Source organism: Mya arenaria, chromosome 7, assembly GCF_026914265.1.
Source record: "Mya arenaria isolate MELC-2E11 chromosome 7, ASM2691426v1".
Classification (NCBI taxonomy): Eukaryota; Metazoa; Mollusca; class Bivalvia; order Myida; family Myidae; genus Mya; species Mya arenaria.
Window position 1 is genome coordinate 30,946,005 of NC_069128.1, and position 72,089 is coordinate 31,018,093.

General features: G+C 32.4%; 4 non-coding genes across 4 annotated transcripts; all 4 read left to right on the forward strand.

Annotated features, from left to right (window-relative positions):
• The first annotated feature begins 7,451 nt into the window (after positions 1 to 7,451).
• Positions 7,452 to 7,542, forward strand: Trnam-cau (transfer RNA methionine (anticodon CAU)). The gene is given in 2 exon segments: positions 7,452 to 7,488; positions 7,507 to 7,542. It is a non-coding gene; the product is annotated as a tRNA-Met (tRNA).
• Positions 7,543 to 27,383: 19,841 nt separating this feature from the next.
• Positions 27,384 to 27,474, forward strand: Trnam-cau (transfer RNA methionine (anticodon CAU)). The gene is given in 2 exon segments: positions 27,384 to 27,420; positions 27,439 to 27,474. It is a non-coding gene; the product is annotated as a tRNA-Met (tRNA).
• Positions 27,475 to 40,598: 13,124 nt separating this feature from the next.
• On the forward strand, positions 40,599 to 40,689 carry Trnam-cau (transfer RNA methionine (anticodon CAU)). The gene is given in 2 exon segments: positions 40,599 to 40,635; positions 40,654 to 40,689. It is a non-coding gene; the product is annotated as a tRNA-Met (tRNA).
• Positions 40,690 to 57,557: 16,868 nt separating this feature from the next.
• Trnam-cau (transfer RNA methionine (anticodon CAU)) lies at positions 57,558 to 57,648 on the forward strand. Its single transcript is given in 2 exon segments — positions 57,558 to 57,594; positions 57,613 to 57,648. It is a non-coding gene; the product is annotated as a tRNA-Met (tRNA).
• Positions 57,649 to 72,089: the final 14,441 nt, after the last annotated feature.

A 72,089-nucleotide genomic window follows, 5' to 3' on the forward strand; every position in this document is an offset into this window, starting at 1 on the left:
TAGAATATTTTAAAAATGAGATCAGTATTTGACTGATAAGCAAATGGTTAAAAACGAGCTAAAGCCTTCAATCGCTGCATGAACAATTATTATAAAGTATCTAAATTTGACTCAAATTAGTTAATGTGACATGTAAATGGTACTGTTTTTGAAACTTTCTGACAAGTTCATCGTGTGTCACTCCGGCGGATTAGAATTACCTTTCAAGAGCAAGGTCATGAAATGTTGTTTCTAGCTAAGCAATGTCAGTCTAGCGATGGATCCCTATATATTACCCATGGTTGGCATGAAAAGACATAGTTGACGATAACATTACAAAATACGTTCCTCTTAAAATACATTTGTACCTCAGTAGCACAGGGATCCCAAACTGACACTTTTGGAAAATACCTCTTTGCTTATATATTTCAAACGTTACCAATGATGTTGAATTCAATGCAAATATGTTGCTCTGTTCCAATTTTATCGTTTACATTTTAATTTTGCTATGTTGTCGTAAAATGCTCTTATAATTAGACTTGAAAAGAATATCCCAAATGTGAAAACTGAATGACCGAATATAAACGGCCTCCTATCTTGACTGTTGTGAAATCGTGTGATTTTTTAAGTTGATCAACTGATAAGCATACCAAACAAAATTAGTGAGTTTTAAACCACAACAAACGATTCATGTAAAGCGTTGGTGTAATTTCAAATCGAAAAATTGTTCAGAAAATGTCAACTGATTTATTCCAACAGAGTGTTCAAATGTAGGTCAGATGTATTTAATAACTTGGTATAAAGAACAAAAAAGAGCTTTCTTACATCGTTCTACCAAGGAAGAATTGATCTAGTTCACAAGTGATGAGCAGTGTGAACTCATTTGGGTCTAAGTATGTAAGATCTGTATTTTTCATTATATGGTATACCATAAAAAGCAGATTTATTTCGTCTACAACGTTTCCTTAACAATTATTAACTTTAATTTACAAAATTTATCATTATTAAGGAATGTAAATTTAAGGACTGATTGCGTTTGTTTCTGGCGTTCTTACAGTGTTAAGCCATGAATATATGATAAGCTTTCACATTTCCCTAGTAGAGGTTAAACTTGTGATGATGCATTCATGCGTTCATACAATATGTAAAAGCCATTACACGCGATTAGACTTTATTACATGATATGTGTGTTTAAGAAATGTTTACCAAATTCAAATGGTCTTTAAAATGTGACTTAAAGTATCCGATGTACACTAATGGGAAATTTGATTGCTGGTCAACCAAGACTTATCAGTACTCTTTTGTAGAGGAAGATTATATCAACAATATACCCTTAAAAATATTGCAGATGGGCGATTTTGAACATGAAATATTGAAATGTCGGTCATTTCACTTCCGATTTAGGTATAATAAAGAACAAAAATACAAACCGCCATAAACATTAAATGCATTTTTTGTCATTTATTTATTAATACTAATTAGGCAATAATGCCTTAAGGGAAACCAAAACTATACGAGAGACATCAGACAGCAAAATTTAACATTACGGCAAATAGCATGATAAAACCAAAATCTATTTTAGCATCGACAGCTTTATTGTACAAAATTAAACAATGTTAAACGGTTACATTTTAGTGCGAAATAACCTAATTATGAATTGAATATGCTGAAACTTATTTCATTAATTTAAAAGTGAAAAAAAGTATGCTAAGCGTAAAAAATGAATATGAGTATTATCAACCATGGTAGAAGATCAGGGTTGATTTCGCCTTGGGAATTGACATTTATTTAGCTATTCGTTATGATGTAATATTCATATATGATGATGGCATAATTTCTATGCAAACCCAGAATGCATAACCTTTCAGGCTTAGCAATTAAAGTTTTATATTGTTCAGGGAAATCCTGTTATAATTTCACATGAAATCGAATGAAACACCTTGTTGTTTGAGGTAATTGTCCAAACTGATTGAAGTGTGAACGCTTGTTCAAGCCGATACCTTTTAATAGAAAGGGATCTTACTGAAACCTTTTGCGTTTATTGAAAGTGAACTTATACAGCGTCGATTTGTTAAGCCGCGTGTATTACTATTGTCGTTAAAACAAATACTTGTTTCTTTCTGATGTTACACATATGAGTTTTTTTATGTAATAGTATTTTGGATGTGTATATTCAATGTGGTCTTTAGCAAAGGAAATCTCCATTTATTGGGAAAATGTAGTGAATAACAATTTTTCGTTAAATGCAAAGAAATTGCAAACATAGTTATTAAATAAGGGTAATGGATTAATATACATAAACTATTGACTTTGGGTAAAAGGAAGCAATATATGTGATATAAGTGGCAATTAAGTTTACAAAACATAAAAACAGAAAAACGTTAATGTATTGCTATTGAGAGCAAATTTATCGGGAAATGATTTGAAATATAAAATGAAACACTAGTACCTTCAACATTATATTTTACAATTTTATATACATTCTTTAATGCAAATTAAATAAATGTGACAATCTACTAAATACACAGAAACCTTAATTGAAGACTGATGAAATGGATGCATAATAGTGAAGTGCGTATGTTATTAGATGCAATTTCAACAGCTCTTATATTTAACGTGTTTCGTTTTTCAACAATCTGTAAGAGTAAACAAATATGCTTTGTTTGCAATCAATTCAATGTTTAATGTCAGTTACATGTGAACAATTTTCCTTATGCGCGTTTAGCGGTTTAAATTTGTTCAAAAATAATGGGATGAAATACGGAGTGCGCTGTATATGAATCACATTTGTTATTAAAGAAGGTATTTTATTACTTCTGCAGTTACGTGATTCGGCTGTACAAAAAGGCCCCTCTACAGACAGGTTATTTATTTGTTGTCAGAAAGTGATATATAACAGTTTCAATACTAATAGAAAAGACTTTAATACCATTATATATTAAAGGAAGAAAAAACACACAATAATACTCATGTGATTAGCCTGGTACAAAAACATAAGATGAGGATCCTGCTAAGAGGCCCGAGTTTAAAGCCTTACTTATAGTTAACGAGAAACACACTTCCTCAAAACAACAAAGTCAATCATCACGCAACTGAAATTGACAATTTTTTACTGAATTGTGAGGTGAGCTTTGAAAAAAAACCTCACGTCTCGTATGGAAAATTATGAACTCGTTTCATTATTATAGAAGATTTGACAATCCTCCGAATATGATATTGTTTATTAAATTTCTACTATTAATTTTCTTCAATTTTCCACAAGCCATGAATGTATCTTGCACCGGAAAACCTGTTAAATGGTTAAATTTGCATCGGAAGATACTTTGACTTTTATTCTGCATGTTGAAGGTTATTGGTGATCATATTGCTTGTGTTCTAGCCTTGAGATGAAATGAATTAAATATCTAACAGAAGATAGTTGAGTGTTGTTGGTAATAGAACATAGACATGCAAGACATAGTAAATGTGCCTTAGTATTTGAAAATAGTAATATTAAATACCGCAATACATTTTGAAAATTGATGTGACTTAAAACGTCTTTTCCGCCAATGATGCAATGCGATTTTGATCTTTTCATCAATTGTGCATTGCCTATATATTTGGACATATATTATAAAAAAATCACCATCGATTAGATTTTTTTTCTTTACCATATTCAGTTCACCAGCGAATAAGAAAATAAAGGTATAAGGTATATGTCCGCCTATAATAGCTCATCTACTCATCAAAATCAAACAAATATTGCCCCTTAACCGAAACCGTTTCTTCATAAATTGTTAAATTTGCATCGATTAAAAAATATACGATATCAGTCATCTCACTTTTTGTTTAACGCCGTTGTTAATTACATGTTTATATATATATATATATATATATATATATATATATATATATATATATATATATATATATATATATTTATATATATAAAGACATGTTTATATGTATAACTATATGTAATACGATCTATACGATGTACTCTTTTGTAAGCCGAAATACTGTCTGTTCTGTTCTATTAAAATACTCTACTGGTTAACGTTCGGATCTTTGTGAGAGCTAATTGCGTTCATATTGCCTAGCATTTTTGTAATTGCTACACCTATATGCACTGCGTTGGTAAGCATTTTGGTCATAGTATCAGCTAGTTCCATTGATATTGGCTAGCATTTTTGTAATTGCTACACCTATATGCACTGCGTTGGCAAGCATTTGGGTCATAGTAACAGCTAGTTCCACTGATATTGGCTAGCATTTTTGTATCAGCAAAGAGCACTTAAGATGTTTAGAATTTCCGCTATTGTGAACGCTAGGTGCACTTATATCGGTCAGCATGTTTCGTGCCCTCGGGAAAATGCAAACACCGATATGAGAAAGAATGAATCATTTTCGAAATAAAGCATTCTTCGGACAAATTTTGGAATCACAAAAGTTGAAAATGGAAGTTTTGTAGAATTGAGACTCTCATTGATATCAAGTGAAAGTACAGTGCTGTTAACAACCCCCTTCTCATACCTTTCACAAAAAAAGAAAGTATGCTAGTGAATATCAGTAGTGATCCGAATTACCGTACTCTTGGTAAAACATGTTGAAATAAGTCTGTGGAAATACTACCTTCATGCAAAACCATTTACTTGCATATTGAATATCGTGTTGATTGTCCTGCCTGATTTTATTGGACGTGTTAAAAACTAGACACAGATGGTTTGTCGTTCTCTTTGTTTGATTATGATTTCAGCTAAGTAAAGTTATAGCCATAAGCTTTTCTAATGTTACAGTTTGCATACGATGGCAGTTACCCTTGCACTTGTTGTTAATCTTCGTAAGCGTTTTGCGTTCAGCTAAATGGATAATCGGATGATGAAGACTTAAGGTGAAAATAGTGTTATAATCTGTAATGCAAGTCAATTCTGGTTTTGCAGTATTACATATCCCAAAAATATTATAGCAATTATGTGCTTCTAGCTAGACACTAAACTTCTCTGAAGCTTTGATGTGCATCAGGAAAAAAGATGAAAATAGCCATTCGCTTGCAGTCCTAGAGTTATTTTTGAACATTTCGCTTCGCTCTTCGCATTTAGATCGTGGTGACAGTAAGGTGCAATCAGCTTAACAAGTATTATTAAAAACCGATATTGGTCGAGTAATTGGAATCTAAAATAAACCATATTAAACAAGATAAAAGTCAATATTCAATGAAATATCCCTTATCCTGACTCTTGTGCGTTGTTGTTTTCGTTAAGGATATAAAAGTGCACGAATATCGATTCACGGTAATTTTAATTTCATTTGGTATGGTAAAACCTACTTCGAACTTCCATAGGAATATTGTGGGTTTTCTGATGGTTAGGAAGTTCAGGAAATTATCATTCGTGACAATTCCTACAAACCAAAAATGCTTTTGCTTCGTTTACCGTGGCCATTGAAAGAATTTCTCGAAATAAAGATATATAGGTGACATTCAGTATTACAATTCGTAAACGTGATACTACCATAAGGGCATTGATTAGACGAAGTCACTCTGTATACGCTTCCTCGCTTAAGGTTTAATTCAGGTATCAAAATAGACATCTTTATGCCGAAACACAGCCATCCATTTCATTCTCTTAAACAATCATCTTATTCGGTTGCAACATCATATTAATATTATAGTTAGCTTGTCCTGACATTTCCGAAACGTGATAATAAAAACAATATTATTAGATTCGATTGGGCTATTCACCATAAAATATTATTTATGACGATGATGAAAACAATAAAGATATTTGAAACTGGTGACTTAATGATATTAAACTGGTGACAGTTGATAAACACACCAAGGTTTTAAATGGTATATATATACTGTGTTGTTTGTGGAGATTTGTGCTGTTGTTCCGTGTTTCTTGTTCGTGATTTTACTTTTGTTTTTTGTGTTCTATATCTTTGGTTTTGACCCTGTGCCATTAAAAGGGGTTTTTGTTTAAACATTTGGTTACTGAGCTTGTTTCTGTAGCTTTTCATATACATTTTCACTAAAAAGATGGACAGAGAAAAACACATTCTACTATCACGTATGTTGTTGATGTAAAATAGTTGGAAGATTGAGATTGGCGATAAGCATTTTTTAATTGAACTAAAAATGGGCATTTCTGTGATATGATAATAACCAAGCCAATAAAAATTAACAGTGTATAACCAGTTTTTGTCCGTGCTTTCGGGTTGTATGCATTTTAATAAAATGACCTTTAAAAATATATAGCATTAATGCCTAAAATTAACCAAGGGTAGTCAAATCTGACGGTTTAAACAAGTAACACAGATAATATTTTGTGAACTGGGGGCACATCTTGAGGAGCTGTATTCACGAATGTATGTATATATTAATAATCGTATAACATTACCTTCGGAACACTCTCGTTATTACTGTCCTGATGTCCATATTTATGTTTTAATCATGCATTATATTGAAATAGGAAATGTATCATGTATAAACTATTTTTATGTGAAATGTGTTGAAATGTTATGTTACGCCGATTGCAAGTAAAGTGATATTGATACTTTAAAGCCTTTTTAAACTCATTCAAACTGAATACATATTTAATTTTTAATTAAGCAAACATTCGCATTTTCATAATTAGACGGAACTGAAAATATTGAAAAACATAAGTCAAGATAACCTGTTAAACATGATATCATTTAATTAATGCCTGCTCTTGATTCAATGTAATTGAATAAATATCTGATTATGATTTCCATTATTGCTATTTATATCTCAGCAAGTGAAATTAGATGTTACAACAACCAACATTCGGCAAAGGGTTCAAGATACTGTCAACTTGTCATTTTAGAAAGATATATAGTCGATACATGTGGCTAAAGTAGTATAGTACTTCAATAAATTGTATGCTATTTATAGTACAAATGTTTACAATAATATGTATAAGCATTTATGTACAACAATAACATAAAACGTGATGTATCTTCATGACGTTACATCCGTTTTGCACATTTCTTGCACGGCAGACTGTTGTCTTTAAAACCACTTAAAAGCTTAATTTTGAAAAAGTATATTTTAACCAGTATATATTAAAACTAATATACATTCATAAGATAGCTAATCAAGTATTATTAAGAGGTGGTTCGGTGTCCGGGTTTTAGTATTAACTGGAATAAAGACATATGATTAAGTTCTGAAGACGCTACCTGTACAATCTGAATGGTGAAGCCTCATTCTATTGCACATCTGTTGTGTTTGAGGAGATGAGATGCGACACTCATCTCTATACATGGATAAATTGAAAGAGGGAAGACGGGATCGATCTATTCTCCAAATATATAGAGGAAATAAAAGAGAACTCTTCTTTCAATACAGGGAGGAAATAAAGTTATACATTATTCCTGAAGACAAATTAAAATAAACTCTTACAAAGGACTAAAACCAATATGAACGAATATAAAAATCAATTAGTAGTGACCAATACTTTGTGCCAGTATGTGCCTCGGTAGCGCAGTAGGTAGCGCGTCAGTCTCATAATCAATGATCACAGAGCGATCTGAAGGTCGTGAGTTCGATCCTCACCCGGGGCATTACGTTTTAGCTACCCATACACCATCTTATTGATAGAATTATTGACAAACGACTGCATTTTGAGAATTTAAGCAAATATCATCGAGTTATGGTAACAAGTAAAATAGGTGATGTTTAATTAATTCTACCGTTTTTACCGATAACGTTTTTATATATAGGAATAAAAAATAAACTAAAAAACAAAGATAGGAGATATTTCTGATTTAGTATTTAGACGACAAGAGATTCACGTTGAAATCCACCGGGCTGTGTTGTTTATTTTTTGTTGAGAAATATATTTAAATATCTAAATGTTTAAATGGTCTGTACCTGCCCTGAGTTCTAAGAATCACTCACGTGAGCAAAGTATTTGGATTTATATCCCTGTTGCATCGCAGCGCATAAACTAAAAGCGGGGAACGAAGTCGTAGGCGTCAGCTGCAGAAAAGTCGAGTTAAATTTAACTGACTTTAGCTAAGCCTTATCTGAATTAAGGTGAAAGGCTTTTTAATTCATAATGAACGTCCTAGACGAGATAGAACAAAAACCGTCACATGTAAATCTTACTTTAAGATTATTCGACTTGACGTTGCTCTGTGTAAGGAGATTACTGTCAGCGTCTCTAACAATTAATCGGTCATTGTGACACGTTTAACGTATGTGAAGACTATTAACTCAACAAACGTGACATCAATATCTTATATAATCTGATTGTTAATGTTCAAGAACGGCAATCGCGACAAATGTTTCCAAATCTGCTTGCTGAAATGTTTTAAAATTGAGATCCCGTATTTGACTGATAAGCAAATGGTGAAAAACGAACTAAAGCCATCAATCGCTGCATGAACAATAATTATAAAGTATCTAAATTTGACTCAAATTAGTATATGTGACATGTAAATGGTACTGTTTTTTGAAACTTTCTGACAAGTTGATCGTGTGTCACTCCGACAGATAAGAATAACCTTTCAAGAGCGAGGTCATAAAATGCGGCTTCTAGCAAAGCAATGTAAGTCTAGCAGAGGACCCCCATAAATTACTTATAGTTGGCATGAAAATACATAATTGACGTTTACATTACAAAATACGTTTCTCTAAAAATACATATGTACCTCAGTAGCACATGGGTCCACAACTGACACTTTTGGAAAGTACCTCTTTGCTAATATTTTTAAAACGTAATAAATGATGTTGAATTCAATACAAATTTGTTGCCCTGTTGCAATGTTTAGTTTTACATTTCAACTTTTCTATGTCGTCGTGAAACGCTCTAATAATAATAAGACATAAAAAGAATATCCCAAATGTGAAAACTGAATGACCGAATGTAAACGGCATCCTATCTTGATTGTTGTGAAATCATGTGATTTTTCAAGTTGATCAACTGAAAAGCATGCCAAACAAAATGAGTGAGTTTTAAACCACAACAAACGATTTATGTAAAGAGTTGGTGTAATTTCAAATCGAAAAATTGTTCAGAAAAGGTCAACTGATTTATTCCAACAGAGTGTTCAAATGGAGGTCAGATGTATTTAACAACGTGGTATAAAAAACAACAACTATACAGAGCTTTCTTAAATCGTTCTACTAAAGAAGATTTCAACTAGTACACAAATGTTGAGGAGTGTGAACTAATTTTGATCTAAGTTTATAAGATCTGTGTTTATCGTTAACTTTTATGAACACATTTTCTCATTATTAAGAAATGTAAATTTAAGAATTGATTGCATTTGTTTCTAGTGTTCTTACAGTGTTAAGCCATAAATATTTGACAAGCTTTCACATTTCCCTACAAGTGGCAACATGAACATGTTAATATGAAATCATGCGATCATACGATATGTAAAAGCCATTAAACGCAATTAGTTTTGATGAAATGGTATGATTGTGTGTTTAAGAAATGTTTACCAAATTCAAATGGTCTTTAAAATGTGCCTTAAGGTATCCGATGTACATTTATAGTAAATTTGAATGCTGGTCAAACTGGACGTATTTGTAGAGGAAGATTATGTATACATTATACTCTTACAAATATTACAATTGGGCTATTTCGACCATGATAGATTTAAAAGTCGCTCATTTAACTTCCGATCTCGGTTAAATCAAGAACAAAATAAAACCTTCATATACATTAAATGTATTTTTGTCATATTTATTATTCATTAGTAATAATTAGACAATACTGCCTTAAAGGAAACCAAAACTATACGGTAGTCATCAGACAGCAAAATGTACCATACACACAATGACATAATTAAATCAAAATCTGATTTAGCATCAACTGCTTTATTGTACAAAACTAAACAATGTTATACGGTAACATTTTAGTGCGAAATAACCTAACTATGAGTTTAATATCCTACAATTTATGTCATTAATTTAAAAGTGAAAAAAGTATGCCAAGCGTACAAAAACGAATATTGGTCTGAACAAACATGAGAGAAGATCAGAGTTGATTTCGCCTTGGAAATTAACATTTATTTATCTTTTTGTTATGATGTATTATTCATATATGATGATGACATAATTTCTATGCAAACCAAGATTGCATAACCTTTCAGGCTTAGCAATTAAAGTTTTATATTGTTCAGTGAAATCCTGTTATAATTTTATACGAAATAAAAAACCGCTCTGTTTCAGGTAATTGCCCAAACTGATTGAAGTGTGTACGCTTGTTCATGCTGATACTTTTTAATAGAAGGGGACCTTGGTGATACCTTTTGCGTTTATTGAAAGTTAACTTATATAGCGTCGATTCTTTAAGCCGCGTGTATTACTATTGTCGTAAAAACAAATACAAGTACTTGTTCTTCTAATATTACACATATGGGTTTATTATGAAATAATATTTTGGATTCAATGTGATCTTTGGCAGAGGATAACTCCATTCAGTGAGAAATATAGTGAATAACAATAGTTCACTAAAATTAAAGAAATTGCAAACGTCGAGATTGAATAAGGGTAATGGATTAACATTCATAAACTATTGTCTTTGATTAAAACGAGGCAATATATGAAATATAAGTGAAGCTGCTGGAAGTTCCACATACGGCTGACACCAAATATTTGACAGCTATTAAATATATAATATAATAATTTTATCAACTGAATCTTCCCATATTCAACCTGTAACATATTAACCTTTAAAAGCTCTTGTTTATCTAAGATATGACGTTTCGGTCCTAAAATTGCACTCTTCTATATGGCTATCGTTCTAATCAAATGCTTTCATTTTTTATTTGACATTAAAAAACGTAATCGTGTATTATACAGAAGGTTTTGTTGAAGATTGATGAAATATATACATACTATGGAATAGCGTATGTTTTTGGAAACTTATTGTTATGAACAGTATGCCATTTTAACAGCTCTTATATTCAACATGTTTCTTTCCCGCAACAATTCATAAGAGTAAACAAAAATTCAATGTATAAGGTTTCCTTACATGTGAACTCTTTCTTTAGGAAGTTTTTTGTCTCCTTCAATAATAGACTCATTGAAAGACAAAACATAAAGCAAGTTGTAATAGCACGTTTTTACCGCAGACTGCTCATTACGTCAAAGTCATCCTGAACGTCATTTGATGAAAAACGCACACTTCAAAGAGGATTATAATTTGACTTTTATCAGTTTAATTTTCATATGACGTTGCTGACAGACTACTATTACTGTTCGCAAAGGATTACACTAATAAATTAAGTAAAAGTGAAATAGCCCAAAACATTGTAGGGTATTATAGCCAGTTTAACTTTTATTATCCAGCCAAAAGTATGAACTGTTTTTGTTTTTTAAATGAAATGGAATGATTAGTGGTCTCATTCAAATTTCGAAAGAATACACTCTATTTAAGGCTGTTTTAAGCCTTGCACAGGAACTTCCCGGACAATTCTTGTGGTTGTCGAGTTATACTACTTGTTCAACCATGGCACTTTTTCTTTTATTGAATCTTATCAAATGCTTTGCAGCGATCATGGTTATTTGCTCTGTCGTTTTAAATTTGTTTATTAGGAACCTCATTTACTAGACATTGTTTGAAATACAAACTTCACTAAGTAAAAACTATTGATGTCTCCATCTTTAAAGATTTGTAAGTATTTTTTCCCTTTGTATTCTTACTAACATTTAAAAAAAATATTTTTCAATTTTAAGATGACATTAGAACAGTTTCTGAAAAGTAGGTAAATAAATTATTCCCATGGGAGACATTTTAGATTATTGAAAATCCAATCATTCAAATGAAGGCAACAAAGTTAAGTGATACTGTTCATGTCGTCCATTAAAAAAATAAAAATGAAATAATGGAGATCTCCATTAACAAGCAAGGGGAAGAAATTGCAGGACTGCACAATATCTACTTAACTAAAACAAACAGCAAATAATAGTTTAGTATTCTAAGTTGTGCATATGTAAAAAGCTTTTTCACATTTAAATGTGAAAAATACATCAAATAGCAATTAGGGACCGATATTGGAAACAAACATATAAGGGAGTTTCCTAATTTAAATGAACTATAGTTTAAGTTTGTGACCATAATAAATATAAGAGGTATATTATGGAAAACTATCTATTTTATGAAATACCATCTATTTCCTGAAAGTATGTATTTGTCTAGCTTTTCACTTCTTGTCGCTTTTCAATAAAAAACAACCTTAAGCAGAGACAAATATATAACCTATGACCGGAAAACTGAACACCTCCTTTAGGCTTAAATAAGTTTTCTTGGATTGTTTTTTAGCCGACACAGAATAAATGGTTAATGTCTCTTGATTTTGAGTACACCTAGTCGAGCAGCTAAATTAGTAAAACCAACCGAGAGCGATAAAAATTACATTTTTACAAAACAAGAACACCTGGCGTTAACCCATTTGGTTGTACAGATAAGCCCTTACTTCCTCCACGGAGTGATTACAATTGTTTTATTATACGGGTCCAAGTAATGTTTATAAAAATAATACCATTTCAGCTGCACTCCCCTTAATTGACATATTTGACATTTTTGATTTTTTTGGTATCAATGTCTTCATCTCATTTATTAAAGATGACTCACGGTAGAAAAAATCTCAATCGTTAGAAGCATTGCCAAATTTTGTATTATTCTTTAAGCGTCAATTTTCAAACAAAAATATTAAAAAATGCGACCTAATATTTTGTCAGCAGTCGTGTATCACTGGTTTTCACACATTTACGAAATATTGACTCATTGAAAGACAAAACATAAAGCAAGTTGTCAAAACAGTCAATCTTTGAGAGTGCAGCTTTATGCGTTGTGTTGTAGTGCTGCATTTATACTTACAGTCACTGAACAGTTCAATCAAACAGAGACAATTGTTTTTACATTTAATAAGTAATATCTGTCCTTGAATTATTAACATTAAACAAAACCATATCGTAATCGAGCTGAAAAACCTTTGCGCTGTCCTCGCCCCTCTATCACTAGAGTCTTTGCATAATAGTGCGCGTATGCTATGCTATTCATTAATTTAATGACAGTTGAACATTCTTTTAAAATATATTTGCTTTTCCAAAGTACAATCAGATGTAGAGAACATGCCCTTTCTATCATTAAATTAATGTCTAATCACAAGCCAATAATGTATAGCCTGCAACCGAAAGAGGGCTTCAACTAACATCAACTAACTTTGTAATATATGCCGGTTATTTTGCTTGTTGTGTGGTTACCGGTGATCATATTGCTTTTGTTGTAGCCTTTGGATCGTGGGCAAACATAACTAAATGTATAACATCAGTGTCAATATCTTACAATGGATAAGTGAATGCTGTTTAGAGTCAAACATAATAATGTGGTTAAGTATTTTAGTAATTTATTGGCTTCTTTTAATCTCAACTCAGTATCCATTAAATGTAGCAATTTGATTGTAATTGCAATACCCCGCTAACTTTAAAATTGCGTATAACCTCGTTACGTCCGACGAAAGCAGAGACAATGCTGTGCTGGTAGCAAAAAGTCTACCTCAATCAGATGTTTTTTTTTATTCCGTGTGTCGTCTTGACCATAAGAAAATTGTATACAAGTATACAAGTATACATCTCGTATTCTTACTAATATAGCGCCCCTTATTAACGGAAACAATACTCCTATAAGTCTTCAGAAAGCATCGAAAAGAAATCCTTGATACGACCATAGTTACACCGTATGTTTGTTCACGCTGTCATGCAGAAATAGTTGATCTCTCTGGTTTGCTCTAAGGCATTGGTCTTGGTTGCAGCTAGATGACTTATATTTGAAAGTGGTGCTCTGAGCCATTGATACTGAGGGCAGCCACGTGATATTTTGGTAAGCCTTTCCTTGTTGACATTTATATTTGCACTTAAATTTGTATGTCTTGGTATTCATGATGGCCAGGTGCATCATTACGGTTAGGCTTGGTGACATTATGGTAAAGTCATATAAGTAAGTATTGGACTTCGGCTAGGTCCATCATTATGGTAAGGCTTCGCCTGTTGGCATTTAGGTGCTCTTATAGTGGTAAGCCTTGGTATTGTTGACGACGGGGTGCGCTAATAACGGAACTCATAGTGGATAGCCTTGGAATAAAGATCAAAATTGCAATTAGGGCATTATATGCAAAATACAGCCAGGAGTTGAATAAACTGTTATTGATATCAATTGCAAATGAATTGCTGTCAACGCCTCTCAATCAATCTGATCTACAATATTCTGGAATATGAGTGAGCATTTGATTCGAACTGTGTCGAAATCAAATGTCTTTTTTAAAATATATTAATTAAATCCATATTTTATAACTCCATTTTGTTATGCCAATTATCGAATACCGAGCTTTTTATATGCTTCATTTTGCATCTAGACGTTTCCCAAGTCGTTTTTGTTAAGCGTATCCGAGTTATCGGAGTTATCGGCGAACCTTAGCCTTTAGCTCTTCGTAAACCATATGCATTAGCTAAATTTATAATCAGAGGTTAAGGATTAAAATCAGAAATGGTTTGATTAATCTGAAATACAATACAATTCTGGGTTGGTGCATTGTGTAATGATACTTGTAGAAATTATACGCAACTATGAATTATTGATGTCTATTACTATAGTCCTGCCAAGGACATTTATATTATCACCTAGAACATGATGCTTTGATCAATCTCCTTTTCTTATCACAACACTATAACTGCAATTGAATGCCTCTAACTGGACACCAGACGTATCTGAGTCTTTGCATTGGAAAACATACGGTGCCAGTAGACGCTCGTTTTGATAATTGCAGTTGCAGAGCTATCTGTAAATATAGTGCTTAGCTCTTAGCTGTTAGATCGTGGTGACGGTTTGGTGCACTCAGCTTAATGGATGCTATCAGAGACCGATATAGAATGAACAATTGGTACTTGGAATAAAACATAGCGCAAAAGATATTATTTATAATTCCGTAAAATATTCACGATTCGGAGTTTTTACTCGTGCAAATTTGTACGGTTGTGCTTTCCATGAGGTGGTACAATTACACCATTAACTACTTGCGGTGATTTTAATGACATCTGTATGTAACGTCATTCTTACAATGGAATAATGTGCGTTGTTGGTTACTGAGGAAAACAATGTGCCTATTAAAAAACTTTAATAAAGATGAATCTTAACTGTCATGAAAATATATTTCGTGGTTTTTTTACAAGCCGATGATTTTTGTACAAACATAGCTGCCGATGGAATAAAGATTATTGTGCTTTATCGTTGTCCAAATATGAATAGATCTGGAGCTGCATATGTTTTGTAAGTTCATAATAGTATTCAAATTTCTTGTGAAATTTTATCACTATAATCAAACACTGTCTGATGCTGTGTTCCTGATATGTTATAACAGTTGTATATGCCAAGTACTTACCACAATAACAAGACAGAGCAAGGATATCATGGCAGATTAGTTCAGCAAATTTATATGTCATTGAAATAATAACAACAATCTCATTGTATCATACGCGAAACATTACCAGTTGCTACCAAGATATACACACGGGATCTTTGGATAAGAATTTTTTAGAAATCGAAATCAGTCATGCATCAAATTCAATTAAACAATAACCGTGACGGGTTTGACCATGGAGCCTTAAGGAAATACAACAGATCGTGTGCAAAGAGACCTACATACGTCGGTCTTCAACTGAGAAAGATACGAGACACACAATGGATTATTATTCGCAACAAGTACACCAAAGAAGTAGTGGATTTAGAGGTTTGAATCGTGTTGTTTCCTTGAGTAATTTATACGATTTTTTATTCCATTGTTTATCAACAATCCATATCACATAAACCAGAAGAGTTTAGATCCAGATTGTGCTTTATTGTTTTTAATGTTTGAAATTATCGTTTATCTCTGCTTCTTTCGGTAGGACAAATTTTAAAATTGAAAAATCTATTTAGGACACCATTGATGTTGTTCCGAGAAAGATATTGCATTTTGTGATGCATTATATCTTTGTCTTAAACCGTTCATAAACTTTTTTCATTTAAGTGTGAATACAGTTTAATTATTGTAAAGTAAGCATAGAAGGTAACGAGTCATTAAATAATCTTAATATATCAAAGTTCTGGATGAGATTGAAACCTTTTTCTCCACACATATTGGAGTTGTCTGACATCAAACCGGCAATAAACAAATGGTTCAGTGTTGGAAAATGGACAGGTTTTCATGACAAAACACATTCAACATGAAGATATTACCCGTTGTAGGCTGAATTATTGTTAGGATGAGCAATACGATGAAATAGTTCTATATCAGGCTCCAATTTCTCCAAACTTCTTAAGTCCCTTATAACAGGATTAAGCTAAGATCATTATTTTTGTTTTAAATAAGTTGTGTAATATTAACTTCGTTAGGAGTTTTATATTTTAAATAAAAAATTTCGAGAAGAATATAAACCATCAAATTTAAATTTAAGTATGTATTTTGGCTAGTTGAAATAAACTGCTTCAGCTAGTTATGCTTAGGAAGTTTCGAGAAATTTGGGCCTCGTCTGGTGGTTTAATTATATACATATAATAATATATCATAATAATAGAATAGAAATAGATCACCGATAAAAAGTCTCCTATCCGCCATTTTTGTTGCGGGACATATGACCAAATATTCTGTCTCGCCCAATCGGACGAGTTCGGTTCGATCCGCACATGTTTTATTTTATTACATTTCTAACAATTTGTAGCGTATGGACAATTTACGTAATAAGCGAAAAAGACAATTAAACTTTTTAAAAATAAAAATTATAGATTTAATGATAATATTAAAATGGGCAAATTGCAAAGCGTATCACCTTTACTTCATGTCAATTTAAAAAAAAAGAAATTGAAATTTAAAAGTTGAAATAACAATTTTCGATATATTGGCTTCGTCTACCGGAACTATGTTTCCTTCCAGTCCTAGGAATTTCGTTTATGCTTTCGATTAAATATGGAGTTTTATCCCGAATTTGTAGTTTAGTCCCTTGATAAAAACTGTTCATCACTTTTAACAATTTAATGTTGCCAAAATAATATGACATTAAAAGAGGCTGGATATGTGTAAATAGTTTTTTTTAAACTTAACTGACCGTTTATATAAAAACTGTTAGACCATTACAAAATCACTTGACAATAAACTGGTAATTACCAACCCCGCAGAACATAGATGCATCATTAAAAGTCGATTGATGAACGTTCATAATATGGCATAACGTCATCAGCTGTCAAAATATAGTGTGAGGGGCGTCCAAACAGTAGCGGCATTGGAAACACTCTTGAAAAAATAAACAGAAAAATTGTTGATTTCAGTGTAAGATCGTATTCAGTGTAAATATATTTTTACCCGTGGCTTGGCCTCTCATGAAACTATGTTTCTCTATGACACTCATGAAATAAATACTGACCTTACACTAAACCCAATAAATATGAAATATATCATTCATATTTACTCTAACCATAATTCATATGATCCCTCGCGGAATATTGTTTCAGGTACAGAAATTAAATTGTAATTTCTCATACTTATGCAGTAACAGTAACACCGAAAACGTTTCACTTTCCTAATCAAAAATATCAACAATTTTAATCTCGAAACTGCATCAAAAGAAAACATTATTTGATGCGATTGGCAAAATATTTTGGGATTTATAAACGTAACGATTTCACAATAAACGAACTTGATAAATACTACTATGTCGTTCCTAATTATATTTCACAGAAATTGGAAATAATCACATTATCATTTTCAGTGCATTTTGACCTGAAATAAATACTAGACAGGATGGTCAAATATGCCTACAACAGGCTGCTACTTGTATGATCTAAGTATTTTGCGAGGCATGATCAGTTTTTCAATGAAGATCAATTGTGTTTTTATGCCGTTAATAAACTATTTTGGTTAATCACAAGACAGCAAAACATGAAATACTATTTTTAACAATAACATGCCCGTTTCTTCTAATTTTATCTTAACTGCAATCAATAACACAGTAAAAGTAATTTAAAAATGATCCCTACGTTTGTGTTCATTCTTTCTTGTTCATGGGAAATATAGGTCTACGTACACGATGTCTAGGATTTTAGACGAAGCAACTATGCCTTTTTTATATTCCAAATAAAAAGACAATTATTATTATATCCACTCACAGTGTGTGGGTGCTAGACATTCTTCCGAGACCAATTCACCGAATTATATATTTAGTCCGATTTGCTCGCAGACAAAAAAACCAACAACAATAATTGGGAATACACAAGCAGTCGTTCGCTAAGATACTGGCATACGAGTTTACGATGATATGCACCACGATTATGTTTCCAGCGATTTCCTTAACAACACTACGAAACATGTCTTAGCGTATGCTTGAATAAGTATCAAAATCAAAATGTTTTTGTCACAATTACTACATGTCATGTCAGTAACACTCGGAAGAGGAGTTGACATTAAACAGAGATAGAAAGACATAGATTGTGTGGCGATTCATTTGTTTTACTTCTTAGAATCTTAATTCCGTAATAAAAAGGCAACATAATTTATATTTATGACCACCGGAAAGCACTTAGTTACCTTTTATATTACCGGAAATGTTTCGAGACGTAATATTTCATTTGAGTTTGTAAGTCAAGTTTCTCTTACATCTTAATTTTCTCGAAATTATTTATCGTAATAATATATATTTAGTTAAAGTTAATTATGGAATATTTTGAGATAAATGTCTCGAATAACAAATAATATCAACAAATATTTTAAAGACAATGCATTATATCAAATTTTCAAACATAATTCGGTGACCTTGGCCCAAAGTGAGGAAATAATATTAAACCGTTCTGCTCATGATGCATGTTAATACTGTATTTATAGAGATAAAAAAAATGAACGTTCCTCCAAATGTTAAAATAAAAAACTTGTCACATCTAGCTGTCGTTTTGGATGAATAAGTGATATAACACATGATTGAGAAAATGACGAATAACTATTATGCATGGATGTTTAACCGGAATAATTTCCGCTAAATAGTTAAAAGTACTGAACAGTATAGTACATTTTAGGGTTCATTCCTCTCAATTAGGTTTATCTGAATATTGAAACACAAAAGTTGTTGTCGGTGAAACAAATTGTTGGTAAAAGTGTAGAAACCCAGACTTTTGTACAAAATATTTATTTAGCATTTTAATATAATCTTCATTTATGTGATCCTTTTTTTGTATTTGACTGGGTTATATCCAAAAACCGACACCTGATTTATTTGGTGAACGAAGCATCAGCAAAAATATGTGATGTGTATACAGTCGTCAAATTTTAGTTTAAACAGAAATTGGTTCGTCGGTACTATTTGTATAAGGAATTTGTAATTGAAGCTACGCAATGTTGTATCTATCGTTACACTTGTATCAAGATTTACTTTCCGTTTTGTTTCAGAAGTCGGTTGAATACTATTTTGCAACAACAGTGAATACAAGATGTATAGCATCTTAAGCGTTTTAAAAAGCAGTTTGTCTCGGCTCTTGAGTTCAAACTATTTATTTAAGCAATAAACATTTGAATGATATCGTCTGCGTGCATTCGTCCCTAATATAAAACGCCAATAACTAGCAAAAATAGTTTTGGCAAATATTGCTAGGTATTGTAACTGCGTGTTATTTTATGAAACTTAATAACGTTTGTTTAGGTTATACATCATTTTAGCGCAAGTACATACATTAGTAGATTGTTTCATGTTGTTCTCGTTGGTAAATGCCACGTGACATCGACATTAAACAAGTTTCCACTGTTGTTGTTTTTAAAAAAAATATATAATGGTGATACCAAAGGTATAAAGCTCACGCATACAATAACTGTATTTAATAGCCCCGTTAATGCCGAGTCTTATCTGTCAGGATGTCTTCATTCTATAAATATGATATGTAAGTGACAGGTGTACTACGTACAAAAATGTTCCATTTATATCTTGTTTAAACCGAAAATGAATTTCGAAAAAAACACTGTTCTTTAACGGAAATACCCGACCCGAAATACCAGAAGACCCCAAATACATAAAACGTTTGTCTTTATGCAAGTAACTGGTTATATTCGTGTCTGCAGATAAACCCAGTGTAAAAGCGGATTAACATTAGCAGTCCGTATGCTGGACTTCAGGAATCCGACCCACTATTTCAATTTTGAATGCCTGGTAAACCCATATTATTTTGAATGTCAATAAGATAATTTGACTAAAATGTGATAGAAAAACTTATAAAATCACAATCATGAGCGTGAATCTTGAATTGAAGCCTCGATTTTATAGCAGCAAATCCACTTGAAACCGCAACATTTCATCACGGTCGCCTTTTCCATTTTTTGTTGTTGAAATATTCATTGTTTAATAATATATTTAAATAACAACCTGTTTTGATTGGTCTATATAATACCTTTTCTGAGTTGAGTACCGCTAATTTCCGCTCACATGACCAAACTATTTTGTTCGGTATCCCAGTTGCATCAAAGCGCTTACACTACAAGCGGAAAACGAAATAGCGAACGTAAGCCACAAACACGTATAGACTTAACTGAATAACTGAATGCATGGATGATGGGAAAAACACAAACGTTTCTTTGAACAAAAAAGTCATTTCGATATGTCAACAATCCAAGACGATTTCTGTCAATGTATAGTAAAGAAATTGCGATATTGTTACACGATAATCTTATTGGCAAAATGTTTAGAGAACTAACCTAATAAAATTGTCATCCATATTTTTTCTGAAGTGATTATGTAAGTACAACAACGACGTTTCAACCAATGTGCTATACATCGTTTGCAACAAGTGGAAAATGCATCATTTGTAACGCAGAATATATCATTCGAACAAATAAAGAAATAAACATTTTAGCCAAGTATTCCCTAACAAGAATAGTGTTAAAAAGTTAAAAACAAACGTTAACGTAGCATCTTCATTTTACAGACATGAATTTACATGTCATGTTGATGATATTTTAGGTTAATAAGAAAGATGCTCTCGTATAAACTAGGTAATTATTAAATTGTCGATTCCATTGTCAACTTATTTTAATAACCCACTGCATGAACTTGTTAGCCTCGGTGGAGCAGTTGGCAGATCGTCAGACCAACTCTGCGATCGTTGCCCACGACATGATAAGTTTCCTTTTCTATGCGTTTTGTTATATTATTATTGATCTTTTTATGGTAAATACAATTTATATGACAAATATGTATTTGCATATAATATTAGATAAAGAAAGCAACATATTTGTTTTGAAAAACTTCGTTCAAGTAATTGCATACATTCAACGGAATATATGGACATTAAAATAGCTTATATATCAAGAGTTTCTTTTAAACAGACGGAGTACTCCGCATACTGCTTCTGAACAAAATCCGTCTTTTCATTGTAAAATTTCGCCCGAAGATCACGTTCGTAGATACCTCGTGGGTAAAATAAATCCCTAGGATGAATTGTGATGAATGGATTCTTTTATAAATTAATCATGAACTGTATATTCCCTATGGAACAACGAATGCTATCTGTAAATCTTCTTTCTAGACGATTACATTGGAAATCGCTAAATGCCAAGAGATTTATGTCAGCGTCTTTCAATGTAAAACGTTAATCGACATGATAGGCTACTAACTTAACAGACCTGTCATCTGTGATTACATCTCCGTAAAACGTGTTATCTGTGTCTTATCTAAACTGAGTGTTGAATTTTAAAATATTCAATGACGACAAATGATCCAAATATGTGACATTGTTTTAAAAAATGTTAATTTGTTTAAATTTCAAGAACGGCAATCAAGACTTATCTTCTTGAAGGTTTACAATAATTAATTAAAAAAGGACATTTATTAAAACTTTAGGAGCGACAATCGAAACAAATCTGTTATTATGATTTTGATTTTGCAATAAAGATGTGGAACAGGTAAATTTAGTTAAAATCAAGAACGACAAATGGAGACAGATATTTTAGAACCGTTTGCAATAAAGTTTTACGAACTATGTATTGATTTAATTCCCAAAACGGCAAAAGGGAAAAATCTAGAATTGTTCACAATACAATAAGTGTATTTTCGATCTCATATATATCTTGCAAGCCAATAATAAAGCACTGCCAACCCTCACTCTACTAGCAAAAAAATCCTGATTTGATATAAATAGCCAAATTCTTGTTATAAAATCTAAAAACCTCGACTTTTTTTACAAAGTATTTATTTCAAATATTAATCTTCATTAATATCATCCTCTTTTTGTATTTGACTGGGTTTTAACAAAAACAGATACTTTAATGTTCGATTAATTGAATTATAACTGCATAAAGTTATAACCAGTCATCGAAAACCGAGTTTTGCTTGTGCTGCAGTTTGCGTCTGAAATCTTACCATGATAGTAATCCCCACTGTTTTGTTAAATTTAGACCTGGAATATTTATAAGCTAGATGCATTAGGCTAAATGGATGACCTGATAACGAAGATTTAAGACAAAATAGTGAAATAGATTCTAATTCAATTCTATTCGGGTTTTGTTGATTTATGGTATGATTAATTTGAAATTCAGATGCGAAGACATATATTTTATGTCTATTTCTTAATCCCAAACATGGATAATACGAACTAGAAAACGATGTATTGTTTTCTTAATCTTATTCATTATTCGCAACAATATCAAAGCAATTTATTGCCTCTTATAAGTCAGGACACAAAACTTCAATTAAGCTTTGATAAGCATCGGTAAAATACGATGAAAGAAGTCCATCGTATTGTTAACAGCAGTAGCAGAATTATATCTTAACCGGTTGTTTTCTGTTTGATTGTGGTGACAGTTTGGTGCAACTCAGCTTAATGGATGCGATCATAGACCGATATTGGACGAGCCATTGGTATTTGGAATAAAACATATCGAAAAAGATAATAGTTTATATTCACTGATATTTTCCTGATAAGGAAGTTTAACTCGTGCAATTTGGTACGGTGTTCTTTTTTCACCATAGGAGGTACAAGTAGACCATTTACGACCTACGGTTATTTGATGGGATCCCTGTGCAGGTAAGGAAGAAACTGTGCATATAAAGAAACTTAAACAATAAAAATAAATTGGCTTTCTGAAAATGACAGTTTCTACAAACCGATATTTTCACAAACATAGCTGCCGATGGACATTTAGTGCTATATTATACATGTGTGTATTTCAAAGTTCGAAAGTTAAAAACACCTGAGGCTGCATATGATGTGTCTGTTCATTTAAATACATATTAACCTTAGTTCAAAAGTGTGTCGGATGTTGTGTCTCGTTAAATGAACAAATATAACAAGTTATTTAATAAGGATTTCATAACAGACTTCTAGTAGTACAGTCAATTTATATTGCATTGAATTAAGACATCCATAGATTATCTTAATTGAATTATTTATAGAAAGTCACAAGGGATAATCTCTGGATATAATTTCGTTAATAATCAAAATCAGTCATGCATCAAAATCAGTTAAACAATAACCGTGACGGGTTTGACAATGGAGCGTTAAGGAAATACAACAGGTCGTGTGCAAAGAGACCTACGTACGTCGGTCTTCAAATAAGAAAGATACGAGTTCCGCATATGATTATTATTCGCAACAAATACACCAAAGAAAGAGTGAATTTAGAGGTACGAATCATACTTTTATATATATATATATATATATATATATATATATATATATATATATATATATATATATATATATATATATATATATAACTGTGTTTATATGTTTGTTGGATGGTGAATGTAAAACTCATATTCTTATTTCAATTTAAATTGTCCATTACAAATCGAAACAAAAAGTTAAGACTAATATCTTAGTTAGACTATTACATTTCCCTTTTCAGTTTGTCAAACTTCATGATTTAGAATCATCATCACCTAGTATTGTATACAGAGACTGCTTGTACACAATGTTGATTTCAATATCACTGCATGAGCATCAAAATATCATTGAACAACCGAAATGCCAGTTCATTCTGAAAGAGATTGTGAAATTTTAATGTCAATATACGGACTTTATTGCATCTACTATCAATAAATTGTTGAGAGTAGAACATATGATGTTTTATACATCAAAATCAAATATAATGAAGGAAATTAAGAGTTTTCAACATTAATGAGATTAGTTGTTCTAAGCTTAATTGCTGTCCTGCTTACAAATGCTGCGAATCATTGCTTTATCAAGTCGGATTATCCATAAACAAGCATTTCTTAAAAATGTACTTGATTGTGTTTGGCGTTTATTGAAATATTGAAAACCAAAAAGATAGTAGTTTTGTCGAATGCGAACAAATTTCATGGTTTAACATATTTTAAAATTTGAATTACATGAGCAATCAAAAGCAATGACAAAGGCAATTTATCAAACATTTTTTTTTTTGAAAATTATACTTATCATTGGGTTTATTATTACAAAGGCCGTATGAAAAAGTACCATAATGACACGAATTTCAGTTATAAATTAGTCCATTTAAAAATATAAATTAAAAGTTGTACTTGCAAATTTAATTACCTTATCTATGTCTACCAACTCTTGAAGGGAATTGCTTCGAAAAAATGTCCATCATGATAAAGTATTATTTGATGATGTTGAATTTTTTATAGCCATGAATGTATCAAGTTGACACTTTGTTGTCTCTAATGAAATTTCAAAGGAACTAGGTGCAATCAATTTCAGTGCAGGTTAAATTGAAAATACAACGTGCTTAATTAAGACTTTACATGGCCAATTACTTGATTGATCTAATACAATTTATGAGGCTCAATTAATTGCTTAATGAAGTAATGTTGTATTTGTCTGCTGCACTAAATAACAGGTCGATATATCCTTTTTTGAATAGCAAGCACATTGTTTTTAAACCAGTAACAACGAATAGGTAATACAAATATTCATACTTTTGTGTTTGAAAAGTCTATGAACACGATGTCTTATGTGTTTGACGAAATGATCATAACTGTTTCATTTCCAAATGAGAAATACCGTTATGGTGCAGATGTGCTAGTTATCCTTTCAGAACAGTTCATCGAATGCTGTCTAAGTCATATTAGCTCGCAGACAAACAGCAGTGCATTCGTTCCCTCGGATACAGCCACGAGATTTTACGATGACATGCACCACAATTATATTCTAGTAATTGCCTTGACAATACAAACATACATAATTTACATGTCTGAACATATTTCAAAGTTTAAATGTGTGATCCTATATAACTAAAGAGTTTCCATTATTTTTACTTATTTTGACCACCGGAAAGTCAAGGGTACAAAACCTTGGCCGATTATTTGATTAATTGTTTATTGAGTTAAGAAGCACTGCCGTACCAGAAAATACAAGGAAAATGGAACTTTTCACATATAGTTGTCATTTGTGAAGGAGACTTTATTTTGAAAAATGTGAATATCCCTATAAGTTGAACTGAAAATAATTTTATTCAAGGTAAAAATAATATTGTATACAGTTTTAAGTCTACAGTGTAATTCCATCATCATAAACATTTTCGTTCTTCCGATGATAACCTTTTTCCACGGACACATCCAAAATGGCAATAATAAGTGTCGACACATAGACAATGATATCTTTTCACTAGACTCTTTTTAACAATTTAGATGCAACGACTTATGAATAGTCATTTATTTACGTAATAAGCTAGCCAGGCAATGGTAATTATGATGTAATTTGTTTACTGTACTCTACAGTGGTTTCCTTAGATTTATAAACACTTACCCGCACGCTATGTATTGCACGGAACGATATCAATAAGTTTTATATTTCTGAAATCCGAGCTACATAGTTTTATTACTTAACACTTAGTCTTTATTGAAGTTTAAATAAATTCATATTGACACGAACATCACAATTTCATAAAACAAAGTTTATATACCATAAGAACGATACGCTCACCAGATATTGACTGAAAATTGAAACAGAAACAAATACACAACCTCATCTGCTTGTATTCTGTGGGATTACTTTATATAACCTAAAGATTTACTCTGTTTGACAAAATAGGTTGGTATTTTATTGTTTGCGATTATAAAGTTTTATATATTTTGAACCAATGGTCAGGTTATATCTCAATTTTCTTATTCTCATATCAAATATACTTTAAAATTTCAAAGTTTGTCTTAATGTACTATGGGAAGAGGTAGAACTTCATTTTTAGATTTTTTCTACTCTGCCATGTTACGATATTTAAGAGAACATGCTATTATTTGCACTAAAATACACAGACATAAAAAGGTTTTTAGGGAAACACATCCATACATCCTACAATGAATATGTTACTTATATTTTTGTAATGTTTAGCTTGATGATACTCTAGGAAGAAATGCTTGCAATATTGCCTTACCTTCACAGTAACTCAGTGTATATGATATACATACATTTACACTTTTATATTTGAGATAAGAAACAAAGCTATTTTGTAAAAAGAAAACACAAGAAATGTCTTAATATCATCACAATGCATTTTTTTCCGAAATATTTTATACATTCGGTATAACATGGCGCAAAATGGAAATGACTGATCGACCTGTTCCCTGTTTTACCAACGGTACGTCTCATGTCGCACGAGGAAAGAGAAAAACGCCAAATCACGTCGCATTTTTGCAACATTTCATGCGAAATGTATTTCTTGCTTAACGGTGGTGAATACACTTTTAATTTAACTATTTCGAACGGGCTATTCCTGATAGAACAACGCGTCTCTAACAGTTATGATCTCGAGGTGACACGTAAATCGTCTGTGAATTCTACTAATTAAACATGCTTTGTCTGACTATGACAAAGTCACCTATGTCTTATTTAAACTGATTGTGAAATTGCCGAAAAGGCAATCAAAAGAAATTTCCTGGAATTGTTTCAAATTATACGTGAAAACATATTGCCATTACAATAACAATAAAGTATCCAAATATGACACATCTGCTTATCTAAATTGATTGGGAAATTTCATGAACTAAAATTCTAGAATAATTTGCCATTTTATGAATATGATTTGTTGAGAAATTCAAAAAACCGCAATGATATTATAAATATCTGCAATACCATATAAAAAGGGATTTTTGAACTTTTTAGCAAATTATAAACAATATCTTTGGCAATAAATTGCAGTTCGACCTGAAAAACTACAACAAGATGTCAGAAATAAATAAATATGTCATGTAGATGCTAATGGTTTCAAAATTGCGTAGCAATTTTCGTGTGCCACTCTGTTAGGTAAAACGTACATGGCGCAAAACTTCAATACGTTTTTTTCGTTCTCAAATTTAACAATGAACGTTGAGGGGACGACCCCAATGTTTAACTTGTTAAAGCTATAGGCATACACAGATATAGTTGACGTTGCCGTTAGAAATTACGTTAAAGTTGATGTACGTATGTGCCTCGGTAGCGCAGTAGGTAGCGCGTCAGTCTCATAATCAGTGAACACAGAGCGATCTGAAGGTCGTGAGTTCAATCCTCACCCGGGGCATTAACGTTTTGTGGTATTCTTACAAATAGTATATGCTTTCGTAATCAATACAAGTTTTGTTTGAAAAGAAAAAACAACAACTGTTTTTGTGCTTTACCTTTGTCTGTTATGTGTACTATCCAACACAGCCTTCTCTGTATCTTTTTATCCAAAAACAATTCAAAATTACTATGTATCATTTTAGGAGTCAGGTTCATTCCATAATGATCATATTGAACAAGGTCTTTTCATTCTTCTCATTATGTTCAGTATAAATCTGTATATAAAGGGATATTTCAATGCTAAAATTGCGTCAAGCCTAAGACCTTCCACCTTATTAGCGCTCTTCTATCCAAGAATAACTTACGTTAACGTTGATAACGTTCTATTCATACACGTTTGTGCAGCGTTGTTTCTCGTACAACTCAACAGAGCACCAATCGTACCTGGTTAAAAAAATATAACACTCGCTCTTCGCGCTCGTTGAACATGATTTCTATAACTTTTGTAGTCCTAGCTGGTCCTTATACGTTCATATATTTACCATCCATAATGGTAAGCCTTGGTCTTGATGACGGCTAGATGCACTTATTACGATAAGCTTTCACTTGTTTGCATTAAGGTGCATATAAATTGGTAGGCCATGATGTTGGTGAAAGCAAGGTGAATCCATTATGGTTACCCTTAGTATGTTGGCTTTTAGGTGAACTCATAATGGTAAGCCTTGAATAGAGATCAAAATCGCAAAACGTATAGTGACAAAATGCAGTCTTTATTTGAATGAGACTGTTATTGATATCAATTGCAAATAAATTTCTGTCAACGCCTCTCACAAGCGACTTGATCACTATTTTCAGGGTTTTGATTAAGTCTGTGGTTCGAAGTTTGTAGAAATCATATGTCTTTTGTGAAATATATTTATTGAATCCATATTTTCGTGTTATGTGTAAAATGTTTTACTAGTTTAAAACAGAAGCAGAAAACTTGTTAATAACTGTAGCTGAGTTCAAAAACATCTTGTTATACCAATTGTCGGAGACCGAGTTTCAATTGGCATCTGAAAATTCACATGATAGCAGTTACCTTTGCTTTTGTTGTTAAACGCTTCCGAGTTATCGGCGACTCTTAACCTTTGGATCATCTTAAGCTAGATGCATCAGATAAATTCAAGATAAGAGGACACATATTAAAATCAGAAATGGTGTGATTAATCTGAAATACAATACAAATCTGGGCTGGTGCATTGTAAATGATACTTGTAGAAATAATACGCAACTATAAATTATTGATGTAAATAACTAAAGTCCTCCCAAGGACATTCATAATTATCACCTAGAATATGATACTTTGATTAACCACCTCTTCTTATCACAACACTATTACTGCAATTGATTGCCTCTAACTGGACACCAGACTTATCTGAGTCTTTGCATCGGAAAACATACGGTGCCAGTTGACGCTCGTTTTGTTAATTGCAGTTGCAGAGCTATCTGTATATATAGTGCTTTGCTCTTAGCTGTTAGATTGTGGTGACGGGTTGGTGCACTCAGCTTAATAGATGCTATCAGAGACCGATATAGAATGAACAATTGGTACTTGGAATACAATATATCGAATAAGATAATAGTTGATATTCCGTAAAATATTCACGATCCGGATGTTTAACTCGTGCACATTTGTATGGCTGTGGGTTCCATAAGGCGGAACAATTACACCATAAACGACTTGCGGTGATTTAAATGGCATCTGTAAGTAACGTCATTCTAACAAAGGAATACCCTGCGTTGTTGGTTGGTTAGGAAAACAATGTGCATATTAAAAAACTTTATTAAAGATGAATCTTAACTGTCATGAAAATATATTTTGTGGTTCTTTTTACAATCCGATGATTTTTGTAAAAACATAGCTGCCGATGGAATAAAGGTTATTGTGCTTTATCGTTGTCCAAATATGAATAAACCTGGAGCTGCATATGTTTTGTAAGTAATAGTATTCAAAAAGTGTTTTGAAACCTTATCACTATAATCAAACAGTGTAGGATGCTGTTTTCCTGATATGTTATAACAGTTTTATATGCCAAGGTTTTACCAAAATAACAATACAGTGCAAGGATTTCACGGCAAATTATTTCAGCAAATTGATATTTCATTAAAATAATATCTACAATCTCAGATTATCATACGCGAAGCATAAACAATTGCTACTAAGATATACACACGGGACTATCTATAGATAATAATTTGTTAGAAAGCGACGTCAGTCATGCATCAAATTCAGTTAAACAATAACCGTGATGGGTTTGACAATGGAGCGTTAAGGAAATACAACAAATCGTGTGCAAAGAGACCTACATACGTCGGTATTCAACTGAGAAAGATACGGGAACCGCAATGGATTATTATTCGCAACAAGTACACCAAAGAAGTAGTGGATTTAGAGGTTTGATTCGTGCTGTATCTTTGTGTAAATTATACGATTTGTTTTATTATATTGCTTGTCTACAACCCATATCACATAAACCAGAAAACTTTAGATCCAGATTGTGCTTTATTGTTTTTAATGTTTGAAATTATCGTTTATCTCTTCTTCTTTCGGTAGGCTAAGTTGTAAAATTGAAACATCTTTTTTGGACATCATTGATATTGTTCTGAAAAGAATATTGCATTTTTGATGCAGAATATCTTTGTCTTAAAATGTTGATAATCTTTTTTTTTAGTGTGAATAAATTTTAATAACTTCAAAGTGAGCATAAAAGGAAAAGAGTCATTTAATATTAATATGTCTTAGTTCTAGACGAGATACAAACCGCTGTCACCACACAAAATGTAGTGGTCTCACATCGACGCAGCAATAAACAAAAGTTTGACAGGATTTCATGACAAATTACATTTTACATGAAGATATTACATGTTGTAAGTGAATTATTGTCAGTCTTAGCAATACGGTGAGATGGTACTATATTAGTTCTGGTAGTACATATACACATGTAAAAGATTACCGATAAAAAGTCTCTTGTTTGCGTTCTTTGTTGAGGGTCATATGACCAACTTGTCTCTCACGCCCTAGCGATAGATTTCGGTCCAATTTGCAAATGTTTCATTTTATTGCTTTTCTTACTTTTTGCAGGGTTAGGACAATTTAAATATGCTAAAAGAGAAAATTAAACAAACTTTTTTTTGAAAATGAATATTAATGATAATATTAAAACAGACAAACTACAAAGATAGCAGCTAAACATCATGTCAATTTCAAAAAATAAGTAAGATAGTTGAAATTGCCTATTTTATTTTATTAGCTTCGTCTATCGGAACTATTGTTTCCTTCCAATCCTATTAATATTTTTATGGTTTTCGATGCAAAATGGAGTTTTATCCATAGAATGTTGTTTTTTCCCTTGATTAAAACTGAACTCATCAATTATGAACCAGTACATGTTGCAAAAATAATATGTCAGTAAGTTGCATATGGTTAGACAAAGATATTTTTTGAAGTTAGCATAACTTACATTGTATTTGAATAAAGGTAATCCTGTTTTTCAAACGTTTTCTTGAACTTTCAGCTGATTGTAAGAACAATTGCTTTGCTACAAAATATATTACAGACAAAATCAGCTGCTCGCTCATAAACCTGATGCTATATTATTTATCAAATATCTATAAACACTTCTAAAAAAATCACACATTTTGAGATTTATAAACGTAGCTATTTCACGATAAACGAAATTATTTTTTAAACGATACTATGTCGTTCCTTAATATATTTCAAAGAAATAGGCGCAAAAATAACATGGACATTTTCAGTGCGTGTTGAACCGAAATAAAATCAAGACAAGATGGGCAAATATACCTAAAGCATGCCAATTATTTGTTTGATCTAATGTATTTTGTGAGGCAGATTTAATTGTTTAATGGGATTTAGTTGTATTTGTCTGCCGTAAGTAACCTTTTTGGAATAATTATAAGACAGCAAGAGGATAGATACTGTTTTAACAATAGCATGCGCGTTTCTTCTACTTATATTTACTAATTAAAATCAGTAATACAGTAAAGGTAATTTAAAAATGATTCCTACGTTTTTGTTCAGTATTTCCTGTTCATAGGAATATAGGTCTACGTACACGATGTCTAAGATTTTAGACAAAATAACTATGCCTCTTTTATATTCCAAATAAAAATACAATTATGATTATATCCACTCAAATAGCGTGTGGGCGCAAGACATTCTTCATAGACCAATTCAGCGAATTCTGTCTTTAGTCCGATTTGCTCGCAGACAAAACAATCAGTAATTGAGAATACACATGCATTCGTTCCCTAGGATACTGTCATAAGAGTTTACGATGACATGCACAACCATAATTTTTCTAGCGATTTCCTTGACTACACTACGAAACATGTCTGAGCGTATGTTTAAATTTGAATAAAAAACATACTCACAAGTACTGAATATGCGATTCACAATTCGTTTTATTTCTAGCGTCTTAATTACGTAATAAAAATGAAAACAACATATGCTGATGACCACCGGAAAGGTCTAAGTCGCCTTTTATATTGCCGGAATAGTATTACTTGATGAGTTTGTAAGTCAAGTTTCTCTTAAAATTTCCAATTTCATTCAAATAATTTGATCATAATAATACCTAGTTATGGTGTATTATTGGTTATATTGAGATCAATGTCTCGAACAATAAAAAAGGTAATTAAATACTTAGTAGACAATGCATTATGTCATTTCATAAACAATTGTCGATGAAGCGTAAGGAGCCTTGGCATATATATACATTTTACAAGAAATGTGAGGAAATAATATTAAACCCAACTGCTTATGAAAGGGATGTGATTATTGATTCATGTTTATGGTTTATTTATTTAATTAAAAAAATGTAAAAAGGTAAAACAATTCTATTAAAAGTCCATTTCTTGGAATTTAAGTATCTGAGCCACAAATATTTGAAATTTGGATGCCAGGTAAACAAAAATTATTTCAATGGGTAAAGGAAGAATATGTAAATTATGACGATAATAGCATTGCAAACACAATTGGCCATTTCATGTTTCTAAAGTCTAAGCTACGACTGCTTAAAAACTCAGGTCAGTCATTATCGTTTCGGATTAATTACGTCAATAGCTTGTTATGTCTGACTGAGATTTTGATTGAAAAACTTATAAAATCAAATCATTTGCTTGAATTTTGAATAATAGACTCGATGGTATAACGGCAAGCCCACTTAGATTACCGCAACATTTCATCACGGTTACCTTTTCTATTTTATGTCGGAAAATTCGTTGTTGAAAACTATCTTTTCATATTTAGTTGTTTGGATTGGTCTATATAATACCTTTTCTGAGTTGAGTATCGCTAACTTTCGTTCACGTCATCAAAACAGTTTGTTTGGTACCCAAGTTGCATTACAGCCCTTACACTATAAGCGGAAACCCATCTAGTGAACGTTAGCCACAGACACATCAAGACTTAACCGAACAACTAAATGCATGGCTGATGGGAAGAAAGAACGTTTCTTTGAACTAAAATATCATTTCGAAATGTCAACTATTCCAGAAGACTTCCTTCAACGTAGAGTAAAGAACTTGCATTATTGTGACACGATAATATTATTGACAAAATGTTTAGAAAACTAACCCAATAAAATTGTCATCAGTATTTTTTCTGGAGTGATATTGTAAGTACTACAACAACGTTTTAATCAATGTTCTTTACATTGATTGCAACCATTGGAAAATGCATTTGTGACGCTGAATATAACTTTCTTACAAATGAAGAAATAAACATTTTGGCCAAGAAATCCCGAAATCAAGAATAGTGTCAACTAGTTAAAAATATGTTAACAACGCGTCTTCATTTTACAGGCATGAATTTACATGTCGTGTTGGTGCTATTTTAGGACAATAAGGTAGATGCTCTCGTATAAACTAGCCAATCATTGAACTGTCGATTCCATTGTCAACTTTTATAAACAACCCACAGCATGAATGTTTTAGCCTCGGTGGAACAGTTGACAGAGCCTCAGACCAACTCTCGATTTCGATCGTCGCCCACGACATGATATGTTTGCGTTTCTTTGCGTTACATTATTATTGCTTTTTATGTCTATATCAGGTATTTATTTCCATATATATTTGAGATAAAGAAAACAACATATTTGTTTGAAATACTTTCGTTTAAGTAATGGCATAAATTCAACGGAATATATGGACATTAAAATAGCTTATTTGTCAATGGTTTCTTTTAAACAGTACTCCGCATATTGCTACTGGACGAGACGACAGAATCCGTCTCATCATTGTACAATTTCGCCCGAAGATCACGTTCGTACATACCTTGTGGGTAAAATAATCCCCAAGGATGAATTGTGATGAACGGTTTCTTTTAAAAATTCATCATGAACTGTATATTCCCGATGGAACAACAAACGTAATTTGTAAATCTTCCTTCTAGACAATTACATTGGAAGTCGCTAATTGCCAGGAGATTTATCTCAACGTTTTTCAATGTAAAACGTTAATCGACTTAATAGGCTACTAACATAACAGACCTGTCATCTATGATTGCACGTCCGTCAAATGTGTCATCTGTGTCTTATCTAAACTGATTGTTGAACTTCAAAATAGTCAATGACGACAAATGATCCAAATCTTTGACACTGTTTTAAAAAATGTTAATTTGTTTAAATTTCACGAAGGCAATCAAGACTTATCTTTTTGAAATATTGCAATAGTTAATTAAACAAGAGCCGTCGTAAGACAGCGCGCTCGACTACGCCGCATTGACTTAGAAGTGAATACAATAACGATGTTATATACAAAATTTGGTCTCTTTATGTCAAACCTAACTTGATTTCCCATTATGAACATGTGGTTAGGAATATATAAATATTTTTTTCAAAAGAAATAAAAAAAAAAAAATTAAAAATCAAAAAAAGTCAAGGGCCATAATTTGTTAAGGGATAAAATGGAGTTATGTTTCTTGTTGTTAGATGGTCGTAAATAATTTTGATTTTTAATAAGTGCACAGAATGAACGATATAGAAGTTTTTTTTATTAAAATCCCAACTTGTTCTTAACTTTTACATGCCTAAAACTTTAACCTAAGTCAGTCAGGGGCCATAACTTGTATTAAGGATATGAAGTTATGTAACCTCATTGGGTAATGGTCCTGAACAATTGTGTGAAGTATTAAGTCATTTGAATGAATGGTATAGAAGTAATTAATAAATATCCCAACCTGCCCTAAAACTTTAACCTAAGTTCCATAGTCAATCAGGGGCCACAATTTGTATGACAGATAATATTGAGTTATATAACCTCATTATGTGATGACTCTGAACAACTGTGTGAAGTATTAAGTCAATTGAATGAACGGTATTGGAGTTTTAAGTGAAAATCCAAACTTGCCCTAAAACTTCAACCTGCCCTAAAACTGTAACCCAAGTCGATCAGGGGCCATAACTTGTATTAAGGATAATATGGGGTTATGTAACCTCATTGTGTGATGATCCTAAACAACTGCATGAAGTATTAAGTCAATTGAACAAAGGGTATAGAAGTAATTAAAAAATATCCCAACCTGCCCTAAAACTTTAACCTGAGTAAAGAATAATATGGAGTTGTCTAACCTCATCATGTGATGGCCCTGAACAACTGTGTTAAGTATTAAGTCAATTGAATGAAGGGTATTGGAATAATCGAGCTAAAAAGGAAATTTATTAAAATTTTAGGAGCGGCAACCAAAACAAATTAGTTATTATGATTTTGATTTTGCAATAAAGATGTGGAACAGGTGAATTTATTTAAAATTAAGAACGACAAATGGAGACAGATGTTTTAGAAACGTTTGCAATAAAGTTTTACGAACTATGTATTGATTTAAATCCCAAAACGGCAATAGGGAAAAATCAAGAATTGTTCGCAATACGATAAGTGTATTTTTGATATCATATTCATCTTTCAAGCAAATAATGAAGCACCGCCAACCCTCACTCTACTAGCAAAAAAAATCCTGATTGATATACTTTAATGTTCGATTAATTTAATTATAACTGCATAAAGTTATAACTAGTCATCGGAAACCGAGTTTTTCTTGTGCTGCAGTTTGCGTCTGAAATCCTACCATGACAGTAACCCTAGCTGCTTTGTTAAAATTAGACCTGGAATATTCATAAGCTAGATGCATTAGGCTACATGGATGACCTGATAACGACGATTTAAGACAAAATAATGTAATAAATTCATATTTAATTCAATTCGTGTTTTGTTGATTTAAGTCATGATCAATTTAAAATTAAAATAGCCGAAGATATATATTTTATGTCTATTTCTAAATTCCAAACTTAGATAATACGGACTAGAAAATGATGTATAGTTTTCTTAGTCTCATTCACTTAGCGCAACAATATCAAATTAATTCATTGCCTCTCATAACTCAGGACATAAAACTTCATTTCAGCTTTAATTAACATCGGTAAAATACGATAAAAGACGTCCATCGTATTGTTACCAGCAGTAGCAGAGTTATCTCTGAACATATTGCTTTGCTCTCAGCTGTTTGATTGTGGTGACAGCTAGGTGCACTCAGCTTAATGGATGCTATCAGAGACCGATATTGGACGAGCCATTGGTATTTGGAATAAAACATATCCATAAAGATAATAGTTTATATTTACTGATACTTTCCTGATCTGGAAGGTTTACTCGTGCAATTTGGAAAGGTGTTTTGCTTCACCATAGGATATACAACTGGACTATTAACGACTTACGGTTATTTGAGTAAGTCAACTCACTTCTAATTCCATGGGAATATTGTGCGTTTTCTGTTAGTAAGGAAGAAACTGTGCATTTTATGGAACTTAAATCAAAACAAATCTTGGCTTTCTGGAAATTATTATCCGTGACAGTTTCTACAAATCGAAGATTGTTTTACAAATATAGCTGCAGATGGAACTTTAGTGTTATATGTAATTTCAAAGTTTAAGAGTTGAAAATACCTCAGGCTGCATATGATGTGTCGGTTAATTTAAATACATATTCACCTTAGTTTAAAAGTGTCGGATGCTGTGTCTCCTGAAAGTTTATACCAGCAAAAATATAAGTTAAGGCTGCCAAGAACAACTATAACAAAATATCAAATAAGGATTTCATAACATACTTCTAGTAGTACAGTATATTTGTATTGCATTGAATAAATAAGACATTCTCAGCCTATTCCTCCTTAGTCACAAGGGATTATCTCTGAATATTGTTAGGTAATAAACAAAATCAGTCATGCATCAAATTCAGTTTAACAATAACCGTGACGGGTTTGACAATGGAGCGTTAAGGAAATATAACAGATCGTGTGCAAAGAGACCTACGTACGTCGGTCTTCAACTGAGGAAGATACGGGACACGCAATGGATTATTATTCGCAACAAGTACACCAAAGAAATAGTGGATCTAGAGGTACGAATCATACTTTTACTTATATTTACTCGTTTATATGTTTGACAGATTGCGAATGTAAAACTCGCATACTTACTTCAATTTAGAAAGACCATTACAAATCGAAACAAAATGTTTGGTGGACTAAGATTTTATTAAGAACATTATACTTTCCTTTACAGTTTGCGAAAATTCATGATATAGAAACATCATCACTTATTATTGTAGAGTGGGACTGTTTGTACACTAAATTGATTAGAATATCACTGCATGAGCATCAAAAAGTCATTGAACGACCTAAATGCCACTTTATTCTGGAAGAGATTGTGAAAATTTTAATATGAATGTCAATATACGGACTGTATTGCATCAACTATCAATACATTTATCAAGGGAAAACACATGATGATTTATAAATCAAATACAAAAAAAAAATGAAGGAAATTAAGAGTTTTCTACATTAAAGGTATTAACTGTTCTGAGCTTAGCTGCTGTCCGTCCTGCTTACGAAGGCTGCGAATCAGTGCTTTATCAAGTCGGAATATCTATAAACAATCAATATGTTTACTTGAAAATGTACTTGATTGTGTTTGGCGTTTATTGAAATAGTGTAAACTAAAAAGAAAGTAGTTTTGTCGAATTCGATTTATTTCATGTTTTAAACATATCTTAAAACTTGCAGTGTATTAGCAATCAAAAGCAATGTAAAAGGCAATTTATTTAAAAAAAAATATTGAAAATTATACTTATCATTGGGTTTATCATTTCAAAGGGTGTTTGAAAAGGTATCATAATGTCACGAATTTCAGTTATAAATTATGTCCATTTAAAAATATCAATTAAAAGTTGTACTTGCAAATTCAATTTTTTACGCTATGTCTACCAACTCTTGAAGGGAATGGCTTCGAAAAATAAATTAATTATGATAAAATATCATTTGATGTGGTTGATTTTTTTATAGCCATGAATGTAAAAAGTTGACATTTTTGTTGTTTCTAATTAAATTTCAAAAGAACTTGGTGCAATCATTATCAGTGCAGGTTAAATTGAAAATACAACGTGCTTTATTAAGACATTACATGGCCAATTACTTGATTGATCGGATAAAATGTATGAGGCACAAATAATTGCTTAATGAAGTGATGTTGTATTTGTCTGCTGCACAAGATAACAGGTCGATAGATACTTTTTTCAAATAGCAAGCACATTTCATTTGACTAGATATTTCTTAAACCAGTAACAACGAAAAGGTAATAAAAATATTCATACTTTTGTGTTGGAATAGTCCAGATAAGAAATACAGTTATGGTATAGAGGTGCTAGATATCCTTTCTGAAACAATTTATCGAATGCTGCCTAAGTCATATTAGCTCGCAGACAAACAGCAATGCAGAATAGACATGCATTCATTCCCTTGGAAACGGCCCTGAGATTTTATGATTACATGCAACACAATTATATTCTAGTAATTGTCTTGACAATACAAATATGATTTACATGTCTGAACATATTTCATTCTTGAAATGTGTGATCCACAATAAATAAAGAGTTTGATCACGTTTCCATTTTTTTACTTATTTTATCCACCGGAAAGTCTGATTTTTATCGGAAAGTTGTATGTGTTGGTAGGGAAACGCCAAAACATTAATTATAATCATTGTGGACTTTAGTAATGTTTTTTTCGAAAATAGTAATGATAGCATTTAGCACCTTGGTAATCGCCATAAACACTCTAAAGACGTAAATATTAGATAAAAATAAGATTAAAAATCAGGATTCCCTTCCGATATTCATTTTTCCTAGAATTGTTTCATCATAATCATTCCTAGTTAGTCATATCCTAAATAATATGTCTGTAAAGGATTAAAAATCAAGGCCGACTGCTTAGGATCAGGATTTGATTAATGATTTACCTATTGAATTAAGAAACCCGGACGGACTTGAAATACAAGGAAAACGGAACTTTTCACATCTAGTTGTCGTTTTTAAGGAGACATGATTGTGGAAATGTAAAATTATAATTATCCAAAAAAGTTCAACTTAAAAGAATTTCCGCTATTTTGTTTAAGATAGAAGTCTACTGTATTATTCATTTATCATAAGCGTTTTTACCCTTCAGATTATAATGTATTTCTATCCAAAATTGCAATTACACATGTCGATACATAGACAATCATATCCGTTTGTTTCACTTTTACTAATAATTGATTCAAAGATGCAACGACGCATGCATAAATGCCGTTTATTCAAGTAATAATATAGCAAGGCAATGGTAATTATAATGTCATTTGTGCACTGTATTCTAATATAGCTGCAATTAACACTTACCCGCACGCTATGTATTGCAGGGTACGATATCATTAAGTTTTATATTTCTGAAATCCACGTTGGATTGAAAGAGCTACAGAGTTTTATTATTACACACTTAGTCTTTATTGCAGTCAGTTAAATAAATTGTTTCTGACACGAACATTATAAGAAACATAGAACAAAGTTTCAAGTTTGTAGGCAATAACATCCATACATTCTACAATGAATATATAACTTATATTTTGTGTATGTTTATCTCTTGGAAGAAATGTTTGCATGCCTTCATTTTTGGCTCGACATTCATGCCTTTCCTTGACAGTTACGCAATTTATATGATAAACAATCATTTGCATGTTTATATTTAACATTAGAAACAATTTTGTAAAATAAAAGGCTAATGGAAATGTATAAATATCAACATAATGCATTTGTTTTGTAAATATTGTACACATTGGGTATAAAATGATGCAAAATGCAGAAATGACTGATCAGGCTAATCCCTGTTTTTGCAAAACGGTACTTTTCATATCACACGAGGAAAGAAAAAAAAATCTCGTCTCATAATTGCATCATTTCATGCAAAATGTATCCTTTGCTAAACTGTTGTGAATGCGCTTTTAATGTAACTATTTTGCATGGGCTATTCCTAAGAGAACAAAGAATGCCAAACATAATTTTCTTCAAGATAATTCCATTGGACGTTGCTCACTGCAAGGGGATTCATGTCAGCGTCTCTAACAGTAATGACATCAATGTGACAAAAAGATCGTCTGTGATTTCTACTAACTAAACAGACGTGTCAACTATGTCCTATCTAAACTTATTGTGAAATTGCTGAAACGCAATAAAAATATTCCTGGAATTGTTTCAATACGTAAACACATATTGCCACCACAATAACAATAAAGTATCCAAATTTGACACAGCTGCTTATCTAAATTAATTGTGGAATTTCAGGAACGTATATTCTAGAATCATTTGCAATATTATAAATATGATTTGTTATTAAATTCTAAAAATGGCAAGGGTTTTATTATCGTCTGTAAAACCATTTAAAAGGGGATTTTTGAAGCATATTGTTAAGTTTAGCAAACAATAAACAATATCTTTGGCAAGAAATTGCTGTACGACCAGAAAAAACTACAACAATTTGTCCGAAATTGGACGGAAATAAATGAATATGTCATTTAGATGCTAATGGTTTCGAAATTGCGTAGCATTTTATCGTTTGTCACTTTGTTAGGTACATGGCGCGAAACTTCAATACGTTATTTTCGTTTTCAAGTTTTACAATGAGCGTTGAGGGGACGACTCCAATGTTCAACTCATTAGAGCTTAAGGCATACACAGATATAGCTGACGTTGCCGTTAGAAATTACGTTAAAGTTTAATTACGTATGTGCCTCGGTAGCGCAGTAGGTAGCGCGTCAGTCTCATAATCAGTGAACACAGAGCGATCTGAAGGTCGTGAGTTCGATCCTCACCCGGGGCATATATGTTTTGTAGTATCCTTACAAATAATAGTTGCTTCCTTATTAAATACAACTTTTTTAATTGGAAAGAAAATTTATCTGTGCGTTACGTTCATCTATGCTTTTGTAGTACCCAAAACAGGCTTCTTTGTATTATTTATTTCGAACTTCCTGATAATCATATGATCAATCGTATAGGAATCGTGCTGTTATAACAATATCTGTGTAACATTGTTCACATTCATTTCATAATGAGCTTTAGTTTGACGCTCATCTTTGAAAATGATATATTCTTTCTTCACACGTATTCTGTGTTAATATGAATAAATCGGTTATTTCAATTGCAAAGAGTGTCATCAGGACTAAGACCTTCTGCTTCAATAGCGCTCTTAGATTTCAAAATAAGTTTTGGAACGTTGTAAGCATAAACGTCAGTGCAGCGTCGATTGTCTCTTGGACAACTTAACAGAGATTCCACAATCACGGTATATTTTAATTCTTGGCCGAAAAGGTTTTGCAGTAATATTTCCGATTGAGTAACGAAGTATTACCGTTTATATTATTAGAACATCGGTCATAATCATCGTTCTATCTGTATGGCATTATAAAACGTGCCTAAATCTCATTTGTCTCTATCATCCAATTATTTGTTTAAAAAATGATTATTTAATTGATATTATTTGCATGTAATCGTTGCTAATGCATATTGACAATAACTGGCGAAATGAGTTTAAGGGAATATCGCTTGATCATTAATATATAATTCGAATGATCAATTGAAGTACTACACAAGATTTGTCCTTAGCATTAATTTCCTGTGTAAACATTTGCCGTCCTGTATGATGATACATATCTTCAGATATGACAAGAGCAAATGTTTACACATCATTAAAGCATTAAGTAATCAGCAATTTTATGTTATTGGGTGCAAAACGTGATAGGATTTTGTATTAATAAAATAACTTAGAATTCTAAACAAGAGCTTTGCAAGCAGGTGAATTATGTCGTCTACTATTTTCAGTTGACCAAAGGGAGTAGTTCTAGACAGCAACGACACCACTGGCGACACAAAAGCTTTGATTATATAGAGATATATGTGCGTATACTGATATGCAACCTACTTATATCTCTTCGACACATTGGCCATAATTTATGCAGCAAAGCAATACACACGTTGCGTTTTATCTAATCTAGTGGCAACTATATTAACGGTCATTTTTCTCTACTTATTCTATAAAAGCGAAAACCATTTCAGTTACCCGTACAAGTTTTTTAAGTTTGTACATTAAGATATATTACTGTCAAATATGTGCATTTGTATGCCTCTAGAGTCAAAAGCTGACGGAATTTTAAAATATAATTTACTCCCCAAGACGTGCTGCAAAGAATAAGTATATGTTATGCACTTGCATGAAAACAAAATGAAACTTACAATTTTCGATGTATCAATATGTTGCCTATTCTACCAGCTTTGTATTGATGTCAGGTTAGATGTATAATAAACCCCGGTCCGTTTTTCTGTCATATTGAAAGAGATCAGACAAACTTACATATCCTTAAATTGGAAACACAATCAAATTACGCAAGGAGAATCCTCACAGGGACAATTGATGCTTTTCCTCGATAAATACCTTACCTTTAAGCCAGTTCCAACTATACTATTCTTACTGAATGCTGTTATCCGTCAACCTTAAACCCTGGTAAATGTTTACCAATGTGTCATATTTAGCCCCAGAAGTAGATAAGATGCATTCCTCTGTATGGCGAATTCTGACTTTTGGACGTTAAGAGTAAGAAATGTCAAAAGCTTCGACTGTTTCTACTTTATTAAGGGATGTGCTGTAAGTAACTGGCCATTATTATTTTGACACAGACAGGTTGTCATTTTATAGTGTAGAAGTAAAGATATGCAAAAACAAAACTTTGCAGGAAGTTTTGATGAAATGAGTTATCAATATGTATAATACATGTAAAGATAATTAGAAGAACTACGACTCTTGTTTGTCATTTTAGACAATTGACATCGTCTTATGTATACGTTTACAAAATATGTCATATTTAACTTTAAGACCTGTTATTATTAGGTGAAAACTATTTGATGTGTATTATAAATTGTTTTTAACATATAAAGCAATAAAATTTGTTTTAGTTAGATAATTATTACAGTGTTTCTATGTGAAAGTGTATTTCTGGTAAATACCCAGTGGAATACAAGTCAAAACAACAGAATTAGCCTCATTGTTCATCAAAGCATTCATATCTTAAACAACATTTAGATTTTCTATCGTTCCATGTAATCTGTAGTTTTGGCCTTCATCTTCATAGTGTGAACAGGGTTAATTTTTTATTATTCTGACTGCATAGCTCGTCCCAGAAGTTTTCATTGTATCATGACCATCTTTGTTTCCAACACAAATTTCATGGTCACATGTAGTTTTCGGACCAATATAAGTCAAATTTGTAAAGATGCAACTGTTTGTTAAAATGAGGATACACATACATGAGTTATTTTCTTTAACCTATGAAAACTTATCATAAAACATACAGATCCTTACGTTGTAAACATGAAGCTCTAGCCAGTTAGAGAAGATTATATTTTTTTTCAGATAATTTACAGCTTAAAGCTGCACTCTCACAGATTTACCGTTTTTACAACTGTTTTTATTTTTTGTCTTGGGAAGAGCAAACGTTTGCGTAAATTTCTGCAATCAAATGATATAAGATTGCTGACAAAAAATCAGATCTTAGATTTTCATACTTAAGTTCGAAAATTAATGTTACTAAGGCCAAATAAAAAATAGGTCTGTTTCAGGTTACCCGACCGACCCTATTTTTTCCCGCCGACCCTAACCAATTTTTCCCTGAAAAAAATGTGATTTGGGTACGAAAAGCATTTGTTACGAAATGTATGTACGTAAAGTTGACAATATTAGAGTTGGATTTCTGAATGTATTTACCGTACTTCACCTTAAAGTTCCGACACCTTAAAATAATTATTTTTTCGCTCTCCGAATTCATAGAAAATAACCATTTTTACATTTTATCTACATGTATGGTAAACCTGCCTTTTTTCTTCATGTCTGCATTTTACCACTTATTAATGTATCTGTAGTTATCAATGGTTATTACGCCAATAAGTGTAACTCCTTCATCAAGTTAATAAAAATCCCATTCAACACCATTTTATACATGCATTGAAATGAATAAACACCTTTTATCGGCTTCAGATCAAACAGTCACATTGTGTGACGTCACATAACTATCAGTTATACCCACGAGGATCTCATGGAGAGAATTGATATTGCTATGCAGGATTTATGTTTCTGAGTGGTGTTTTCGATTGTAACTTAAGTATTGCATTTCTAACTTTAATTCATCACATTAAATAGTTACCTGTAGCATTGAATGTGTTGACTTTTATTATTCTATTGATGTCACAATGAGTATTACTGTACGGTTATTGCTTCATAAAGTCTGTATTAAAAGTGTGGTACAAGTTTCAAAGTTTATTGGCGGATCGTTTTACAAACATGTCATGTCTGTGTTTTCTTAATCTCTTGATTGCCCTTGTTGTTTCTTTAATCCTCCATTAAATATATCACACATCCTTTTCAACAGGCAATAAATCGTTTAGGATGGGTAGTAACTAACTAACATATCACAGTGATGTATACGGTTAGGTAATCTAGCCAGGCATTGTAACGATAAAGATCAATATTTTTTGTCTGTGAGACTTAGTAACTGTACAAGTTACAATCGATGTCCTTTGGGTGTCCAAAAATAAGGTACCTAAAATAAATTATTTTTGAAAATAATAATGGATGTCCGGATTTTTAGATTGTCCGAACTCTAAGGTGAATTATGGGTAGTTTGTGCTTGTGTGGCAGGTATATTTCAATTCTTGAACTACCGGTATATCTTATTGTCAGATACAAATGTGTCAGATACTGACTTGCGGATTGATATGTCAGACTTAAGTGTGCAATTTTGGCAATAAAACCTGCATGTTACTTGTTCTTCAAACCTGAACCCCCAGGTCCTCTTGACAGCATTGAAGTTTCCTTGGCTGATGGCTAATATGGTAAATTTTCTGTCCCACTTTTCATGTAATTATGTTACAGGAAGGTTAGTATTCTACAGAGGGTGATTGAAAGCAAAAGGGTGCATAAAGAAAAGTAAAACCGTTCCTAAAAAGTCTTAAATAATAGCAGAGTGGTGTACCATAACTTAGTTGAAATCCAACCATCATTGTCAAAGTATTTAACAAGACAAATAAAGAATGTTTCCTTTGAAGCATGGAACATGTTTAAAAACTACTGATACACCTGAAAATTGATGACTTTTATTTTTGTTACTTTCTGAGTCAACAGTTACTGAAATCAATATATAAAAAAAAATATAAAAAAAAAATGAAAAAAATATTCCGACCTACCTACCCTATTTTTTTGGAAACGCACCTATTTTTTATTTGGCCTAATGGTTTAAGAAAAATGCAGAAAAAACATCAATTTTCGAACTTGAAGATATAAATATCTGCGATCTTATTTTTTGACAGCAGTCTTATTTAACTGGTTTCCATAGATTTTCGCAAAAAATCGTTCCAAGACAAAAAATAAAAGAAAGTTGTCAAAACGTTCAATCTTAGAGTGCAGCTTTAAATACCTCATCATCAATTGTATGTGGAACTACATTCCCGATTGTTCTTATTCTTGTATATAAACCTCCGAAAAGTTTTAACAATATACCGCATCAACATCGTTACCTCCTTAGAAAACCGACGCTGGCAGTTGATGGAGATGCAAAATGAGCCATAACTGCGACGCATTTAAAAGCATTTATGTTGGTCATGGACAGAAGTTCAAATTAAGCAGCCGGCTCACAAGTCCAATTAATTACAGTGCTAAGCGTAATCGACTTTAACGTCGGAATCTATGATCAACGTCTGTGCATTATGTGCCTCGGTAGCGCAGTATGTAGCGCGTCAGTCTCATAATCAATGATCACAGAGCGATCTGAAGGTCCTGAGTTTGATCCTCACCGGGGCATTATTTGTTTTAGGTCTCCTTACTAATGAAATTTGCTTTTGTATTTAATACAACTTTTATTTTTTGAAAAGATAAAAAACGTTTGTGCTTGTTACATGCGTCTATTTTTGTTGTATTCAAAGCAGGCTTCTCTGTCTTCTTTATTTCGAACAATGGCGTGTTAACATCGTATATTATAATCAATGTTATTAGTACCTGCCGCTATTACAATAACGTTGTAACGCTTGTGGTATCACATCCATTTTAAAATAAACAATTGCAGTTTGACCTTCTCTATTGAAAAGGAATATTCTTACTTTTTACCTATTCTGTAACAATCTGTATATACAAGATATATCTAAATTGCTAAGTGCTTGAGTGTCTTTAAGCCCAGAAATTTCCACCTGAATAGCGCTGTGATATTCCATTAAAAGCTCGCTGTACTTGATTTCAAAAACTCGCGTAGTGCGTTGAGTTACCATTTCATTCACATCATTTGTACTAATCACAACGAAAGCAATAACTTCTCCAAATAGGCATAGTTACTGCAAACGGAAAGTTAAAAGATATTTCTTCAGTTAGGCTTTATTTATGTGTAGGGACGAACAAAAAGTAAACAGTGACTAGAACAATCAGAGGGTTGTCTTAACAACGGAGATGCATGTGCTATTATGGCCGTACCCTTGTGCGTTCAAACAGTTTGTGAAAGCATTGTGATTTTCCATTGTATTATAATATCTCAATGATTTTTATGTTGGTAGTCTACGTTCTATATGGACGTATTAGGAACTTCCACAATCATAATATGTTTAAACTCTTGGCAGACAATATTTTGCCTTTCACATTAATCTTTCTGATCCACCTTGCAATGAAAAAAATATTTTGGATTGAGTAACAAAGAGTTAATCTTTTATTTTACTAAACAATCAGTCATAAACATCGTTCTATCTGTATGGCATTATACACATTTCTAAACGGAATTTGTCTCGATCATTCTTATCCAACTATTTGTTTAAGAATTTATAAGTTGATTGATATTGTTTGCATATAATAGTTGCTAATGCATAATGACAATAACTAGCATAATTAGTTTAAGGAATAATTGCTTTGTATTATAAATGCAAGTTATGGATACGAAATAAGTTTACATTAAAAGTAGTTGGTCTCATTTTGTCTTTGTTTGCAAAGACCTTAACAAATTGTGTGTTGAGTACAGCTTGTCCGTTTATATTCTATTTTTTATATTAAAACATTATAGTAAAATCAAAAGTATAAGGTTTACGCTCACGTGACCAAATAACGTCATTTGTTTAGCTCAATTCAATCTGCATTGATGCCTGGATAATTTTGTCAGTGTGTATTTCTGTATCATAAATCATTAACCATAGCGCGATCGGAAGTTCATGAGTTCGATCTTTGTCCGGTGCAAGATGTTATGCAACTATCTGGCCCTTTTGGAAAGTACCTCTTTGCTTTTTTTCACGTGGAAGCTCTTTGTTGTTCAAAAAATTATATCTAAAGAATACTCAACAGGGAAAAGTAAAATACGCTGATGATACGGCCTCCTGGTTTGCATGTAGTAAATTGATGTTCTTTGAAATCGAAATAATATATATCTCTTAGACACATCGGCTAGACATAATGGATCAAAACAGTGGTTAATGGAGCTATCAGATAACTAATTTATAAGTGGATTCCTTCATCCTTGAAACATAATATTACAAACATATTTAGTGATCATTGCAATATAAGTGAGGGTTTGAAGGATCTTATCACAGTCTCTGCATTAAGTCAAGTTAAATGTCGATCAAGTATCTTACATTTTTTCATCTCCTGTTGAGCTATTTTGAAAGATTAGTCCAAACTAATTTTAGTTTCTAAATTTGACGCCGCTATCGAAACAATATATATTTTTGGTATTGACTTAATTGCTTAATATATAATAACATATCAAAAATACGATTTCATTTTTTGTTACTTTGTAGTCAGGATATAGTGTAAGTCATCATAATTTCAATATATTTCTTGTTTGAAAGTTGATTATGAAAAATCCACAAGACTTTCGTGATTGGATATTTTCGAAAATGTTGACAACATTTCCCTATTTTAGAAAAATACTTTCCGTTTGAAAGCAGACGTAATTTCAGCAAATCTGTGATACAATATTTCTTTCGTAAATTACTCCTTTAATTAGACACCAATTTTGTTTTGTAAAGAAAATACGTTTTAAACTTGCAATAAATAGAAAATCTAACCTACTTTGAATAAATAAAAAAACACCTAATTTAAAGGGTTGGGTCTATAAAAGACCTCGGACCAGTATTCTATAACAATGCAAAAGACAAAACCAATGTAAATATCTATAAATTGGCAACACAATGTATTTACGCAAAAAGGGTAAAAGAGCTACTCCAAGGTACAACTAATGCAATTCCTCCATAATAAGGGTATTTACCTATATACATGAGAGGGAATTTCTAAACCGATTACACTTTCCATAAAATACAGGTCTTTACGGGTTCAACAATAAGCTTCGGACAGTTATGCCACCAGTAGACGATCAGATTTTTTTGTTCAGAAATTTTACAAATTACACAACACATAGTCCATCCTACATAGAACTACATTCCCGATTATTGTAATGTTTTGCGTATAATCCTCTGAAATTCTAACACAATATACCATACTCAGCTTTTACCTACTAAAATAACCTAGGCAACTTAATCATTCAACATAACACATAACTGCGACGTATATAATCGCAAATGAGCACCCTTTTACAACATATCAAATGTATTTGAAATAAGTAAGTATCTCTGTAGGTAGCTAATCAATTTCATAAGGAATTATTGCAGTTCTATCGTCACCCTGAAAGAGGTAGTATATTTTTTCACGTATTTCTTTGCTAACCTTTATATACGATAACTATTTAATGCATTTATTATTCTGCGTAGCCTTACACATCCCATCTGGATAGCGCTCTTTAGTTCAAAACGTTAATACGTTAGTGTTTCACAAGTTTAATCAAAGACGCCAGTGCACCGTCGATTCATTCGCGCTTAGCTCGAAAAGGCACCTACATGAAAGCTTTTACGCACCAGGCAAGCAAACTGAAAAATCAATACAAGCCTTGAAAAATGCCATAGTTTTGCAAAAAGACTCTTGTCGTTATGCTAATTTACATACTCTATCTTGCAGACACGTGTTTTTCTTTGCTGTTTTCCTTATTACTAGTTTTCGAGCTGCATTAGTTAAAATTGTTGTGCTTAAGGTATTAGCCGCGTAATACACACTTTTTTAAAAGCTTTAACCGACAACATAGTTATAATCACGATACACTATGGGACTTTTATCCAAATTTTGAAGATTTTTTACCGTGAATTAAAAAAAGTTATTTATGTTTCATTACACCTACCCCCAAACTCCAAGGGCTACAAAGAGCGACAAGTAAATATTTTGTCTATATTTGAATTTGTTTCGCATTATCACAGATTATGAAATAAACAAAAAACTGTTGCTGGTAAAATAAACTTCAGTTAACAGAAAACTAAAGTTCAAATGACTACATTATTGATACACATGGAAAAAAATAATTTTGATTGATCTTATGATTCTTCGGAAAAGAGCAGTTTTTTGAAAATATATAGCAGTTTTATAAAATTTATAAAAAATAGTTAACTATAATGCAAGCTGCTGAAATCATTTTAGATATTATCTATGATGTCTATTGAACAATTTAAAAGACAATTTATGATAGTTTACCGTCCAGTTTTGAAGAAAATATACATAATGTCATGTTACCATACATTTTTATAGCTAATAAAATGCTTAAAAATCAACCTTTTTCTTGTAAAAAATTATAAAGCTTAATTGGACTTATTCATAAAATGTACTCTTTCAAATAAATGAATTTTACTTATGATGCTAACTCAGAATACGGAGTTTAACACAAATGAGTGTACTTTTAAACTAAAATATGTGAAGAAACAAGAACACTAAGTGGGCTAGCCCCTCCAAAAATATCAGAGTGAAAGTTCTCAAATAATGTTTTTCTTTAAAATTATAACATGTAAACAATCTCTGTGAGTAATTTGATGTCTATCTGTTTTATTTTGTCATTGGTATTCTAACATTTAATTTTTTTCACAGTTATTCTTCACTCTTCAACATTTGAAGTTTGGTCTGTTTCCATGCTTTATACTTGTAGTGTGTGCACAGATGATAACTACTCAATGCTGGGTCAATGCTGATTTGGTTTTCATGCACCTTCAGGTACTTTATCCATCAAGAATGTTTAGTGCTGTAAAGGAAATAAGTTGTACTTTAAAGCCTTTCTAACTAATTAGTATAGATAATTCTACTGCCATACATATACAAAATAAAATATAAACAGTTTAATATTCCTCGACATTATTTTGAAAAAACAACAACAAGCTAATACATACATGTATATATATAAAGAAAATTATTTAATGTATCAATAAAATTCATCATCACCACCACCACCACTTGACCACCATAACCACCACCACTTGATTATTGAATACAGTGTGTTTATAAAAACAAAAACCAAGTCAAATTTGTTTTATATGAAATACTCACATCATCTCGATCAGATGCGACTGCCTTGTAGATGGACATGGCTGTCAAATCCGCTCTCAAGGATCCAACATAGTATTTAATGCAGGCTGGAATTCGTCATAACCCAGTGTTGTTGACTAAGTAATATTCAGTAACTTTCCTGCCTGAAAGAAATTAGACTTCTGACTATCAACCAGCAGAAACTACCACCGTAAAATAAAAATGCACAAGTATTATACATTCTGCACTAATATCTGTTTTAGCCAAGAGTAAGGGTTGGTAGGCACAAATGTGTAGTTGTTGTGCATATGGTTGATAATGATTCACAACAGTATGGGGTTTTAACGAGACCTACACCAAGCCAATGAATGTCAATAGTGTCCTAGCAGATGCGGCTAAAAGCCCCAAACCACATACAACTTTTTTCACAGGTTAATTTTGAAAATATGCATTTTGTAAACAAATAACGGGTATGTACATGTATTATGGTATGTTAGAATTAGGTCACGTACCAAAACACATCACTTTTCAAGAAAATTTTAAGTCTAATATTTTTCTAAGATAAAACAATCAATCTAAAGATTACATACTCATATCATATCTTAAATATAAGTTATGTTCATAAGTACATATAAAAATATGTAACATGTACATAAGTACATGTAAAATATGAACATGCTGTCTAAACATTTAGCTAATAAAAATGATATAAGAATTGCAAAGATAAATTAAAAAACAATGTTTTTGAACACATCAACGTACAAAACTGCTCAAGGATACTTACATTCAGAGACGAATATCTGAATATCCCAGTTCCATGCCGATTGTTGACAGTTCGTTTTTTCGAGAGAAAATCTTCTCTTACGCGTATATTTCACTTATAATCCATGTTTTACTGTAATGACTCAAATTGTTAGATACATGTATCGTAATCAACTGTCAGCGTGTAGTTTTAGTGTTTATTCATTTTAAACGCATATTCATGAGAAAAACAACACAATGTTTCCAAATCCTACGATGTAGAAATTCCATTATTGACCTATGAATAGCCGGGAAATACCTTCTGTTTCTAAAAATAGCAACATCCGGTACAGGCCGAATACGCCCGATGTTCGTCGCGATCTGTTACGGCGAGTGGCGATATATGTCGATGTTACCCGATGTTCCCGAGTTGTATTACATGGCTAATACCTTAAATAACAAAACAGTAATGATGTAAAACGCTGTCTGCCCATGCGCAAACGGATAAAACCAACCATGAATAAATAACATGAAAGTCAAATTAACTCTTCCTTGTGCTAAATGATACATGCAAATCACATATTCATCAATAACTAACACAATTTAATTCCTGTCCTCTTGTTATGATGAAACCAATTGTCTCATCAATAAATAAATAGCATAAGTTAATTAACTTTCTCTTGGTGACAAATAAACTAACATATCCAGATATCAGGAACACTATCTTATTACGACTTTATTTCAGAAGCTAGACATAGCATAAAATTCAAGGCTTTCTTCTTAATTCTGTCTGCATTATTGTTTTGTGCATAGTTTACATGGGTCTTTTTCGATTAAAAACATATCTGATTTTTTTGTAATTTTGATTATGCACATAATTTGTAGAACTGAATTAATTGTAAATGTTATATTAAAATAAAGATTGATCAAAACCAATCTTATTACGCGGAATTAAATCCGCCCGTGAACCATTGTGTTTGTTTCTCAATGTGTCATACTACATAATTCCATCTAGCATGTTGTTATTGAATGATGTTGCATGTTACCCTAATTCTCTGGTAATTGTAAAATGGGTCCAATTAAGCATCGATAATCATAAATATAGATATTCACGATTTCGTTGTTTTTTTTTATAAATAATCACGTCTATTTTAATTTCATAACGTTTGCAACAATTTTTTTGATTTGCAGTTTTGGTTGCCAAAAGAACATTCTATTTTTTTTTTTCGAATATTGCTTCACCAAAAATTTGAAAGTAAGCAAGAAAGTGATAAAAAAGGCTGCGGTAATAATAATTTTGATGAAATATTGAAGATATTTAAAAGATTCCTTGTTAAATTTTTAAATACTTTCACTAAATGAATTTTTTCACTAAGAACCTTAATGACTATGGCCACAGGTCTTATGACAATTTCTAAAGTTTTCTATTATTTAGAAAGGTCGTCTTTTGGTTATGTGTCGCAGTTTATACGCATAATATGCTATTCTAGTAATACGACATGCATAAATGTTATTTTATGGTTAGAAAATGCGTGTCATATTCTCTCTTTAATCGACGTATTTTAAAAAATAAGCTAACATAATTAAACACGGAAATAATATTTCTGTCGAATGATCAAAGACAAAACAATATGGAGTAGAGGAAAAAACAACAACTACGGAGTATTCATCATCGATATTTTCTTGCAATAGGGGATAAAACCCAATACTTGCTTGAATTGTTAACCCGTAAATGTTTATAGCATGCACGGGACCAGTACATCCCACAGCTCGTTAGCCCTATGCTTAAATGTGCATTAGTTATTCTGAACAATTATTTTAGTATAATGGACAAGTTAAAAACTTGAATATTGCATGCCTTATACTCATTCTCTCATTGATTTGTGACGGAAGTTACTGTTTTTGTTAACATGCTCTAAATTGAGCTGTTGAAGCCAGTCGCTTGATCAAACACGCACTTCGGACATTTCGGATTCAGATATTTCAATCTTACTGCTTCTCTGTAAACAACGACTCGCAAAATTGCGTCATTGTATCAGCAGTATCATCTCACTTTTTTCATGAACCAACACATTTTACAGACAACAGATCATTCACCATTTATTTGGCCTCTGGTGCTAACTCTTTAGCGGCGTAGAAGATCCATTGTCCTACTAACAAGTTCTTGTTCGTTGTCCAACGTCTGTCGTCTTTAAATTTACTAAACGGGGGCTTGTTTTACACGTCTTATATTCCTTTGATCAAAATGAAAGCGCTAGTTTGAATATATGTTTACTAACAAATGACATAAATCGCTGGGTCATTTCACTCACATCACATATATATGGAAGTTGCCAAATGTTAATTCTAAGAAACGTGCAACTATCAAACCCCTAGACCTTAGTTGGTTTTCTTCAGACATTTAGAAAAATATTCCTAAGAGAAAAAAAATGTTCAAAGAAGCCAAATGCCTTAACTGATAACACGCTTAGGACAAAATTAATATAGACATTTGAGGAGAACTATAATTTGAATGATGGGATAAGCAAAGAAGGCACACATTGTAAGTAATTCTAAATACCGACTCGATTAGATACAAGCAAAACAATACGGGTTGGTGGTCTTTTTTCAAACAATTTGTATCTAAAAATATAATGATCTTCGATGTTTTGGTTCTGATATTCTCTATAACAATAACGAGAAGGAAATGGGTCAATAACAAATTCGTCAATATAACCTTTTTAAGGAACTTAACACCGAACCATTATCTTCAATATGTGCTATTCCCTCTATTCATTCAGTATAACACTTCAATCCTCCTTACAGTGAACCCTTAATTCGCCCTTTGCCCCTTGGTAAGATGGGTCCAGACACATTGCATAATAAAGTACTAAAATACTTTCTGTCACATTGTCATACCTTCCCTGTGACCTTTTGAATTATCCGTTCTCAATTGGTAGATTTCCAGACTCATGGAAAATTGCTAACGTGTGTCCAATCGACAAGAAAGGCGGTTCTAACATAGTAAGCGACCATCGCCCTATATCTCTTCTCAATTTTCTAACAAGATCTATGAACGAACAGTTTATGAACACCTTTATACAGACTTTAATGACCTCTTGAACAAAAATTGATTTTCAGTCGTGTTTTATACCGCATGATGCAATAGTGACCGTACAAGCGAATATTCAAGATACATTTTGTGAGGCGCTTTGTAATGGGAAGGAGGTTCGTGTTGTTTTCTGTGATATGAGTTAACCATTTGACCGCTTTCGACATAAATGATTACTGTCAAAACTGCATTTTATAGGCATTGCTGGAATAAACCCCTTTGGCTCGCTTGCTACCCAAAAAGCAGGAAGCAACAAGTTTAACCCCAAGCTCCCTCCTCTTCTCATTGTCCGAAAAAAGCTGTATCCAAGGACCAATATTAGGCCCGCTGCTCTTTCTCGGGTTAACGACACAGTTCCAGATATTTAAACCCCTATCATACGTTTACTATCCAGTAGAGCAAACTGTACGGAGGAATACAAGTCACAGGTTTTGAGTAATATCCCTTTTTCGTTCATGCCTTTCGCTGAAATATAAACCTTTATCAGGAAAAAAACAACGTAAATTTCTTATTTTAACTGCAAAAAGGAGTGAAAATATAAATTTGAAGAAATACTTTTAAAATCAAGTGTAGTTACGTCCCATTGATCAAAACCAAACATATCCCTTTTGAACCAGTAAAAGTTGCCCGAAAGCATTTGGTGTTAAAAAGGTTGCATATGTTAAAGATCGATAATTTTGGACCTAAACATAACTTAACGTTTATTTGAAAACGTAAATACTGTTTTTCAAACGTTTTTTTTTAATTTGAAGCTGAATGTTCGAACATCTGCTTTTGTACCAAACCAATTACAGTCATAACTAACTGCTCGACCATACATTCTTTATAACTCTAGGTCTTTAAAAACTATAGCAAAACATAAAAAAATGAATCTCATTTGTATCATGTTAAACTTTTTTATACATGAAATTTCAATATAGTTACAAACAAATGCTTTCAAGTTTCGTACCATTCATTTATTCGTGTAATGATTTCATACAAATTGATATTTCATTATGTTAACAGGCTCTTCATCTATCTGATAATGTAATTTATAAGGTCAACAAATATTTACAAGAAAAATCAATGCATTATGGAGATATACATCCTTGACACTGTCATTGAATATTCATATGGAAGACGATTGAAACAAGATCAGTCGCCAAAAGTTTAAAAATAAATGGTCAGGAAAATGTTTCGACGGACCCTTGTCACAATCTAAATGTGAGACGAATGCCATTATTTGAGATGAAAGTGTCACGTACATAGTACATTTTACTCTGTTTTGTATGAGGTGCAAAGAAGAACATAGTAAATATAGCCCTTTAAGGGCAATGGCGAAGAATTAAGGATGTACAAACCAAACCTCGCATATTTTGTGTCATTTAAAGAAACATCCGAGTGTAGAAAAGATACGTGCAATAAAAAAAAAAAATTATATGCACTTTTATATGTTGATTCATATTAATTTCTGTATAAAATGCTAGCAAAAGTATGCGAAGATATACAATGAAACCTCGTTTTTCGGCAATATAAAGGACGAGGGAAAAAGACGCAAAGGTCCTTACAAGTTTCCGTACCAAACAGCGCACTTTATCATTTTATCAGTTAGCATTTAAAACGTGCCGCCATTACAATAACTTATGTGCCTCGGTAGTCCTTTACTTAGTGCTAAAATTGTGTTGTTTTGCTAAATATTTATGTTAATTGTACTTCAGGGAGTATTAAATATGAACAACAAATTGAGGAAATGGAAACAATAACGTATTGCCATTTGCGATGCTCCTGCAGATTAAAGATGTTTTTGCGTTACGACTTATATCCTTAAATGAAACGGGGCACGATTTTTCTCAATTTAGCTGCATTAAGAGGGGAAAGTATGTTCTTGAAAAGGCTATGTTTATATGTACTACAATATCCTATAAATTAGTCAAGGAGATATTTTTACTATATATGCATAACAAAATTACTCATTTAGTTTGATGCTTTACTGGGGAAATATTATACAAAAAAATAACTCACAGTTCCACTATTGAACATGACTTAGTATTGTTGTATGATTATAATAGTCGTGTCATATTCTATCGCATGACGGCGAATTTCAAAACATAAACTGATATACTTATAAAGGGAATGACAATTTCTGTCGAACGATCAAAGACAATCGGAGAAAAAAAAATATAACGCAATCGAAGACATTACCGAACACCTGCTTGAAATTCAAAACATTTAATGTTTAGAATACACGCGAAGAATACATCCTAGATCTCGTTAGTTCCCTGCGTAAATTTGCAATCGTAATAATTCTTTTTGAACCTTACAAAAGTCTAATGATGAAAATTGCATGCTATTCAGTCATTTGCGCATTGATTTTGGACGGAAACAAATAGTGGTCTTGTTAAAATGCTCTTTGTTTAAGTGTTGATGACAATCGTTAATTAGACACGTATTTACTTGAAAAACAAACAGATGTGATTTCGGCCCTTGCAAGGTTTTTTTCTGCTTTTTTATTTGTTCTTCCTAATGTGTACAGTGACCCGCACCTTATTCCGTTTACCTAATTATATAAGTGCATTACAAAGGCGTTGTGTGTCGTGTCGGTGTCTGTGTATGATCGTGTCCTGAATCACTCTGAGGAGTCAGCACTGTTGTGGCGTCTGAGTTTTCAGATAAAATGTATTTATTCATGACCACTGGTATGATTTAACTTTCCTTGATTTGTTTATGTTTGGCATGTTGATGCAGACTCCAATGAGATTTTATTTGCTATCATCGATATACGAGTAAGAAGTCTAAAACAGGCTGGCATTATCCGGTGAGCACTTACTTTTTCTTACCTTTTCCAAGGTGGTCACCCGACCATTTCTGTTAGATTACGAGTGAGTAATCGAAAACCGACACCAAAGCTATGCATTGCTTTCACAAACTTGTCCGAAGTACAATTGTAGTTTAAAGGCCCTTATGCCTTGAAACAAGGTCGCAATAACCTTTTGCGGCTTGGTTCTTAGATCTTTGGAACAAGGAGTATTATGCAGCAATTTTTGTTTTTAAAAAAGGTACACTTTGCAGACCTCAATAGCCAGGGTCACAATGTATGTTGCTTTTATCCATCGTAATGATCGAACGACAATTACAGTAACAAGGCAATATTTTGAATAATGACATCGTTTTAATTGTAGTCGTCTTGGGTGGTCTTATAGCGATCATTTGATGTTTAAAATGCAAAATACAACGATACTTTTATGTTATGTATCGAAATTCATTAACTGACGTTTGTTGCATGACCTTAATACCATTCCGGTACAAAGAAAGTACCTATTACCATTGCAATCTATTTAACTTTCTCTATTCAACCCCTAAGGTGTTCATAGTAGCTTAACATTAACTTCTCTACTGCAACAATTATAACGTATGTTTAAAGTGACGTTATAAGACCAAGCGTTTTTTACCCTAAGCGATCGTTAATTTATGTGCCTCGGTAGCGCAGTAGGTAGCGCGTCAGTCTCATAATCAACAATCACAGAGCGATCTGAAGGTCGTGAGTTCGATCCTCACCTGGGGCATAATGTTTTGTTATGATTTTCTGTTGTTGTTTTTTATTTCGTTTTGTTTGCTGCTCAGGAATCTACTGTCCAGATGATTTTCGGATATATAAGACAAACCACACTGTTCTATCATCTTTGCTTTTGGGCAAAGCGTCCACAACTGATTATTTGGTCGGGTTTCTGCGAAAATGTTAGCTTGTTTTACACTTGCTATAAATGCATAAACCTTGAAAAATGTTGCCATGCGTTGTATACTTCGGATTAATCAGTAAACCGTAAAACATTCAGTACGAAACTGTAACAAAAAGCTCTGTTTGTAGACAAAATAAGTGAACAAGGTTAAGAAATTGAAAGACCGAGAAAATAAGACACTTTTCCTGTGAATCGATTACTCTTTATGGCATTCTATACAGTTTTGGGAAACGAAATACGTATTTCCTATATTTTAATTGCACCTAATTACATTATATCGTCTAGATGTCTCCAATGGTAAACAGTTTTATTGATATAGTTATGTTGATACGTGTGTGTTCTGTTTGTAGTGTTTGTATGTTTGTATCTCTCGTTCAATGTCATTTTTTGCCACGTGTTTGGTATCTTATAACAGGTTTAATATTTGAATGAATTACTACTGGTGTAGTTTTCATTAAAGTATTATTATTGTACGAGTCATATATTGCATTTTAAGAATGCTGATATTCATAATAATTAATTTGAGTGGTTTGTAAGGATATTATTTTATTGAAATGCAATTTAAGATTACGAGCAGTACCAGGCACATCGATGTTGTAAAGTTTAGTTTGTGTTTTTGAATACAATTGATTTGAGATTTACGTTTGATTGTACGTTTGGTACCTTCGTTATTTGTATTATTGTTGAACCAAAATGTTTTGTCAAAATTGTTCGATTCTCACCCGCTGCACATATGGTTATATTTATCAAGATAGTCTTATGTTTATCTACGGCTTTTAAATCACGCTAAAACGTAAATACCTCATACTAAACAAACATACGTTATAAAGTTTTTCAAAAGTAAACTTTGTTTAGGAATACTATATGTATTATTTACATTCTTAAGATATTTTGGGCTTTTGAGAAAGAGACAATTTTGATGATAAGCACGATAAAATTATATTTACTGTGTAAGTCAAGATTAAGTTAAAATACCGACTTAATAAAATAAGCCAGTTCATCCTTTTAAGCTTTAGAATTCTCGAGAATGAGGGACCTGCAGTCTTAAGCAAGCCCAGGATGGTATCATTATACTGTGTTGTAAAATAATATTCAGAAATAAATACTAAAACCAGCAAAACCATCACGTCACTTTTGCGTCTCTAAATAAACAGAAAAAAACGCAGTTGACTAGGTAAAAGACGCAATCCCTTTGGGGATTAGCAAGATACATTCCCTGTTAATGGTTTGCTCCTAAATACATTCCATTGTCTGGAAGCTCTTTAGAGACATTCACAGTTTTGTTTCCGTCTATGTTATCGTCTTTGCATTATGGAATATCGCACTGTTTGATACTCGAAAGAGTTTTCATAGTTAACATATTTTATTTCAATTTAATTTAAATTAAACAGACATGCACGAATAACATTGTAACAAATCGGCAACGGATTCGAAGCTGCATAAATAGACACAGAACTAGACCATTGTTTGTGCATAATAATACAAACTGTGTTTATGGTATAATGATATTGTTTGTGTGACAAAAAGCTTACTTTGAAAAAGTTCTGACATGTCAGCAATGGTTTTTCTTGCATACAAAGTTCATTCTTGATTTTCCAAAAACGCTTCTCTTGCAAAGACCATAATCAAGTTGAGGATATTTAAAGAAATAAATGAAACACGAGTTTATCAACCCATAAAATAACTCGTCAAATCCTCGATAAGCAGAGACAGTCGCCATGAACATGACGACATATATATACTAGGGTTAGATATGAAGGTAGACAGAATAATATTTGATATGTCTTGGTTCGAAAAAAGCAACGTTAAAATGTTTAGGCTAGAACAAATAAAAAAATGTCGGTAACATAAGTGAAGATTTAGTAATAATGAAGAGGAAGTCGCTTATAGAAATGTTTATATCCGTGACGGTCTGTAAGTAAACCCCGTACTTATCGCGTTATCCAATATCTTCGAAGAATCAAAACAAATTCATCAGACGCAGAAGGTAATGTATATAGACACTCCACTTAACATGTGTTTCACATGATGAGTTTGATTCCGTTTTTGTAATCAGTTTAGTTATCTTATCTGGTGGCATTGGGCATAAACAATGGGTGAGTAATCTATTTCCTTTTAAGATCCAAATATTACCTTAAGCTGAAAATATACTCCTCGTAAATGATAAAAACTTTGACACATTCTTACATTGAAGAAACCTGCCAAGTAGTATTTATAAAGTTTGAGTTTACATTAATATTTATGCGAAAAACTAGATGTTAAGTTTGTTAAGGGGTTACTTATTTTTAAAGCCATACTCATTTAAAATGTGATACACAAAAAGGTTTATATGCCGTAGCAACAAACCTGATTGGGCAACCAAGAGGGTTTCATTCTTTAAGAGAGTTGGCCCTATTGTTTGTTCTAAAATACATATATTTGGATTTGTTTTTTGACACCGTACATTTGAATAGATATATTGTCATATTTCATGGTTTGTTTTTTTCTATTGTATTTCAAAGGCGGTACATAAAGATATCAAAACATGCATGGTAACGAAAAAAGTGAATTTAAAGGACACTATTAGCTCTTGGGTTTATATTTAGGAAAGAAATTGAATGAATAATTAGGTTTGATTTCCGAAATACCTAACAGAAAAAATCGTCGACAAAAAAGAAACACATGATTTAAGTATCTTCCAACAAACCTTTCAAAACAATAACAATAATCATTGAAATGTTGACAACTTTCGGTTCTCGTTTTTTTTTTGTTTATGACCCACCTTACGTGGTGTGATTAATTCCGTTATTGTCTGATTATTATTATGATTTTGTAGCTGTTTCATTTTCGAAACAGTAGTATTAAGAATGTACTAATCATACATTGGACAGTTCAATGCATCAAATTATCATCATCAAGAAATGTTGGGGGTTTTCACCTTGAAACAGTCAACGAAACAGAAGTTTATTAAACTAGGAACATTTATACTGGATGACGACTGGATGACGAATTTTATGACTAAGAAAAAAACTAACGTAATCAAACGTTGAATGGCTGTTTCTAGTATTTATTATCAGTTTTTATCCTGTTTGTAATCGCGGACAACACAACATTCAGCAAGAACATGATTTAGATTATTGGCCTAACATTAAATGCTGGGAATGCACGCGACCAATGCAGCTCAACTCTCCTGAGGTCCATGTTAAACTTTATTTTAATACTGAAAATTAATTCCGACTTGAGTATGATCAAGTATTGACATCAATTGTATCCAAAAAGGCCAGGCAGTCCAATAACATATTGTTTAACATCATGTACATATTCCCCCGTGATTTGGAGCTGCATATGTTTCCACAAAACTAGACTCCCGTCTGTGTATTAATAATGCAAGTTAATGTTCATCTGATCAGTGATAATTGTATTGTGATGTTGTTTGTGTCTCTTACAAGGCCAAAATTATAATCTACCCATGTTGTTTGAATTGCATTATAGGAACAAGGAAATATTATATTCATTTATTATCTGTAGTTATCTTTCTTTCCTGAGATATTTGTTTTTTGTATAAATTGCATTTCACGTTTTGTTCTCTTTGATTCATGTTCTGCTTACAATTTGTATTGTCTCTTATATTGTATTGGTAGAAATAAAGAAACTCTCCCTCTCTCCTGCCATCTCTTTCTGTCCCTGTTGGTGATAATTAGAGTAATTACATAACAGTGACATGTTCTTTGTAACTTATTCTTGTCAATCGGAAGACGGACGTTGTCAAATGGAAGTTAACTAGAGAGAGAGACTGACATCTTGAAAATGTTGGAATATATTTCCCACAAAAGAAACATCTGCAGGTAGACAAAACATATGATATGCCTTGGTTTAAAACGGAAATCAACTTTTTAGGCTAGGACAAATTCAGTTCAGTATGTTAAGATACCAGACGCAGTAGGTAACTTTTTAAAGACACATCACTAAACAGGCCTTTAACATTACGAGTATCTAACATTTTAGCCGGATTTTTCATTCAAGATTATGGATTAAAAAAATGCGAGAACCTGTCGGCGGGTCCGGGCGTTAACAATTATGCGTTTCAGTTTTATTCCATGTAATAAAAGTAATCGTTTTTATTCATTTGTTATAACACTTGGTCAGAAATACTTACGTTCTGAACGTTTGTGAATATGGATCACCTTAGGTGAAACACTAATTCAGTAGATCAAACAATAGGATGTTTTTATTATATGTCTTTATGAAACTTACTTTGTCAGAATACTTGACTACATATTGTCTGGAACATGTGTGAGTATTGGTCGCCTCGAGTCAACATTTATGTCAAATCATCGGAAGTTTTATTCAACGTCATTAAGTCAATAAATTATATTTTATTGTTATAAAACTTTGTCCAAAAACGTGTTTACATGTTGTTTTAATATACATGATGGTAACTGTGTCGAACTTCAGATAAAATTTAATAAAATGAATTTGTTCAAAAAGTCAAAAGTTTTTACACAGTTGTTTTATATTTGTGAACTTGGGTCATCTCAGGTCAAAAACTAGGTCAATAGGTGAAATTTTAGAAAATATTTACTCAGGTAAACGTGTTCCAAAAGTGTGTGTGCATTATATTTATCTTAGGCTGTTTTAAATAAAAGTCATCTTGGGTGAAAAACAAAGTCATTATTATAAATGTTCAGAAATATTTTCCTTTTTCTGGATATGAATTTAATTTTTAACTATTTTTTTTCAAAAATATCTGCGTGCATAAAATCTTTGATGATAATTGTGTTATCTCGAGCAAAAAACTATGTCTTTTGGAGGTATCTTTTAGCAAAAACTTATTTATTTATAAATGATCATTTTTTACACACTAAGAGGATACTTTCCTATTATCTTCCTGAAATTTGATCAGGTTATTTGTATGAACATATCTCTAATATTAAGAAGAAATATGGGTCTTCCTTGTTTAAGAAAAACGGTCATTAGCTCAAATCTTAAGTTTGCAAAATTGCATCGTCTAATGAAAAATATGGCTTTAATACGGCGTTTCCGCATTTGCGTCTTGTTTTTTAATCAGTTTAACGGTCTTTTTCTGGTGACATTTTCCCAAAGTGTGAATGATAATTTTCCATTTGTGTTTAAAATAATGACGTTAACTGAGAATGAACGCTTTGTAAAAGGCAAGCACTTTCACCCCTTCGATAATTGTATGAAAGTAGAGGCTTACCGACTCTGACATAAGACGAAATTTCCAAGAATCTTTTTATAGTTAAAGTGCACTAATGGCATAGGTTTATAAGTCAAGTGACAAATCGTTTATGGCAGCGTGAACTCATTTAGTTCATTAACCAAGAGTTATGTTTTTAAGTTAATTGGCGCTTTTGTATGATCCAAAAAAAATAATTGGTGGGTTCAGACACCTTACATTTTGATATATTCATCTGCACTTGTTTCGTACGATAAAATTTTCGTTGATTTTGTATACACCGGCCGATCTTTCATGATCCCTGTAGGTGGAGTTTCGCACAAAAGACCTGTTTCATGCATCCATAAAGCATGAAATAAATCTCAATAATTGTCTAAATAAACGCGAAATTTAACGAAAAATTAAAATTACACAAAAAAGAAATGTAATGGGAAATATAAATACAGGATTGATTCGGACTGTTCGTGCATTCATGTAGTATGTACGCTCAGCCACGATATTTCAAATTTTCTAAGAAGCGCTTTAAATACATCATAAACTCAGTCTATGTTCACTAAAGAAAAAACAAACATAATTTTAAAAGTGATGTTTAGCCAGATAAACGTCTTGGAAGAACATTGAAATTAACTGTCTTTCATCTATATTGTTCTACTGATTAATGATATTTAAATTTGAAGCTACAGCAAGTATTCCTTAATGAAACAAAGCACATGAAAGAGGTTAGCATAACCTAAACAATCAGTGGATAAATTTCAATGGTGTTAAAGGTAAAATAAACTTTTATCATGATGCTAAAAGTATTTCAAACTGTAGACAAATATATGACTTTGATGACATCAACAGTTCCAGTTAACGAGCTGTTAATATGTACACCGTAGTCTTTACAACCTTAAAATGTTTTACAAGGTTGAGCATGTGCTAAACAAGTATATCACTGAGCGAGGAGCAAAATAAATCGAGATAATTCTTATTGAAAAGATGTTGCCTGTCAACTGAAACCCTTGTATACAAGCTGCTTGTAAACAAGTATATCACTGAATTAGCAGCACCATCTTATTCCTCAAATGGAAATGCTCCAAGGAACAAATGACGATATTGTACATTTTATCTGAAAGAAAAATCAAGTGTTTTCTTATTCAAATCTAATTGAAAGTGATTGATGCAACCCTTAACCTCTTGTATGGTAGAATATGTGACCTATATGACCTCAAGAGTAGTTCATATTTATTATGACTTCGACTATTGAATGCATATGCATTTGATGACGAACATGCGTTGGCCAGAAGTTTGTAATACTCCAGGGACAACCCCATTAGCCAGAAAACGACAAAAAGGCGAATACACGATAGGCAACACTTCATACTTCAAATGCTTAAAATATCGCCATCAATAAAAGTAAGGGTTTTCGCTTAGAAAAGGTATGCGAAACACTACCAGCTGTTTTGGATGATGACTAGGGGACGACTTTTCAGAATTATGTTGATACTATTGAACGCTGAACTGATACTTCTAGCAAATGATAGATATTGATCGGAATATTCATCATCATTATTTTTGCAAACTAAGACCATGCAACCTATACAAACCTGATTTAAAGTATTATCACTATCATGAAATGATTATAAGCACTCGACCAAAACAGTTTTACTGTCGACAGTTCTATGTTTTACAGCATTTTAATACCGGGAATTCATTCCGACCTTATGAACAAACAAATTATTGGACGTGACCTTCATCTGTGCATTGATTTGTGATTAAGGCAAATAGTTGTTCTGTTATCAAGCTCTTAATTTACCTGATAATGCCAGTCGCTTGATTAAACATGCATTTACAAGAATAATAAATTAATGTTTGAATGGTGTGGCATTTGCAAAACAAGCGAAAATAGCATTTAGCCTTTTATCGCTTACGCCAAACTAAATTGTCTTTTATGTTTATCATCAAGCGTTGATAAAAAATATCTAGCTATCCTAAAAAAGAAACAAACTCGAGTAAAATAAACTAATAATTAATGAATGACATCATATTTTGAGTATAAATACATCATTTTATGATATCAAATGCCAATAATACTTGGGTAAAGATTGAATCATGTTCTATTGTCGGAATTATTGCAAAGGAAATCAAAATTAGTCGGCGAGGTCTTTGATCATGTGGGTTTTTGTTTCGATGAGTAAGCCCAAATCCTATCCGTTGACGCTAAAGGTAGATACGATTTTGTATGTTCTTAGATATTTGTAACTATTTTAGATAAAATTGTATGCATTTTGGTAACTGTTTTCTTTTTGGTTATCCAATTGATTCATACGATGATACACTCTTAATTAGATTTACTTAATTACACGAGTTTGGGTTTGGCGTGACTTTGTCCGGAGGGACGAAGTGACGTTATAAAAACAAGCTGTAAAAACGTAAACGCCATTCAATGTAATATCAACATGCATCGGTAGCGCAGTAGGTAGCGCGTCACTCACATTATAAATGATCATAGGGCGATCTGAATGTTGTGAGCTCAATCCTCACCCGGTGCATGACGTTTCGGTTAAATAATGCAACTGTTATTAAGGTCAATTTACATTTTTTAGAGATTAGATTTTGAATATTTAGACCTTCTTTTTGAAATATGATGTATGTATTTTGTTCTACTTATGAATTTTTCGTTCATGACCTTATTCCCAATAATAGAGCAAAACAAAGTCTGTTATTTTTGCGTGGCAAAATAAGCAAAAATCATGTTCATAAACACAAAAAGACACATTTTCGGCAGAGCAAAATATTTTGCTTTTAATAGATTGGCCCACTTTGGATTATATTGTCTAAAATTTTTAGGTTTAATTCTTTTGTAAAGTTGAATTCATTGTAATGCAGGATACTCTCAATCGGAATGCTAGTATTTTAGTCGTTAGTAACATGCAGAACATGGATAACGCAGTGGTGGTGCCAATATAAGTCATCCATTTATATTGTATTCAGTAAAATAAACCACCCGCAGAATGTACTCTGATCACATGATTTCGATACATTTATCAGTCTTGGCATTTTAACCAAATACTAAAGTGCAATTCTGGGGGTGCCTTCCTATACCCACTGTCTAATGATACAAGCTCTATAGAAGGCTTGGTGATTTATACATTGAATAGTTGTTGCCATTAAGTTCAGACTATCCAGCGTGTTTTCGATATATTATAGTAAAAAATATCGTCAACAATAAAAATAAAATGATGATACAAACACATTATACACATGCTCATTTGCAAACGGACCCACCCCCACATATAACAATTTTATAGTCGTTTAAGTAATTATTCAATGTAGTTAGAAATGATGACGTCTGACTTTAAATATTTATATTAGAATGCAAACCAAGAACCCATAAAGCAGAGACACTTTAAATATCTGGATCATGTAAATATTTATAAAATGCTTTATTAGCAATCCAACAATTACAGTTGGCTCAAATCCTGCTTTATAATATGTATATATAGGTGTGTCCTTTTTTCATTTTCGAAATTGATTGTTATTAAATAACCTAAACCTTTTTCTGTCGAAAGACTATAAAGATTAAAAACGGAGGTAAAAACAAACAACGATACATTCATCATCACTCCTTTTTCAAATTGAAAACATAACCAAAATCCTGCGGGAGATTCAGAACATTAAAACGAAAACCTTGCACGCGACCAATACATCCAACATCTCGTTATTTCCATGCTTAAGTTTGAAAAAGTGATACCATAAATGTAATGTGCAATTTAAAAGTTCAAACTTGCATGTTCTTTTCTTATTTTCGAATGGAACTTTGACGAATAAATCTAGTCGTTTTGTTAACATAGACACGCATCGACTGGAGATAATTGATGTCATCGTCCTTACAAGGCATATTGTAATTTAATTGTTATGCCATATTAAAAAAGTAGTGTTTTTCTCTTTTTTATTTTTTCTTCCTTATGTTTTATTCAGTGATAATTTCTTTATTTTTTTGATAAGTCATATAAGAAACAAATACGTCGAAGTATGTCATATCTATAGGTATCTATATTTGCATGTATCGTATCTTGACTGTTGTGACCACTGGATTAATTTATTTAGAGCGGTTGTTGTTTATATGAAGTTGATAATTAATGAGAATTGTAATACGGACATTTTTTCTTATATTTCGCTTATTTTCGATAAGATTTTATTTTAAGTTATGCAGGCTTCAATGAGTTTTTTTTAATATTGCTATCATCGTTATGTGCGAGTATTTGAAACAGGTTTGCATCAACTAATGACCCCTTATACTGGCTGACTTATTCAAAGGCGGTTTCCAAAAAAAAAATAATGATTGACTTAGTGTAATTACTCGAGCATATGTTAAGTTTGACTATATGCGAGTACAAGAGTACGGAAAAACGGGATGGATCGCGTCTTCCAAGCTTCAATATTGTGGTTTAATAAATGTTTGAAGTTTCAGTCTTGTCTTTGGGCTTTGCCCTTAATTGAGTTTGATCCTTTTGCATTGAAACAAATTCAACGCAACTTTGTGTGGCTTGATTTATAGACCATTGAAACAAAAACACATAATGCTGCAATATGAGTTTTAAAAAAGGAACGTTATCGGGACCTCAATCTGGACAAGGTCACTATGTTTATTCTTGCCAGGGTCACAATGTATGTTGCTTCCATTCATCGTAATGATCAAATGACAATAAAAGTAAAAAGTCAATGTGTTGAGTGATGACGATGTTGAGATTGTTGTCCTCTGGGGTGGTCATGAGTTATCATTCGATGTCTAAAATGCGAAATATTAAGATTCTTATCAATTATTTACATTTATTCATCAACTAACGTATGCCGCAAAAAACTTTCTAAAATTCACTGACAAAGCAAAAATTGTTGCCACCGCAATCTAGTTTCCCTTTCTCCATTATTTCCTTGGATCTTTAAAGTTGTTTAAATTAACTACACTCTTCGAAGGGTCAGCTTTAAAATTAACGTTCAATGTAGGTAACACGTGTTCCCCGGTTTCGTATGCATATACGTTTTACAGTTTGATAATCTGTATTTATGTTTCTAGATACGTATACGTAACCAAAATGTTTACGAATATGCTAATCCTCACCTGGGGCTCTTTCTTATTTTTATGCCCCCGAAGGTGGGCATATTAAAATCGCACCGTCCGTTCGTCCGTCTGTCCGTCCGTCCGTCCCTCCGTCCGTCCGTGTGTCCGGCTCAATAACTCGTGTCCGGGCTGTAACTTTCCCTTGTATGGACAGATTTTAAAATAACTTGCCACATGTGTTCCACATACCAAGACGACGTGTCGCGTGCAAGACATGTGTCCCTTCCTCTAAGGTCAAGGTCACACTTAGTGTTTATTCACAATGGAGTGCTGCATATAGGACATAGAGTAAAGGTTGTCGTGTCCGGGCTGTAACTTTCCCTTGTATGGACAGATTTTAAAATAACTTGCCACATGTGTTCCTCATACCAAGACGACGTGTCGCGTGCAAGACCCGTGTCCCTACCTCTAAGGTCAAGGTCACACTTAGTATTTATTCACAATGGAGTGCTGCATATAGGACATAGAGTATAGGTTGTTGTGTCCGGGCTGTAACTTTCCCTTGTATGGACAGATTTTAATATAACTTGTCACATGTGTTCCACATACCAAGACGACGTGTCGCGTGCAAGACCCATGTCCTTACCTCTAAGGTCAAGGTCACACTTAGTATTTATTCACAATGGAGTGCTGCATATAGGACATCGAGTATAGGTTGTTGTGTCCGGGCTGTAACTTTCCCTTGTATGGACAGATTTTAAAATAACTTTCCACATGTGTTCCTCATACCAAGACGACGTGTCGCGTGCAAGACCCGTGTCCATACCTCTAAGGTCAAGGTCATACTTAGTATTTATTCACAATGGAGTGTTGCATATAGGACATAGAGTATAGGTTGTTGTGTCCGGGCTGTAACTTTCCCTTGTATGGACAGATTTTAAAATAACTTGCCACATGTGTTCCACATACCAAGACGACGTGTCGCGTGCAAGACCTATGTCCTTACCTCTAAGGTCAAGATCACACTTAGTATTTATTCACAATGGAGTGCTGCATATAAGGACATAGAGTATAGGTTCTCGTGTCCGGGCTGTAACTTTCCCTTGTAAGGACATAATTTAAAAATAACTTCCACATGTGTTTCATATACCAAGACGACGTGTCGCATGCAAGACCCGTGTCCCTACCTCTAGGGTCAAGGTCACACTTAGGTGTTTATTCACAATGGAATGCTGCATATATAAGAACATAGAGTATAGGTTGTCGTGTCCGGGCTGTAACTTTCTCTTGTATGGACAAATTTAAAAATGACTTGCCACTTGTGTCAGACATACCAAGACGACGTGTCGCGTGCAAGACCCATGTCCCTACCTCTAAGGTCAAGGTCACACTAAGTGTTTATTCACAATGGAATGCTGCTTATATGGACATTACAGTGTAGGTTGTCAAGTATGGGTGGTATTTTTTATGTTTAGAGGCAATTTAAAATAACTTATATGTTTTTGACACGTAAAGGCAAGATCAACTTTTCATATACTGACCTTGTTCATAGGTCAATGTCACATTCTTGAGCATTCGTCACATACTGTGACAGCTCTTGTTTCTGTAAATAATCTCATGTTTATTCATGACTTTGTGAATTAAGATGAAAACTAAACACGATAATGCTTAAATATATTTCTTAAAATAGTATCTGAAATACGCCGTATAAATAGCTGTAATAAATTGAGTTCCTTAACCAAATATTAGGCTAAACTCATGAACCTTTTTGTTTCTGAATGTTAACATTCTGAGGAGATTTTGGCCTGTTGATGATAAGCACGATAAACTCTTTTGCATTTAGTAAAACAAGATTATGTAAGAAAACTGGCTTAATACAATACTCTAGTAAAGCTTGTTACGCTTTAGATCTGTTGAAAATGAGGGCGTGTTGTCCTAAGCAAACCGGGACTGTTCTCTTCAAATTTTTTTAAGAATCCTTAAGACCAAAGAATATTCAGAATTGAATAATAAAATTAGCAGAACTATCCTGTCAATTTAGCGTTAAAAATAACCAGAACAAACTGTTAACAAGTTTACAGACGTTAACCCTTTATGAACAAGCAAGAAACATTCGCTGTAAATGGTTCGCTCCTTTTTACGTTGTCTAAAAGTTTATCAGAGGCTTTAGTAATTATCTTACCGTCCACGTAATCGTGTTTGCACCACAAGAGAAAAGCGTATCGCAATGTTTCGCAATGTCTAATACTGTGAAGACTATTTGTAGTGAAAGCAAGATCAATTTGTTTTACTCGGATACAGATTCGCCGTTATTCAGAGCTGCATTAATGTACACTGAACTAAGCTCCGCTTTTGTATCGAAAATGCAAAAAGTCTGTTAATCTTATCAGGGTTATTTATTTTACGGTGATATTGTATGTGTCTCGGACAAGGCCAATTTTATTCTCTGTTTTGTGCCACACAAAAACACATTTCTCCTGCTAGATTGTTTGCGAATATTTCCCACTTCGCTGAAAGTTCAAACATTTATAAATAATGCTATTATTTGAATGCATATGCTTTCTCTCTTTGTTGTATGTTTTTTGGTTAGTAGCTTTCATGCACTTTCATGCACTTATCCAAGTACCTTATGTTGGGTGCTTGGCTTGTCCCTGTAGTTTAAATCATATTATCATTATTTGAAAATGTGTGTGGCAAAGCTAGCAAATGTATTATTCAATGACTTTGCACTCTAATTCGTTCTTTCTCTTTTGATAATGATAAAAATAAGTTCATAACAGTGAAAGATTCGTTATTCGTAACGTTAATAATCGAGATACATGTTGGATACAGGCTTTGTCACATGTTAAACAAACAGTTACGTTTACTATTGTTGACAGCTTAAATCCATAACCACTTTAAGTTCTGTAAGTATGAACCATTGCGACCTACATAACTTCAATGTGCTTCAAGTATGCTTTTAATTAACTACAAATGATTGCTGCGAAAACAGTAGACGCGTCTTTGATCCTAAAAAAACACTGTTACACCAATTAGAGATTCTTACAGCATTCATTCAAGAGACAAGGTTGTGTTTTAATTTTGTTTTACTTTTGATACATGATTTTAGCCAGTGTAATAATTTTGCCTTCATTCTTCGTAATGATCAAATAACATTAACAGTAGCAAGGCAATATTATTGAAGTCCTCTTGGTTTGAATGAGAATCACCATTCAATGTTAAAAGGCAATAAATAACGATTCTTATAAATTCTGTACCTATTTTTATCAACAAACATATGCTGCACAATTAAAAAGCATTCACTTATTAAATTGTTTATTACCACTGCGAACTATTTTCATGTGTTACTTTTATTCTTGAGGTCTACATAGTTAACATGAACTACTCCGTTCTAACAGTAAATGAAGATTTAAAGCGACGTTATGAAAGCAAGGATTTAAACCGAGGTCCGACGTATTAAAACTATGTGCCTCGGTAACTTAGTAGGTACCGGGACAGTCTCATAATCAATGATCACAGAGCAATCTGAAGGTCGTGAGTTCGATCTTCACCCGGGGGCCATAATGTTTTGTTAATTTTATGCAAATATGTTTTTGTCCGCATTTGTCTGCTTTTGAGGAGTCAACTGTCTAAAAATGTTTGGATCAACACGTTCTATTGACATTTCAAAGCACAAAACTAACTTAGACAAAGGATTTTCGAAGGATTCTCACCCTGGGCATGATTTGTTTTTTGAAAATATGCTAGGTCCCTTTATCATTTCTATGAATGTAAAAAGTACTTTGTCATTCGTTTTCATACGTCATTATAGGTTGTATGTAATTTGCTGTTCATATGACCCAATCTTATAAAAAAAACGTTGTTATACGTTGTTAAACTTAATCATCTGTTGCCATACGTTCTGTATAATTTGCACTTCCGATGAATCAAAAGTCCAAAACGTACTTAAAATCATACAGCAACATGTTAACAAAGTAAAGGAAATAAGTTATGATATAAATCCACGACACTTGTCCAGTAAATCGATTGCTCCTCATTGCATTCCATACT